This window comes from Echeneis naucrates, chromosome 21, assembly GCF_900963305.1.
Source record: "Echeneis naucrates chromosome 21, fEcheNa1.1, whole genome shotgun sequence".
NCBI classification, from domain to species: Eukaryota; Metazoa; Chordata; class Actinopteri; order Carangiformes; family Echeneidae; genus Echeneis; species Echeneis naucrates.
Genome location: NC_042531.1, coordinates 4,987,686 through 5,058,506, shown reverse-complemented (window position 1 = coordinate 5,058,506; position 70,821 = coordinate 4,987,686). Strand labels below are relative to the sequence as shown.

The following is a 70,821-nucleotide window of genomic DNA, read 5'->3' as shown; positions in this document are numbered from 1 at the left end:
TTGGAGGGAACACCTGCGCCTCTTAGAAATTAGTAAACAACTCTAATAGTGAATCCATCAGTGAAGAGAATATTGATTATAAGAGGAGGTATGTTTCAGTTTGCGTCATTGTGCACAGACAATTTGCACTTTGATTGTGTTGAGGCTCTCTATGTGTCTTATAAGGCAATAATGACTGAAGCAATTAACTCAACTGATCTTTTCAGTAACACCTGCAGCACAGGGGACTCAATCACGTTAGTTTTTGTTTTTTTTTTCTGAACAAAACTGCTAATTGTCTTGTTATGTGGTCCTGGTGTGTTAAAGTCTTTATACTTTAAGTTCACAGCCCTGTCCCATCTTCAGTTGCTCTACAATGCGCCTATTGCCTTTATCAATCTACTGGAGCCCAGAACAAAGACCTTCATGTTCAAACAGCAATTACTCTCTCATCTCCTGAGGCATCAGCACAGGCCTAATTGGATTTAAATGAACCCCCAAATTTCCCTTTGTTACAGCAAATAATATGCAAGGCTTTTTAATTAAGATCCGATACAAGCCCACGTGGAGGGTCCGTTGTTGCTTTCATGTCCTGCTCTTCAAATAGAGGTTTGGGCTTGTAGAGCGGACAGTTAGGTGCAGAGCTTGGCTCAGTGGGAGTTTTCATGTGACGATACTTTGTGCATGTGCGTTTTGGGGGATATTGTCTATCAACAGAGGTGGATCAGTTAATTAAAAAAAAGCTTTAATATGACTGACCAACTTGTTTTAGACTTCTGATGTCACATAAGGGTTTTGTATTTATTTATTTATTTATTTATTTATTTTTTAATACGTGCAGTTTGTCTTCATAACGAGAAAGATGCTTGATTTCCTCTCAGATCGTGTTCTTCATACATGTTGACAGTCTATCATTAATATTGTCATTTATTGTTGTTACTTCAAACTATTCTGAAGCCTAAATGCTGCACTGTTGCTGCTGCAGCTTAGGTATAGAAAAACATTATCAGGAGGTATGATTATTATTTCTGGTTCTCACATCCCCAAAGTTTTCATAATCATGTTCATCTTTCATCCCGCTCAGTAATTTCCTAAAATAACTAGTCACTCTAGTTTTGAGTCAACATTACATTATAGGGCCTGAAGTGTATATTTAAATGAAATTCAAATCAAAGATTGATATATTTCAGGATGAACAACATTTCGGAGCAAAGTGAGTTGTTACAGCTGCGGATTTGTTTAAATGAAGTTGACTCAAAATAAACTGCAATGCCTGGCTTCACTGAAATAAAAGTAAATGTCTTAATGTCTGTAAAAGGTTATACAGTATATCAGGCTTTGGCTCAACAGGCAGGAAGTGCAGGAAAAGAAATCATTGTTTGCTTTGGCTTTTGGGTTACAGTTGTTGCCACTGAAGACGACCACGATTATCGCCAGCCTTACTCTTCATAGCATTCTTCTAACATCCTGTTGAGATTAAAAACTCCCTCGGCACATCTCATGACGCTCACCGGCTGGACCGGGGTTCAGTCCCAGCAGCATTTAAAGTTGTTGCATTTTTAACAAATGCTGAAAGTGTGGTTTGCCTTTGGCTTAAGTGTACAGACAGAGTGAAATGTGCTGAGTCTGCAGGCAGAGGTGTCAGCATTTACACTTGGACTGCGCACTGACAGTGATCATTCGCTGCTTAAAGAGTGATTTCTCTGCCGCTAAAGAATGCTCTCACAATGGACCAGTATCATAAGATTGACTGATTGATCTGCTGCTCCTGTCGGGTGAGCAGGAAGTCATCAGTCAGCCACTTGCTGTCATGAATCATTCAACCTTCATCACTTTGTTGAGTCAGCTTCAGCCAATCATGTTGAGGGATTTGGAAAGTGGGGAAATGTGACAGTAAATGTGCAATTACATTTTCTTTTGCTGTTATTGTGTGTTCTCCATTTTGACTATAAACCTTAGTTCAATGCTGCTGTCAGGCCACAGCTGAAGTATCAGGTTTTAAGTATGGATTGAATTTTCTCATGCTTCAGTGAATTAGCAGAGGAAATAATGATGGATGATTGAAGAGAAGGGAACTCATCTTTTCATTTGCTGATAGCAGAACCCTCTTTTTCTGTAACTGCACAGTTTGGGTCATTTCCATTACCTCAGCTGAGTGTTTGGAAGATAATGCTAGGAAGTGCTGAATGGAATCCATATTCACAATCCATTTTCTTAGCGTGCAATTGCTAATTTTTGTTCTTTCTTATTCTTTTTTTTTTTTTTTTTCAACGCGGAGGAAATATTAGGTTAAGTGAAGAAAATATTAGCCTGACTGCAAATGGGAAGCAGTGTCAAAATGTGCCGTTTTTTCTTCACAGCGCTGTTACTTCATTAGATGTGCAAGCAAATTCATATTCACAACTCACGCCTGTGTTAACATTATATATTTTAAGAGCAAACGCAATTAAAAGTGTCACTTCTTATATATATCCTGGCCGCGTTAATATAACTGCACTGAGGTGTCCATGGTGGAAAAAGATGGAGCTTTTGGTTTTTCGCCTGCTGTGCTGCTACAGAGAGGATTGTGAAGTTACAGCTGCAGCTGTGTATTGAGGGGCTGATCAAGAGTGAATGGAGCTGTGAGACTTTGAATCCTGCTCATTTCTCCTTCTTTTCAAGTCCAGAGAATTTGGCTCTTATTCCATAAGGTAAAGTCAAACAGTTCCATGTGGTTTGTGAGTGAATTAATCATGATGATTAATTGGCTTTCAAGATAAATATCCAGTGAGCGGTGTCAGGCTGCCAGACATCGGGGCTAAATTGACAGGCCTTTAAGGAGAAGCAGATTGATTTACACAGCAGCTAATGAATGCCCCTCCACCCAGAAGGGGAGGAAAGGTAAACAAGTCTTTTCTTTTCTTCGCCGCCCATCTGCCCTGTTCAGGTACACTATGCTCTCTACTGAACGCTAATCTGGGTTTGAGACTCTGGGGTTGTTCTGTTTTCTTTTTTTTTTTTTCACAAAAATAACAGGACAACAGAGTGAAATTATGTTTATTTATATATATATATATATATATATATATATGAGAAGTTGACAGAAAAAAAACACATAAAATAAAAACTTTGGCACATATGTACAAGAGCAAGATATATATGCAAGTATCTTACAAACATTCATGATCCCAAATTGGTTTCTAGTCTCACAATGATATTCACATTTTTGCTTTGGAGCAAAACACCTCAGTAACTGTAGAATGGTCTGCATTGATATTTGTGACATATATTCATAGTGCACAGAGGATTAATCCTCAATGACTTAATGACTTAATTTTCTTCAGTGCCAATAACAGAACTATCCACCTAATTCATTCTATAGTATTGCAGATCTTATCTTACAGTTCACGACACAACATTTTGAGGAACATTCTGCAGGAAAATGCCTTTCTCTAGAGTTCAGGCCGCTGACCATGAATCTTTCTTAATTTGATTCAGGAGTTACTTCCAACTGAACATTACATCCAATCCGCTTTGCATTTTGATGTTCCGTGATCTAGTTTAAGGAGCTAGAGAAGACAAAGATTTCTCATCAGCGCTGGCAGGTGTTTTGTTGTGATATCTCATTATAGAGACTGTTGAGACTTTCATCGCAGCAGGGGCTCAGACAACAAGATGCCGGTGTACAGCAGTATGAGGGTCATGTCTGGCTGTTGTTGAGACTGACTAACCGCACCTCAGGAAAAAAAGTTCTCCAAAAAGTTAGGAGTGCTCAACACAAGCAAATTTGAAATTTGCGGTCTTTGAAATTATACATCTTAACAGAAATATTTGTTGGCTGAATCAGTTGTAGAAAGCAGCACTTTCTTATTTCACAAAACATGGTAACAGGAAAATACTCTGATGTGAGACGGAGTCAAAAATCTTCAGACATCCCGACCAGTTCACCTTCACCTTACTGTCATTTCTTCTAAACTTTTTTTTCATCTTAACGTAACCGTTAGTCTGTCCTGAGTCTTGTGTAGTTACACTTCACCCTTGACAGCCAATCCACAGATTGCAAAAATGCTGTTACCATTCCAACCCATTTTCTGGTGCCTGGCATGTGTTCCCGCTGGGGTGCAGCTCTTCATCAGATTGCTGACGTCACGGCGGTCGATGTAAATTATGTCCACTCGTTATTGTTTAAACACACCATCAGTCCGTAATATTTTGCTGTTCAGATTTCCACGTTACAGCTTCGTGCTGGTGTTGAAAGGTCACGGCTGGAGAAAAGCACAAGCTCTAGATGTGTTTTGATGTTCGGTGCTACCTGTTCCCTCTTTCTAACCCCCCTGAGCCCCTCTGATCTACTCCTCAGCTCATTAAAACACCCTCTCTACCTCCACATTAGCATCAGAGTCATGGTCAGAATGCTTTGTGTTATAAGGGTGGAAAACAATATCAATAACAACAACAAAAACAATAGTAGCCTTTGGTCCGGGGAGGAAAGGAGGGAAAAGGTCTTTGATAATGCACATCAAAGAGAGACGCTCAAGTAGGCTGTGTTTTCACGGCGTGCATGCCAAGGTCGTCTCTGATCCTGTTCGTGTGGTGTTAGCGCTCGGGGGCCAGTCAGATGACACAAGGTGAGCTGCCAGGTGTGCACGACATTTCCTGAAGGATGGGGAGTCAAACACCAAAGTCTTGTTATAGGTTAAAGTTGAACGCTGATTTTCCTCTCTTTGCCGCTGTTTACATGTGGGAGTGTTTGTTTGTTTTAAAGCCTTGAAATCCAGAACGATTTCCGTATCCTTTTTTCTTTTTTTTTTTTTTTTTGCGGTAAATGGTTAAGGACACATTGAAAAGAACTGAAGACCTGCAGCTTTTCCTCCTTTTTGTTCAACATACAGCCGATATTTGATGATTAGTGCTTGTTTGCTCTAATATGCTTAACCAATGCATTTATAATGTGCTGCAATGATGCTTCATTCAAAATATGTTTTCTGTTGCTAATTAGTTGTGTATAATCACAATTTCTAAACGACAGGGTTGGAAATGGAAACGCTCTCCTCTGATAATGATATTTTTAAGTTCCAACAATTGGCTTCCTACTAAAATTGCCTTTTTAAGAGACAACTCCTGGGTTGCATGTTGTTAAAACGCCACTGGACTCGTGTACATATTCCTCCAACTTAACTTGCTTTGTCTTTTTGGCTAGCCTTTTAATAATTCATCAGGAAGCTCTCTCATCCAACTCAAGGTTGCAGTTGTTATTCCTAATGTGTTGCTAATAAATGTGCCTTGGTCCAGATGCTGTGCAGCTGTTTGCTGGAAGGTTAGTAGTCGAGCAGCCCATTGACAGACTTCTCTGCTGAATTTAAGATAAACTGAAGACAAATGAGATATCTTGACAAGTCCAGTTACACACACAACAATCACAACTCATTGTCTACAAATTTTTCTAAAGCTTTTAACCATAAAACTTAAACATAAAACTAAAAAGTAGTTTCCTCTGGTGTAGTGGAGATTGTTGACTTGTGACGTTGTTATAATTTCATCTGCAGCATTTTGAAGATTTCTTTCTTTTGTTTTATGCAAAACAAGAAATGATTGAAATGTTAAATACAAAGTGGCCTCCACCAGCATATGATAGCAGTTGTGCCTCTTGAAGTGCACAATGGTGATACAAAACTTACCGTGCAGTGAATAAGTGTTAATTCCAAAGCTGTGTGACATCAATATCCTGCTGCGTTTAAAGGTATTCACTGTATTTATTTAATTAGGGCCACAGTGTGTCGATTGACATGTCAGCTGATTCACACTTTACCGCTTGATGCTGATCCATTCACAGTGGCAGACATGTTCAAGTGTTTTTTAACACAAAAAAAAAGAAAAAGTTATTCTAGTCAAATTCACACTTCCTTCTTCTGGATAATTACATCCATGGGACAAAGAGTAGTAGATTTAGTACATTAGTTTTTAGGACATTGAACGTGAACCAATCATCATAAATACAGATGTTTTTATTAAATGTAGCTTTAATGTGTAAATCATTTCAGTCATTCTCTTTGGTAATCATGCACTGTTACTTTAAGAGAGTGCACCTTGCTCATTAATTCAGTTAAACTGTGAGAAGAATCAAAGTGTGGACGTTGAAAAGCATTTGCGTGTTTTCCTCCTTTGCAACAGACGTGGAGAGCTCATTGTGGGGTGACATCGGTTGGACACGTGTCAGGCATGAACGCAGGTTAGGCCAAAATGCATGTACAAACGCTGTGAGCATCTTTGTATGCCGTCATTAATGCTGAGCAAATAATGCTGTCATCGTTTTTTAATTGGATATAACTAATAAAATACAGGCACGCTTTTATTCCTAATAAATTATGATCCAAGATCTAATGGAAGGGAGTGTAACAGGACCGTGAATAAAGACGCTACAATCTGTCCTACCGCTTGTATCAGAAGTCACTTAATATTTCAGTATCTGATACTTCCTTCTCTCCCCCTGAAACCCACCTGAGAAATCATCTTAACTACAGAGAGCCTTTATAACCATGTAGGCCTCAGAGAAATCTGTCCATTCATGAAAGGCTCGGGGCCAGCCAGAGTCGGCCAGACCAGCCCTTCAGGGACACCCGCTGTTTGCCTTGGCTCGCGGCTCGGCCCGGGTACAGGGCTGCAGTTGTCCGGAGCCACAGGCTACAGAGCTGCAGGTATTTCCTGACTAAATTTCTCTGTCATTCTGTGTGCAGTCGCATTCGAAGGCGGGCAGGGAAACTTTAGAAAGAGAATGTGGACAAAATCTCATTAGATGCCACCGTGGGAAGATACAAATTCAAGTACCATTATAGCTGTAATGTTTTTTTTTTTTTTTTCCTCAGAGCACGAACTTTACTGAAAGCTAAGAGGAAATTCAAAAACTCACACTTCCCTTTCTTTAACCCAACTTCCCTGTCTCTTTTTTGTAGCTATGCGAACACCATGTTTTCTGTATAAGCCCTGACTTTATCTGAATGCACTAAAGCCCAAGAGTCTAATCTTCTCTGAATTTCCTCCATTCTTCTTTCAATGATGGCCCAGATGTTGCTCTCCCATGTTTAGTTTAGCATAAATATTCATCATAGACTCGTATGCTATCATTCCAAGAACATCTTTCACCATTATGTTAATGCATATAGACACTTAGAAATGGGCGAATTTCAGCCCGACACACACCTGCAACAACCTGGAGAGACACACACACTGAAAAAGAGAGATGAGTAATGTCTTTGTACCATTTCCCTGCTGTAGTTTCTCTGTGCTGCTCCTTGTCACTTTGGCCCCTTTCAAATTATCCGCTGAGATTAATCAATGCAATTTTCCCACATTAACTTCCCCCTGCTCGTACATAATGGGCCAGCCCACAACAGTGCTTAACCAGTGCATCTGTCCATTGGGTGTCATTATAGTGTCACAGCGGGAGTTTGTAATTGACAATTGTTCCTGTGTGGTAAACAACTGTTGCCCCCCCCTCCCACCCTTTCTTTTCCTTCTCGTGTCCCTCAGCGATGAGTAATTCCACCACATCAAGTGCAGTTAAGAAATGGGTGTCTGTCCCAGAAAACTTTTCATGCTTTATGAATCATCTTTAAGCTCATTTATTGACTGAAGAGCAATTTTAAGTGTCACATCACAGTGCATTAAGACACATGTTCAAACCTCAGATGTCTTGTGCCTTTAAATCTGAATATAAGTGGCCATGTTTGTCTCGTCCCCTTCCGTCTTTGTGGATGGGGACTTTGGAAAAGGATATACTTTGATCATTTCCCCTCCATATCCTCTGTTTCCCCACTCTCTGTAGCCTGACTACCATACTTTGTCTCTCCCCTCTCTCTCCCTCTTCTCTGCGGCTGCCTCTGCTTCTGATTTAAGCCCTCAGCGGGGGGTTTTGGGTAGAGAGTCATGCTGTGAAGGATCCCTCTGACTCAGGGAGAGCTGAAGGTCAAAGACACTCATGATCAGAACCGCTGGATGACACTGAAGAGGTGGAATATAAAGAGTCGGTGGGGGATGAAAGCCAGGGAGATAAGTTTTGGTCTCTTGGCAGTGTTTGCAGCGAAGACCTGCAGTTCAGTGCAGTTCATTCTGTAAATACTAAATCAAATGTCTCACCGAGAAGGAACACAATGACTCGCCTTGTCTTATAGCCTCTTTAACACAGGTGATGATTCAAAAGATTTAGAATTACTACTACTAATGGCCAAAGGAATATCTTGCTGTAATCTCTGTGACACTGTCATACTCTCAGATAAGTTCTTTTTTTTTATTTTTTTTTTATTGTTGATGTTTTCCTCTTCTTAATTAGACAGGCTCCTGACTGATAAAGCAAACAGAAGTGGAACAAGAGCATGAACACGAGAAAATCATCTGTTTCTTTGAATGGAAAACTCCTGGAGCCCAGATGAAGGTTTTTCCTTTTCTCCTTTGCAATTTTTGTTGGAAGCATTTGCATATTTCAAAAGTCGACCAAAGAAAATAGCCCCAGGGCAGAAATGGCCGATCTGCATATTGAAGACTCAACAGAGGGGCGAGGAGTGGGAGACAGAGAGGAGGGGAGAAAGAGGGGGGAGAGGGAGAGAAAGAAAGAGAGACGCACACACAACATCCGTGTAAATGATTTGAAGACAATCTAAAAGAAACAATAATGTCAATTAGTGGACGATGTCATGCTCATTATGCTGGATTAATTGCAGGATTCACTGCAACTAAAACAGCATATTTGCTTAGTTGTCAAGCAGCTCTGAGGAGCGAGCGAAGGAGGGAGGGAGGGAGAGCAGGGAGAAAAATGTGCATCATAAGAAGGCCTCTTCACCCAGCTTCCTTCATGAATAACAAATAGAGGACCCAGTGCTGTGACCAGCCAGCACAACACATGAAAAACATTACTGCATTCCCTGAGTCGTCTGGTTTTCTCCACAGTGCGTTGGTAGGTTTGAAACATGAGAAACAGTGTGGGGCTTTTGCACAGCTTCTCTACGTGTTTTTACTTTGTCTCTGTGAAAACAGCTCAACAATTAGCTTTTAGAATAAATTACCACATCATAATGAAACATCGTCTTCTAAAGCGCCAAATTGTCACTTTGCATCCAACACAGGGTTTTATAAGTTGCATAAAGCTATTTCTTTGTTATTGATTAATAAATCCACCTTACAGATTTTAATTGGAGCAATGTTTGGGTTGCTGATTTAAGAAAAGTTCCTCCAGCTGGTATTTATATCCCCCCACATGACGCTTATTAATGATAAATGGTAATTAGTCATTAACAACAGCTAACTACAGTAATCAGTCTGCATAAGTCTGTTAGCTTCAGTGTAAATCAAAGCTAATGCACTTAACAGTGAATCACAAATTACTTATTAAATCCTTATAACCATTACAATATTTGGAGATATTTTATCCATCCAACTATATTCCTGGCTTAACTTTGTTTGATGGTGCACAGCTCTCATGTGTTATGTATCATTCTCTGTATTTCACACACATGATTTAAGTTTTTTTTTTTTCCAAACTGGATTCCTAAAACCACAAGGACAATCTAACAGTAAAACTATTGAAGGAGACAAACCAACTATTAAAAACACAAAACTGAGGATGTTCAGTCTCACAGGTTGTCAAAAGACCTCTGGCTTGTGCGGGCACTCGCGTTGTATTTTTATGTTGCTCTTTAACAAATTAATATGCAACATTCCCAACTATAGATTAGCATTTTTTCTGAGGATCCTTCCTTAATTACTAATTAACATTTTTGACCAAGTGTCATGCCGGGGGAAGGTGCACCGCAGTGTAGATTTTTCAAAGACTTGCAACCTTTAAGCTTTTCTTATACAGGGCTAAAAACTGATCATCATTTTAATGGGTAGTTGGCCATTTATAAAGCTGTTAGCTTTGACATATAAACAAAGGATGCCTCATTAGGAAGGGACTAGTTTTCAAGTAGGTGTCTGAGTCGTGAATTTTCTGGAGTCAGACAGGTTAAAGCTGTGCACGGCTGAACTGCAACACCTTATTCAATGTTGAAATGTATCGTCGCATAGCTACAGCACACTGACAACAAGAAGGTAAATGAATGGAGTTTAGTATGAGTGAATGTACAATAAAGAAAATGGTTGCTGGACGCTTTTGAAAGGATAATGCAGAACATTCATACCAGTCTCCATGATACAGACAGAAACAAACAAAACCTGAAAAACCTTCATTTTAAAATTCCTGAAGCTTATTTATTAGAAGTGATACTCAGTTTAACTTCAAATACTTCAAATGCATTTCTAACCTTTTCACAACTCTGCAAAACTCTGTGATTTAAATCATAAAACACCCTTCTATTGACAAAAAATTTAACAAACTATTTGCTACTTTCAACATGAACTGTGTCCTAAAATCCGTTAAACCTGAAAGCAAAATGAGAAATGACGTAGCTGTTCAGATAAAACAGTTCAGTTCATTATGCAGTTTTGGGGAAAATACATTTTTATGGATATCTTTTACCTTTTGGATAAGATCCAAGACAAATCCGTTGAAAAACATAAATTTGCACATTTATTGGGCTGCACCTGGCTCTCTTCTCCTGCCACACAAAACTTCATGCGTCTCTGTTAAGCACTTAAAACCGAGGCAGGGAAAAACTCCCCACTACACGTTTATTTAACAGACCATCCATAAGCTGACCCAGCATTGAAACTTCCCACCGAAACTGGTGTGTTTTCTGTGGATGATTTAAAAAAAAAAAAAAAAAAAAAGACACAACAACAAACACACAACTGCTGCCTGGTTTTGTGCACCTTCAGAGCTGGCCAGAGCGGCGCGTCATGCCACTGTGGCCTTTTTTCCTTTACCATATGAAAAGAAGAGCGCATTAAGATGCAAGAGGCGTACAAACCCCCCCTGTTTACCCAAAGCCGACTTGAGTATCCTTGACACAGGCCTCGCTGCACTGCGTTATTATAAAAGAGATAATCCACAACTGTGGAAGGCATTGTTTTGTCGGGTGTGCCAAACCTAAAATGACTTCATCTCCTCAGAAATTGTTCGAGAAATGCAGCAATAACCACAATTAATACGGACGATGCGTATTCAATTCAAAAAAAGTTTAGAAGTTTGTTTTATGGGACGTGTTTTTGTTTCAATCTTTGTTTTTTGTTTTGTCCTCATTTTGATGCTCTGCGCGTGCGTAAAGATACAGAACATCCAGTACACCATATTATGTTTTTTTTATGTATTTATTTATTTATTTATTTATTATTTGGATATTTTCTCGCATACTTTTTTTTTTTCGTGCAGCAAGAACTTTGTGCACCCGAGGCTGGAGCAGCTCCTCTCCGGCCGTGCGTCCAATCAGCGGGGGCTTTGCGGAGTCTCCCAGTTGTAATTGGATGGAGCTGGAGGGGGGAACGCGCTGCCTTGGCACAACGTAAACACAAGCTCGTCTCCTCTCGCTCCGCGGAGGACGCGCCGGATGGAGCGAACACGGTGAGCCGCAGAGACTGCAAAGGTCTTTTTCTCTCGGTGTCATTCCGTCGCATTCAAAAGCTCAATATCACAGGACCCGGCTGTGCGTGAGCGGCGTGACAGCTCACCGGTTTGGCACGGGAACAAAAGCTGCTCCTGCACATTACCGGGTCTGCGGATTACGCACGGCGGATCTCACGGGACAGACGAAAGTTTTCGAAACTACTTTTCTTTTCTTGTTTTTGTTCACGGCACAAGCTCCTATGCAACTAAAATTATCACTTGACCGTTCATGGAGTGATTTGAAGTGTCTTTTCTTTTTCTTTTTTTTCTTTTTTGTCTCATGCTGATATTGACTGTCCTTATTTAGGCTATGGATTAGAATAAAGTGGGACTTCAATCGAACAAGCAGAAGAGAGAAATACAAAGACCGATTTATGCTTTGTGGGATGGCAGCAGCCACCTCCAGTCCGTACCTCGCCAGCAGCAGGATTCTATCCGGGCCGGTCCTTCACTCGGACCGGAGGGGTGGTGGCATGCAGCCGGGCAGCCCCGCTGTGACCACCGTTTCCAGCGGATACAGAGGGGACCCTTCGGTTAAGATGGTGCAGAGTGACTTCATGCAAGGGACCATGGTGGCGAGCAACGGGGGCCACATGCTGAGCCATGCCCACCAGTGGATGACATCTTTGCCTCACGCGGCAGCGGCAGCAGCCGCAGCCGCGGTAGCAGCGGTGGAGGCCGGCTCCCCGTGGCCCCCCAGCTCCCAGCCGCAAGAAGCGAAGAGAACCGGCGGCAGGGAGGACCTCCACCCCGGCTCCGCTCTGCACCACAGGTCCCCCCATCTGGGACCCCATCAGACGCACCCGGGCAGCTGGGGAGGCAGCTCCGCAGCGCACATCAGCATCACAGAGGGGGGGCAGCAGCAGCAGCAGCAGCAGCAGCAGTCCCTCATCTACTCCCAGCCGGGCGGCTTCACCGTCAACGGGATGCTGAGCTCACACGCCGGACAGAACCTCCTCCACCCGGGGCTGGTGCGGGAGGACTCCCCCGAGCTGGACCACGGCCGCCAGCACCCCCCCCATCACCACCACCACCACCACCACCACCACGGTCACCACACGCACCTCCACCAGCACCACGGCAGCGTGAGCCACGACGCGCACTCCGACGAGGACACCCCGACCTCCGACGACCTGGAGCACTTCGCCAAACAGTTCAAACAGCGGCGGATCAAGCTCGGCTTCACGCAGGCGGACGTGGGCTTGGCCCTGGGGACCCTGTACGGCAACGTGTTCTCACAGACCACCATCTGCCGGTTCGAGGCGCTCCAGCTGAGCTTTAAGAACATGTGCAAGCTGAAGCCTCTGCTCAACAAATGGCTGGAGGAGGCCGACTCCACCACGGGGAGCCCGACCAGCATCGACAAGATCGCCACGCAGGGCAGGAAGAGGAAAAAGCGCACGTCCATCGAGGTGAGCGTAAAAGGCGCCCTGGAGAGCCACTTCCTCAAGTGTCCCAAACCCTCCGCGCAGGAGATCAACTCTCTGGCGGACACTTTGCAGCTGGAGAAGGAGGTGGTCCGGGTGTGGTTCTGCAACCGGAGGCAGAAAGAGAAGCGCATGACGCCCCCCGGACTCCCACGCACCCCGGAGGACACGTACTCACAGGTGGGCAGCATCGGCCCCGACACGCCGTCCCCCTCCATAGACTGCAAGAGGATGTACAGCGACACGTGAGAGTGACTTCTCATGACGGAGGGCCGATCTGACTTTCAGAGACACGTTTCTCTGAACTGCTACAACGTTTGGTTAACTTTTTCTTACATGTGTCTGTTGATCCACGATAATGTTATCCAGTGTGTGAGTGTGTGTGTGTGTTTCAGAGCGAGACGGTCTACTTTTATGCATTTTCAGTATTTTTCTGCACTATGAATCAGCTTTTGGGTCAGAAAATTAAAAGCTCACCTGAAATCTGAATAGAAAACAACTTACAAAGGCCATTTCCATTGAAAGGTCACAGCCTGCAGAGAAAGAAAAAAAAAAAAAAAACCAAACACTTCACAGATCCTCACATCTCTCTGCTGGTATTAATAAAAGTTCCCTTGTAATGCTGCAGATTTAATGTCTCACAGACTAGACTGGGCTGTAACTTATGTTTTTTTATGAAAGACTGATTTAATGCGCTTTATTCAGCATTAAGTTGTCTGTAATGAGCAATAATTTATCTTCCTTCTAAAGGTGTTTCTCTTTGTTTGTTGTGTGTTAGTGGCTTTATGTTGTTACACAGTTTAAGGTGGTTAAAGAGAATTGTGTTTTCATCCTTAAGAAAAGTCATTTTCCTCTTCTTCTTGTTTTGAAATTAGCCAACATTTGCCCTGAATTAATGTAAAAGTGAGTCTGCTGTGTATTCTTGTGTGGTCACTTGGAGTATTTATTTTTTCCAACTGTGTTTATTTTCATGGAATAGACTAATTATTTAATAAATCTGACATAAGGGAAAATTGTGTAGAAATATCTGAGATGGCTATAATTACTATTAGCTTGGACACACGCTCGCGCACGCACACCACTTCATGAGTTATGTCAAAGTCAAAAAAATATAAAATTCAAGCCTTTTGAATATTTGTGCGCTCTTTCTGCTTTCTTTTTAACTGATCAGTTAGTTGATTGAGGGAAAATTTCTTGACCACTGCTTTGTTAATTGATTGATTGTTTATTCAAAAACCAAAAGGTTAGTCCGAGATGTAAAAGATTGGGTGTTTTTTGTTTGACATGCTCGATAACTCGTGCTGTTGGAAACAAAAGGCATTTTCACAATTTCAAAGGTGAAACAACTAACTGAGAAAGTAAACAGATTTGTTTATAATTAAAATATTTACAGTGGCAGCTCTGGCAGCTTGATCATGTGAACAAATCCCACAAACAAAAATGATCTGTCACCTTCCATCATCATTCTCCAGTTTTTATACCACCGACTTGTATGAAGCTTGAAGTTGACCGTACAGAAAGTGATTAAATGTGTTAAAGGAGCCCGTTTCTGAAACAATCTTCTCCGTGTTTCTTGTGTTACACTGCATATCAGTCCAACCACACACATCCTGTGGCGGTGCTGTGGACTGCGGCTCTGTGGAACGCAGCCAACAGAGGTCGGCTATCCCAGCTGGCAGTTCACCTCGGCAGCGGTTGCCAAGGTGACAGCGAGATGGAGTGACACGAGGCGGTGGATCTTTTGCCACAGTTGATGGGTTTGGCAGATAGGCGGCAAGAAGCTCGGGACGCTGGCTCTGAAAAACAATCTGAGTTTTCCGTCTTCGTCTCTGATCCGTGGCCCCACGAATACACAGTGACGCACAATAACAAATATGCGCCCAAACAGAAACATTCATTTGTTGAAGTCAACGAACAATAAACTCATTGATCACAATGACGGGAGTCAGACACAACAGAGAGAGAAGCTCGCAGTGAAACCGAGAGGGAGGTCAAAGGTCATCCGGTAGGCTAAAGCTGCTGTTGACAAACCAAACACAAAACTGGAGAGTAAAAATAAACCAAGAGGTTAATGCATCACTGCAACTGTGCAATCTGTCGATGTACTTTTGGCGCATGGTCTTGTGAAAACAAATGGCTGACTGGCACGTTCATTTTTAGTAACTCTGTCACTCTGAACTTGATTCCTGATGAAATTTTTCTTCTGGATTTCTCTCCTCATTGGAGCAACAGGCATCCTGTCACACCAGAACAAAAAAATAAAAATAAATATCCCTCATACTTTTGAAACACCCTCAGGATGCTACACAAATGTGTCAAAAATGTGTGTGGTTGTGTTGGTGAGTTTCCATATGTCTTAGCTGAACATTGGCAGGATTTTAAGGAAACACGGGCCCTGTGGTTAAAAATGGTAGTCTCCCTGTATGAATGGACAGATTGAATGCCTCTTTAAATGTTAGCCTATAGAGCTACGGGCACTCTGGGTCAATTTTCTACCTTTTGAAGAAGCTGAAAGGACGCGAGTAGCTATGACGAGGACATGTGGATGGTAATACCTGAGAGGACTGTGCTAAATTAGTTGAACTCACATAGGTGACCTCAAAGGTGTACTTCTTAGCTCCAGACCAGTTGACGTTTTACAGAAACAATGTTTTCTCCAGTCAGTAATGATACTGGGGGAAAAAAAGAAAAAAGCTTGATTATTGTTTCTCTCAGAGAGATGTGCCAAGAAAAGACGTGCAGCGAGTGAGTGACTGATTGGACTAGCTGAGCATATTGTTAATTTTTAGTGTGTTCCCATTGTGTTATCACTGCAGAGGTGGACAGTTTGTACCACAGCTCACCAGTGGATCTTCTCAAAGCTTAGCGATAACGCTGGCGTTGGAGGGATAAAAAGGTTTTTGTCATTATAGGTTTCTATAGGTGTGTCCTCTGAATATCACTGCTTGGGTCTGATGCTACAGACAGATTATGTTCCAGTATCGCAGTCCATCATGAATCCGTGCTTGTTTTTGCTTGTACATGTGCATGCTTATTAAAATTTAGTGATAATTGTTTCTTGAAACGGTGACTGCTGCTACACGCTAAAGATGTGATTACCTCTTCCCATAATAGCCGCTAATATAATTGCTCATAATTGCTCTTAAAGCCCCTTTCAGAGGTACATTGCATAAAGCAATTATTGTTTGATAATCCCTCCCCTAATGATTGCTGTTTTTGTCTTCCACCTCACAAACAATAGATACACACCTGTGCCAAATTATTCGACAGTGTTGACAAAGTTTTCATCTATAACTACTTTCACTGTGGTTTCCACATTGTCGGTCCCCACTCTTTGGTGTTAATTATTTTCACATAGCAGAGATTGACTAACCACTGCAGTCTAACACTGATTAACACATCTTGGCTTTCTCAGTGTGAATCAGACCTTGTATGGACTAACTCTATACCTGGAGTCATCATGAATGAAAACAGTCCAAAAAGTGCATGAGAGGTGGATTTAATGTCAGAGCCGTTTTGTTTGTGCATGTGTTTCTTAAAATGTGTCACTTTTCCACCCTCTAAAATGTAACACAATCATCTGTGCATGGCTCAGTCAATATTGTTACATATGTGTGCGTTCTCTTCTCGGATCTGAATATTCTGATTTAGTGCTGAACATTTTTCACTTTGCCCGTGTTTGCTTTGATGGAGTACCAAAGTCTCTCCATCAGGAAGAAATTAAAGCAAACATCTGTGGAATAATGGACAGGGAAATGAATTCTCTCACTAGCAAGCTTGTTGTGTGGGTGCCACTGAACGTGACGAGCATGCATGTGCCAGACCGGTGGAGTGGAACTCGTTTGATGGGCATGTTCAACACATGGGCATGATGCCAATTTAGACAAGCATGCCCATGAAAAGAATCTCAGCCTGCATACTGAGTGTGTGAATGAATCGTATATGTGTGAAAATTTAAAATAAAATAGATTTTCTGGATAAAATTCATTGCAAAGACATTACGAGAGGAAGAATCACCATCCAAAGAGACCTTTGCATTTTTTTTTTTTTTTTTTTGGGGGTCAGTATACCTTATTTGTGAGTATCTATTGGATGTTTCATGGCTGTATAGTGCTTTAAATAAGTCTAAATTAAAAACATAACATAACAAAAAAAAATAAATAAATAAACCTTCAAACTTATAGCTGGAAATAACAAAACACACTAAAACACACTAACCAAAGGAAAAGTGCATATAGGGTACAATGCTGCCATCCTCTGGAAAAAAATAAATCATACAGTTTTACTCATCCCGTGTCCACTAAATCTAATGAGATTATATAATAGGCCAGATTTATTTATTTTTTTGGTCAAAGTACTGAAAATATGAAAATATGAATAATTTTTTGTTAATCTTATCTGCACCCCAGAACTCACACCTGCCTACATATTGGATGTGTATGTCTTCGTTTGGCTCTTCAATAAGAATAACGCACTCAGTTTCTGTGTGGTTTATTACTCTGGCTGATTATTCTGAGCCACAAAAGATAAAATAAGGAAACACTGAGTTACTTTACTGCTGCTGGTGTTCATTCAAAGGTCAGCAGTAAATCACAAAGACCAAAAAAGTGCATCATATGTGATTCTTAGGTGAATGTGAAGTCAATAACAACATCTGCTAAATAGACCATGACCTCTGTCATCACGAATTTAACTGAACAACACAAAATATGACAACAACCTCAGCTCATAAAACATCTGGATGAATCATAACTAATGTAATATTTTCCATACATATAATGTTTAGATCAAATGTTTGATTTGTTGTTGTATCGTAAAGATTATTGCTATATTTTCCTACTAATTTAATGGTATTTGTATACATATATCTGATGGTTGAGCTTCTTATAATCTAAGCTGTTTGTTTTATTTTATTGTCTTTTTTGCATCAACACTGTCGCTTTAAATCAGCGACCACCTGCTCTTTGGCGTCAGCATCGTCCGCGGGGGGCAAGAAGGCGACTGATCCGGCGGGGAGGCGCTGGGAGGCGGATGTTTTAGGAAGAGGAGCTCGGCGTGCGGAGGGAGAGCGGAGCCGCGCAGGTGAGGCCTCCGATGGGCGGATTTACTGACCGACACACAGATCAGCTTCTCTCCATCTGCAACGCTGCTTCGACCTGTTTTCCTTCAGTGGTGATGCGTCTGACAGAGAGCAGGCAAACACAAGTGTAGCGGAGAAACAAACGCACATGACCGTATGAAGACCGTCCAGGCTCAGAGAGAACATCCTAATAGCGTTAATTGTAAACTGTAAATGATCAGGAGACGCATAAATTGGCTCTGGTTTGTCTGTTTATGTACACATTTCACCGCGAAACAGCCACAGCCTGCAAGGAGGAGCTGACATGACTGGCGTGCAGCTGCAGGAAGCATTTAACTATATGCTCATCATTTCGGTGGTTTTTCAGGCTGTATCATGTCTCGGTTTGTGTGCTGTGAGTCCACTCATCTGTCTGTCTGTGAGCTGAGCCCCATTATTGATGAAAGAGGCAGCTGGGCTCCTCCTGCAGTGCACATCAGCTCATCGGCGTTTTTATTCATCAATGTTTGAAAGGTAAATGTATTGCAATTCAGAATTAAGCATGTTATTAGGCTGTTGTCTTTTTTTTATTATTATTTTTATAACGTACTTATTTGTGCTGGATTTCTATCTCATGCTTTTGTCCTCACTTTTGTTTATTCCTTCATTTGAAATAAGTATAGTGATGAGAAACAGGGAACCACCACGGGCATCTAATGATGATAGTAACTTTATCATGTATATTTTTTTGCCATAAAAAAAATATATATAGAAGTAATCTGAGTGTGACCATAATAACTTTTGTCCTGAGTCATAAGTGTTGAAGCCCGTGACACAGAAAATATTCAGTCATCGATACTGGTACAGGGGATGAGAGTACAGGCTGCTTGTAGCCATGGAAGTGCTGACCTTGTTACCTTGGCAACAACCAGTGATGCTATTCAGTGGCCTGTAAGGGATTTTGTGCAAGAATGCAGCAACAATCAGCGAAGAGATCGTTCCCTGCTACCTGCTTGGATGAATTAAAAGAGTGTATTTTTAATAGAAATATATTTTAATGACATTATAGTAAAAAACACAAAAACGGGGGAATCATCCTTTCTTGGAAAAGGTATTTTGACAAGCTAGAGTAGGACAGATTGGGGATATCATTGTCTGTGTTTTTCAGTCAGAAAAACAGTAGAAATGTCTGTAGTTGAAAATATCAACCAGCGCTGGTGGTTACACTGTCCTCCCCCTCTCTTTGTCCTCCAGCATCCCAGTACAGGCCCATCAGGGAGCACCAAATCTAAGACCTGAACGCCACAGTAACCTCAGCATGTCAACGCTCCCTCAGCCCCATAGCCCCATATGGAAACCATAGCAACGGAGGTGTCCATCTCGTCTCTCTCTCTGTGTGTCCTGAAGATGCCTGTCTGCTTTGTCAAGGTTGCACCAGAGTCTGAAGTCAAGGAAAGACAAGCAGCAATACCACGGGTGTGTACTCGACTGTACTGCTGCTGTGCTAATGTGTGTGTGTGTCTCTATTCACGTGTGAGACATAACAGCTCGGTTGTTAAACATTAACCTCCTTCAGCATCACGGGGGGACGTCATCCCTCCTCTGTTTCATATTCATAAATGTCCCTGAGTAATAGATGACTGAGCAGCTGAACTCCTCCGACTACCAAATGAGACAGATTTTTTTGGCTGGTTATGCCGTGCTGACTGCAGCTTGTTAACACACTGACAGCACAACCTGTTGATTTCCCAACAGTTAGAGTGTAGTTTTTTTTTTTTTTTCTGTTTCTGTTTCACTAAATATTGATGAAGAAGCCTGATGTTGATATCGGTCTGTTTCTGTCCCAGATGTCACCATGGAAGATCAACTGATTTAAAACGACTTGATGAGTATACCACAAAAATAATGAGCCACGCACAAGTTGTCTTTGGGTTGATCTCCTCTGATAACAGCTGCCATGGCTGTTTGTAATGAAAGCCTGCTGGAGTGTGACTTCATGCAGCCGGACAATGTGGAGGAGGGAGCAGCAGGGAGCCTGCCTCCAGAAGCTGCAACTCCTCTCATCTCAGTCACTCTTCGTGTGACCCTGGCAGCCATAATGATCTTCATGATTACTATCGGTTTCCTTGGCAACGCAATCGTTTGTCTAATTGTTTACCAGAAACCCGCCATGCGTTCTGCTATCAATCTCCTCCTCGCTACATTGGCCTTTTCAGACATCATGCTGTCTCTGCTGTGCATGCCCTTCACTGCCGTCACCGTGGCCACGGCTGACTGGAGCTTTGGGAGCGGCTTCTGCCGGGCGTCCATCATGCTGTACTGGTTGTTTGTCCTGGAGGGGGTGTCCATCCTCCTCATCATCAGTGTGGACAGATTCCTCATCATTGTGCAGCGGCAGGACAAGCTGACCCCACACAGAGCTAAACTGTTGATCGCAGGTTCGTGGGTGCTGAGCCTGTGCCTGTCCCTGCCGTCTGTGGTCGGCTGGAGGACAGGTGCTGCAGGGATCGGGGGAACCTGGGCCCCGCAGTGCGTGCTGGGATACAGCGAGTCCCTGGCAGACCGTGGATACACTGTGCTGTTGGCAGTCGCCGTTTTCTTTGTACCATTTGCTGTCATGCTGTACTCTTATATGTGCATCCTCAACACGGTGCGACGCAACACCCTGCGCATCCACAACCACACCAGTGAGCACTCGTGTCTGCCAGCTCTCAACCAAGTCAGCAAAATGAGACTGACAGGGCTGCAGCGTCCGCCTCAGGTCAAAGTGGACATGAGCTTCAAGACTCGAGCCTTTACTACCATTCTCATCCTCTTCGTCGGATTCTCGGTATGCTGGCTGCCGCACACGGTGGTCAGCCTGCTGGCTGTGTTCAGCCGGCAGTTCTACTACAGCTCGGTCTTCTACCCGATCAGCATAGGCGCCCTGTGGCTCAGCTACCTGAAGACGGTCTTCAACCCCGTCATCTACTGCTGGAGGATCAGGAAGTTCAGGGAGGCCTGCCAGGAGTTCATTCCCAAAAGCTGCAGACTGTGTCCCGCAGTGCCAGGCAGGAGCCGCAGGAGGGTCAGGCCCAGTAACATTTATGTGTGCAGTGAGACGCAGTCGGCTGTGTGAGATGAGCAGGCCCAGCGCCATAGATGCATGAACCAGCAGCTTTAGATGCTGCTACCAACTGTTAACTCGTCATGAAAAGCAGCGGGACTAAAAGTCACCCTAAAAAAAGGATCAAGTGCTTGTTCACTGAATGATCACCTCAATCGAGGGAACTCTTACTTTCAACTTAAAGGAAAAGTGGTTTACATGAGATATGAACATTGGCAGGTTTACTGCCCCTCCTTCTACTGAGCAAGGACACATGAGACATTTGAGAACTCTGGAGAGACCACCGAATGGATCTTATGGTGAGGTTTTTGTTTGTGTGAAAGTTTTAATATTGAACATTTCGTCTCATGATGCGTTGGGTGACTCCACTTCACAGCCTCTGTGGCATCTGAAACCTACTGCCAGTCCAACACTTTCATATCCTCCACTGCCCATTTACTTATCTCAGATTTTGTCCCTCAAGTGATTCATGGAATGTCATTCTGTAGCTTCAGACTCAAAAATTAATGTTCGGTCTTTGAGTATTAGTGGTGATTATTATTCAGTTGTTAGTCATCTGACATGTTTCCTAAAAGAGAAAAACAGCACCAAAAAAAAAAAAAAGCCTATCAGCATTAATGTTGAGCGATGTTCCCAGGGGAAAGTCTGACAGTACATTTTATTTTTGGCATAGTTTAGTGGCATCTGTGAAAAAAACAAAACAAAACAACATATTTTCAACAATGAGTGTGTCATCAAAAAGTGTGTCGGTTATTGAACTATAAATGTTGAAACTATGTAAATAAATATAGTTTTGAAATGAAGTTACACTGACTGTGGCTGACTGGTCTTGCCAAAAACTCTTGGTACAGGAAGAGCTGCGGCTCACACACAGCAGAGAACACTACATATACCGCAATCCCGTGAGAAGAGTGAGGTCTAATCAGCTCAATGAACAAATTAAGTTGTAGTGTTTAGTGTACTGTCGTGTTGATTCAAATATGTGAATGCTTACTTATGTTTGTGGCACTTCATCATTCATAAATTATAATTGCATTGACATATGGATTCTTTATAAAAGCTATAATGCTGGAAGATTGTCCTCAGAGGAGCTGTACAGTATAAGAAGAAGAACAGCAAGTAGTTCTGCTCTTTCATTGCAAATTAGGTTTCCTCAATTTTTTCCTGAATTCACAAGAGACTGAATTGTTTCACTGTTTTCATTCATTCATGAATTTCTGAACAAATCAGAGATGTTGGCAATGATCCAGAAGCCAGAAACCAAATTACTAACCTGGAAGTCCAGCGATATGCTTTTGACAAGCAACGGCCAAATTGGTCTTAATTTTTAGGTGTTGTAGATAGACATTTACTGTAACACTTTCAGGAGACACGAGGAGGAGAAAAACAGCGTGGCATCACATTATTTGGCAGATCTGTCTGGAATTGAACCGAAAAGGAGCGCTGAGTCAGCTACCAAAAATAAAATGTGTTTGAAATCACTTCAAAGTCCTGAACATGACTCAAATCAAGACACAACCATGACTAAATGTTGTCTTCGTTTGGAAAACATTGATCAGACATCAGATGAATGGACAACACGCCCTGGATTTATTAATTATTTATTTTTGGAGAAAAGGTCATTTTTATTTTAATATATAATAAAAAAATATATATATTTTGCAAATTGATTGTAGTTCACCTGCAGACAGAAACACCACCATCACTGTCCTCATGTTGTTGTGACGCGGTGCATGCCGGGAACAAACCAGCTTCCAATATGGCGGCCTCCACGGTTCCGGACGGGAAGGCGGTGTGCTCCTCGGATGTGGATCTCCTGCTGCACCCAGAGCTGCTGTCTCAGGACTTCATGCGGCTCATTTTAACTCAGGTGAGTGAAGGCTTCTGGAGAAATGATGGGAAACGTCGTTCCCCGAGGAAATTTGGTGAGAAATACATGTCATGTTAGCATGTCGGCTGTACCCTCAGCCGGACCGGGAGCACCGGAGGCGGAGAAATGTTGGACTGACGGCAGTTTGTTTGTTTGTTTGTTTGTTTGTTATTTGTCTGAGTCAGAAAAACGTGTGTACCAGAGACTGCGGGAGCCGGGACCGGCTGACAGAGCTGTACCTGCGGCATGTCATCCCCCTGCCGCAGAGGACTTTGCCCAACAGCCGCTGGGGACGGAGAGTGGAGAAGAGCCGAGGGAGGCACACCCCGGCCGGCCACAGGTCAGAGGATAACCCCCGGAGACCAGCACTGTGTTTTAACCAGCAGCTACTTATCACCACCGTGTCCAATACAAACTAACATTTTAATCAACCACACCCCATAAAATAGTTAAACACAGTGTTGGGTCACCATGTTGAGGCGCACAGTTTCCTGAAGAGCAACTGTAGCTGTAACTGTAACTGTAGAGCAACAGAAATATGACATCTTATGAGATAAAGTGTGAGAGTACACACTGCAGATTGAGATGGAGTCGATCTTAGCTTTAATGAATTTATTCCCTCTGTTACAAATATTCAGGTTAGCAGAGTGAAATCAAAGTCATTGATATCAATGAATTTTAACCAAACTGGGAGTGAACCAGCAGCCTGCTCTGTCGACATCAGCTGCTGTTTCATTGCCGCCTTAAAAAAAAGTAAACGGTGATGATGCTGGCTCCCCTCTCTCTCCAGTTCCTGATTCACTATCCCGTCAGCCACAGTGAATCATCAGTTTGTTAGCTGGCAAAGAGTGCGTTGGTCAATTTTTAAAGAGATGTGTGACGCTACTGTGCACATTTAATCAAGATGAACTCAGACAACTTTTCAAATTATTTGTAATATTTTTGTGCAAAATCACTCCAGCATGAATCACACTCACTGGCCAATCTTGTCACTAAAACTGTGATACATTGCTGGTTTGGTAACATAAGCCAGGGAGTAATCTTGGTGGGCCTCTAATGAAACACCAGCGCAGAGTTTCACTTCCTGCTGCACGTCTGCGAAATTAGTCCGTATTATCAATATGAAATCTTGATAAAGGAGAAATTGATTACTGTTGTTGTTACTGTGTGTTCATTTCTAGTTCCAGTAATGACCACAATAGGAAAAGGCCTCTGATCGTGTTTGATGGCAGTGCCTCCCATTCTGGTCCACTGAAAGTGAGGAAGCCTGAGGGAAGCACAGCACCAACAGGCATCACGGACAGGTTAAAACCTCCTCCAGCTGCGAACGTGTCCAATCCTATCCGCAAACTGTCCGGCAACACTTCTTCCTCATCCGTTCGTTGCACCACTGATGCTGCAAACCTCAAAAGAGAAGCAAAAAGCTCGGTAGGAACATTTTCTTCCACCTCAGTTATACACACTTACAATCAGAATGACAGCACTTTTCAAGGAAAAGGTGTAAATTCTATTGTTATAGGAGGTAAAAATGTAATTCTACAAAGCATTAAACCTCAAATATTATCAACAATTATGAATCTATCATTTAATTGATGTACTGATATCGTATTTCTGATACATGTTTGTTTTCCATCAGGTCACACCAACGTCTCCAGAAGTAAAGAAAAAGATCCAGCGTGTGACATGGCCCTGACTCACACCTGATAAGACATGAGAAGAGCTCAGACTCTGGTGGACAGATCCCTCTCCTCCCATCACTGAACACCCAACTGTTGTTGACCATTAACTTTGTTCTTTCCATCACAATTTTCACACTAATTGCATCGCAGAAAGAGGTAGGAACCCTCCCTTTGTCTTGGTCAGATCGGAGAGCTGCCAGAATGGGGTGGTGCTCTGAAGATTGTCCTCCCTTTGACTTCACAGGCATCCTTCCTACCCTTCCAAAACCTGAAGTGCCCTTACCATCAGTGATCTACAACTCAAGAATGTCGTCTCCTTGTCTTATGTTTCTTTGGTTGAATTGGTTTATGCAGTGGCATAAGGTTGAGTTTCATCGATTGGTTTTTCTTAAAAATGCTTAAAAGAGAATCTAACAACTCTGTCTGGATGCCTCAAACAGACAGTGTGAATATGTTAAGCCATTTTTAATGGCAGTTCATGCCTTTGTAGAACACACACACACCACAGCTAATGCTCACATAGCATTTAAAAAGGTGTGTACTCGTGAAATTTTGAACACAATGTCACAAATTGTTCAGGGTTTTTCATTACGATTGAGGTGTGGTATACATTATACAGAGAAAAAAGTATTCTCTTGTACAGATAGATCATAATATTCTGCTAAGTAGTCACTCTGGCACAGATAAAGCAGGTAATTTGCATTCATGCTTGTCAATACAACATGTTAATAATTCAGGAAAATAGAGGGATAAAGACTTGACAGAAAATAAAGTCTTGTTGAAGATTTATTAGAAAATGTGGATAGATTGACTCAGCGGTTGCTCTGTTCGTCAGAAAAATGCAGGCAACATCACAAGGAATTTTGAATCCACTGTCAAATTATTTATAGGAACTGTTGTTTTTTTTTTGTTGTTTTTTTAAAATAAAATATTAAATACAATGAATCAGTTTTGTTGAGTTAATTCCAGTAGAATCAGCACCTCTGGCTGATATGCTGGTATTGCTGAGCTGAGCTGTGGGCCACGTCCCTTCCTGTCTGAACATCAGCTCTGGTTGTGCCTCCCAGCCTGGAGGCGGCAGGCTGAATGCACCTGGTGGAGGTGGTCGGCTGATGAGGGGAGTTTGGAGACGCACGCTCAGAACAATTGGAGCAAGCAGTGTGTGGAAGGAATGGCTGGAGAGACTGTGCAGAACTGAAGCTTGTTTAAACGAGGAAGAAAGAGCTGGTGAGGATTCATTCACTTCATCTGTCCCAACTTAAAAGTGCATTGCATTTAGAAAATCATGGAGTTAAAAAAAATTATTTGAAAAATTACTTGAGCCAATAATTAGATATTAAATGTGATTTATGTGTATTTAAAAGAGTTAGAAAACTGTTAAGATTGAATGGTTAAAATCATCATCCAATGAGGAGCAGTGCTTTAAAATGTATTTCATCTTTTTTGGTGCTTTAAATATTTGATATGTTCAGGATTAATTTCTGGTGGTTAAAAGTTAACTATGTTGGGCTGAATACATACTGTCCTGGTTTACGTCTTCTTAAAGTGTGTTTTGTGTTTGTTGAAGGTTTTGCACCTGATTGTTGACAACTTTTAAAATAAAGGAAAGAAAAGAAAGAAAGCAAAGGTCTGATCACTTCCAGTGGAATCATCCAGAACAGACTCTTCTCAGGTGGGGGAGCTCTGCACGTTAAAACCTTACAACAGTGAGGGCCACCTGACAGGTATTGTAATATATATAGAATATTGTAATTTATTTTGCTTTGAGGGGTGTAGACCCTGCAATCAAACATTTTTAAAAACGTAATTAAATTTTAAATTACTGTGCATTTACTACTTAAATGTTGCCAAACAAAACATTTTATTATGCTTTTTTTTTTATTCACAGTGTATGTAGTTTCATGCACAAACACAAGTATTTGCATTTAAAGGAGTAAAATGCTGTATATTTACCTAGATACACCAGAACTCGTTCACAAAACTCCAACTAATTACAGCATCAAGCCAATCCATGCACAAAGCACGTTGAAATTGAATAAAAATTTTAGATTTATTTCAAAATGTTTATAGTGTCTCTCAGCAAACGTGTTGCTCGTTAATAAGCAAATCTCTTTGCATTCATTTTAAGTTATTTTGTTAGTAAGGACTTTTTCTAAACAATTTCAAATGTAGTTTTCTGCATTCGAAAAACATTGTTAGTTTGTATTTCATGGCATAAAACAATGTACATTCATAGCAAGGCTTGATAGTAAAGATGCTTTACTCTGTGCTCAGGTAGTATTTATTGCATTTTTCTTATTCCTGGATCATAATATTGGGCTCCAATAAGATTTATCCGTCATCCATCAGACCGGATCACATGTCTTTGCCACACTCTGGGCACAGGATATCATCACGCTCGGTGAGGAACCCACGCCCAACCAGGGACACGGAGCACTTCTTACAGTTGAAGCAGTCATTGTGCCACTGGCGCTCCTCAAAGGAAATGTACTTGCTGCCTCCGAGGCCTGGAAGTTAAAATGACATGTAAGTCCAGGCATCAGCGAAACAGGACAGATCATGTAGCAGACGGAGGGAGACCAACGATGAGCGGTTACCGCTGATTGGCGTGGTGCAGGAGGCACACTTCTTGGCATAAAGGTTGCAGAAGCAGTTGAGACAATAAGCAAAGTCGTCTCTAGAGGTGAACCTCTGGCCAGACAACTGCTGCTTGCAGCTAGTGCACAGGAAGCAGTCCTTGTGCCAGGGCTGGTCACGATAGGTCACCCCGCCAGTGGTGATGGGCTGATAGGAGTAAATTGTTGGAGAGCGGTGTAAGTTTGTGGTTCTTTGAATAAAGACTGAGACTAATTCAGCACTGCTTTGGAAATCGGTTAAAGCTGGCTTCATGATTTGGGCCTCCTACCTTCTTGCAGTGCACACATTGCATGGCAAACTGCTTCTCATAGCAGGGCACACAGAAGTTGTGGCTGTCCTTAGGGATGAAGCTCTTGGTGCCAATGGGCTGCTGGCATCTCTGGCAGGTGAAGCAGGTCTCATGCCAGCTGTTCCCCTTGTGCTCCATTTTCCTGGAGCCTGCAGAGAAACATAAACTCAAAAGAGTAAAGGATGTAAAGAAACTGGGGGGGGGGGGGATCAAACCAAACCCGTTTAGTGCAGAAATCTGTTTTTTGTTTTGTTAATCGTAATGTGATTTAACCACCTTGAGGCAATTTGTGAACACAATAAGTTTTGTGCATGCTGATGACTTTCTGCCTCTTTATTAATGTGTCATCATCTTTACTACGGTTTAGAGGAACTATAAAGTTTCAAATTTAGTAAAACAAAAAAAATTGTGCCTAAAATCTTGGTAAAAATATGGTTTTGAAATAGACAATTTAGAGGAAAAAGATTTGTCCTTAACTCCCCATTAACTCGTAGAAATGTTCTTATGTAACGCTCCAGTGACGACATGTACAGTTCACACTCTTACATAATTACACACAATTATAATTATGGCCCATCGCACTCATTCAAGGGTGCAATGAAAGTATTTCTGGCGAAGACTCTGTAGTAATTCACTCAAACCAGCTCCAGCTTACTATTCTAATGGATTTTCACTTCTAGTGGCTTTTTTTTTTCTGTACCTGGCATGATAGTTTTCTTGCAGTCATGGCACTTGGAGGAGTACTCATTGGAGTAGCACTCGGTGCAGAGGAGCTGCTCATCCTTGGTGGAGAAGGGCTTGTCCACCAGCGAGCGCTTGCATTGGAAGCACTTGAAACAGTCCTCATGCCAGTGACGGTCCTTGTATGAAAGATCCTGCGAGAACAACGGCAGACTTGTTGAAGTAATGCAGAAGCATATGCTAAATCGTTTTTTGTGCGAGAGACTTCCTACCCTGGTGTTGCAGCCAATGGGCTTCTTGCACTCCTCACAGGTGTTGGAGTACAGGCTCTCGTAACATTTCACACAGTAGGGATTTTCCTCTCTCAGAACATACTTCTTCCCAAACAGGGACTCTTTGCAGTAGTGGCAGTCGTAGCGCTCAGTCATGTTGACCCAGGGTCACTCACCTGACAGAGAGAGCGGGAAGAGCAAACGCAGAAGTGAGGAGAACATACTGTATTCTGTCAAACGGCATCCTGTCACCCAAATAGCAGGTCTTGTAGGCAGTTTTGACTTTTTGCCTCTCAGAATCCATCTTTCCAGTGACACTGATGCTCAGCTCAGAGCACTACAGTAAATCCTCAGATATAAATGTTTTCCAGGATGAGATCCTTCACGCCACAGGGGTTTTTCCACGCTGCAGATTCCCCCCTTTCATCTTCCCATCCCGTCTCTCAGCACTCCCTTTATTTTGCTCTCAGTGTCAGAGGCAGAAGGTGACAGATGAGGGGGATATAAATAACTCCTATCAGTCCTGCTTAGAGACAGTCGACTTCTGAACCAACGCATACCAACACCCACCATGCCGCTGTACACTGACCCATCCACCACCTCACCTCCAGCTGTCACCACCCCATCACTGTATCCCTTGTCGTCGTGGGTTGTGTGTATGCGAGTGTGTGCGTTTGTCCGCAAATAAATAGGTTTGAATGGCACATGTAAAGATGACAACCCACAGCCCGCAGCTGTTAGTGGTCTGGCTGTTAAGCCTGCTGGTGATCCCACCTGAGTCTAAATACTCCTACACCCTGCAGACTGAGGACACTGCAGGCAGTATGTGTGGCTGTGTATAATATGTACATATAAGAAAAGTACATAAAGCTCTCAAAACGTTTTTTGTGTGTGTCCATTGAATCCTAAGCACGACTTTGACTGTATAAGGAGGCTGGGAAAAAAGTTGGTAAAACCTTTATCTGAATGTTTGTTCTTCTTTAGACTGTCTGAACATCTTCCTCTTGATTTATTTGCAATCACAGCATATTCCTGCCTTGGCGGCTTAACATGAGACCTGTGAGTGATTTGTGATGCTCTTGACATTCAAAAGGTTAGTGTACTTTATGTGGTTCGAGCTGAGACGGCTAATCTGCGAGTCCTCGCTGCTCTGAGCGTTCTCAACCCCTCCCACATTCCCGCATTGTCTGCTGCTCCCACCATGACTCACCTAGCTTACATAAGGATTTATCTGACTCCTAAAAATAAAAAAAGGATAATCTGAACCATCACAAATAAAACCTCTAGCTTTTCAGCCATGGCATTCAGGTGTTTGCCAGCTTCTGGGTTCTCTTTGAGGCTTCCATCCTGGAGCCTCTCAAAACTGACATGGTTTGTGTTGGACCACTGTGCAGCCTGGTCCGTCCCCAGAAATTTCCAGCGCTTAAAGACAACTTGCCTGTTTTTTAGAGGTGAGGAACCGCTCATATATTGCTGTCTTTATATGAACCATCAACTTCTTTCAGAACTCATTGCTGAAAATGAATGAAACGATGATGAAAGTAACAAAACTTAACTCTAATTTTCGTTTAGACATGCACAGGATGTTACCCAAAATGCAAAGCATCAATTTCTTTATCTGGCTGTGACCCCTCTAAACAGCAAACTTCTACTTCTGGAGGAATTTCTCATCACAAAGTGAGCCTGAGCAGCATCCACTAAGAATTGCCTTGTAGATAGATAATAGATGAGGCAATAAAATATAAAATTAATTTAGGCTCTAGATTTAAAATGATTTTCACAGGAATCCCTTAAGTTAATAATGTATAAAGAGTTTCCATGTTCACGCTGAATTTTATGACAGCAAAATGTTATTTAGGGAAAAAAGAAAGAGAACAGACGTGCAAAAGTAAAAGTCACCACTGTGTAATGTATTACTCAGTAAGAAGGTGACAACCTCATCAACACTGAGGTGCTGAAGGGAAGCGTGAAGTTGATGAGGAGAGAAGACTGGAAGGTGGAAATCAACTCTGCTAACAGGGGTCAACAATGGCTGTGCGTTTTTTGGACAAAAAAAATGAGAAAGATAATTTAATAAAAGAGGAAATCAGGCTGCAGGGAAGAGGTGGGGGGGTTAAATAGTGAGGACACTGTGCAGGTGGGTGGGGAGGCAGATAGGAGGATGCCGGATGTGGACCAGGGAATGGAAGACACGGTGAATGAAGACCAGCGAGAAGGATGGATAGGTGGAGAGATGGATGAGTGGATGGATGGATAGTGGAGCAGCTGAACAGAGCTGGGTCTTACCTTCCTGTCTGAGGAGTGTGTGCCTGTGCGGAGTCTGTGGCAGACTGAGAGACGAGCCTCCAGCTCGGCTGTAGTTACTCCTGATTGCATTACTCCACCCATCAGGGGCTAATTGAAAATGGAGGAGGAGCGATGGCAAGGGAGGGGGTGGTTAGAATGATTGTGGGGGGGGGCAGGGGATCTTTTTTGAGATGATCTAAAAATACAGCAGTGCTTCACAGAGATAACCCCGAGGCCGCTTGTACTCATTCAGTCACCAGTAAGACCATCTGGCCTTTTAAGGTCGCTCACTTGTCGTTCATCCGCTCACTCGCATACTCACTCAGTGATTCATCACTCACATGCTAAAATTTCACTTTTTCATTTCCACTGTGGTTTCTGCCCTCCACAGACACACTATATCATGTCTCCTGTTTCCTGCTTCCCAGAGGAAAGCAAGTCGGACCACTGAACTGTTGTTTTTGTTTCATCCCAGATATCTGCGGCTGTCATTATCATAAGACAAACACAAACACACGCTGAGTATGTTGCATAATGCGCCAATATTCGTGTGGTCCCTGATGTGTGATGGAAAGGATGCCAGGGGTCAAATGTCAAAGACTGTTGTCCTTTGAGATTTATCCCCACTCATATGTCTCGTCTGTCTTTACCTCCCTATATTCCTCCTCACAGGGGAATATGCATTCAGTCCCAAACGTCCTACGTGTTGAATATCGTATCCCGGCCTGGTAATGTCAGACGTCCGCATGGTTTCTAAGAAAATTGTAGCAGGATTTTTTTGTAACCTCACTCTCTCTTGTTCACACTGCTGCTCCGGCCCCCCCCCCTCCCCCCCCCTCCATCACCCAGAACGCTCTTCTCAACTCTTTCTCTCCTCATCCCAACTCTCTCTCCCCCTCTGAGACAGGTTTTCCTGACCTGGTGGTCCCTCCTGTGAGAAAATGCGTCAGCAGTGCTCCACTAAGATTATGTGCTCTATTTGTGGTGAGCCATAAAGAGTTTAGTGCTTAGCAAAATGTTCAATCAGTTTGTATATAGAAGCGCGGTTATGTTTGAACATTGGTCGACCACTTTGGAGGCTACAGACTAAACTACGGGATTTATTCTTCATTGGATTACCATTAATTTAGGGGTTGAATTTAATCAGTCAGTTTATTTGGTAATGTCTATTCATCGAGTAAAAATTCAAATACATTATAATAGGTCTAATGTTTAATACTGTTTAATGATCAAATACCTGCAGAACAAATGAATGAGCTGCACTCGTTGAACTGGTCGTACAGCTTTTCTGTATATTTACATCAAATCACCACTGCTTTTGTGTCCGTGCTCACGGAGCTATTGAGCAGTTTCCACGTAAAAATCCCAGTTCGCAAAACAAATCGGACCTTTTTGGCTACTGGCTTGTTTTCTTTTGGATTCCACAGCACTAATTGGGCCCATACACACCATAGTTGTCAAATACAACTTCCACATCTGGACTGATTTGGAGAAAAACAGTCAGAATATGGCTCCGACTCAGGCCGAGGAGGTGGATTTTACTGTTTGAAGACAGCGTTTTTATCTTTCTTTACCACTGACGTCGGTTAATTGGAGTAATATTTTATTAACTCTGAAGTCACAGGCTTTGTAGTTGTTACCAACTGAGATTAAATTAAAATCGCCTGGCACAGTTCAATTCTAAACAGTTGAGGATAGTTCAGCAATATTTTCGCGATGCCATTTTAAACACATTTGAAATGGACAACTGGGACCAACAAGAGGCCGGGCCTGTTGGTCATTGTTGAAATTAAAGTCAGATGACAGTTTACTGCAGGGAAGACAGAAGTTGCTCAGTACGAGTTCAGAACAACAAGACCAGGAATAGATTTGATTAGATTACTTCATCTTAAGAGGAGCCGCCATCGTTTCCTTCATGTATCCAATGTGCTTTTCGTCAAAAAGTATACATTTCTTCAGAAAAACTTGGCTGCATATATAAATCACAGCTTCATCAACATCCCCATTTATTAGAAATCTATACTTAAAAACAATACAGCAACACTTAACTATCTAACTCAGGCTCTCTCTCTTTTTTTTTTTCGCTTAATTTCAGGCATGTGATCCGGTTTAACCTCACAGGACTAATCTGCTTTTCTGCCAATTGAACCACCGCCCACAAAACTGGTCGAGTATGCCTTCAGTCTTTGCTCCCCTGCCGCCAGCATGTGCTTCTCTGTTGCCCTCAGCTGGCGCACAGTTACACCCCCCACCCCCTGGCTGCACTGTACCCTCTGGGTCGACGCCTCCAGCTCAGCTGCTAAGGCCAGCGGATAAAGGTGCAGCTGTCTGGGCACTGCAAGGCTATCGTGATGTTAAAGCCCGGTGCTTACTTCTGTTGCATACGGAAAGGTCAAACCAGGCGGACTCCATCAGCACTGGAGGACCGTTAATCATTAATGCCGCAGGAACCAATTGGACTGGAATTTCTCTGGGTCATCCAAGAGCCAATATCATTCTCTGGAAGAACTTTCCTGACTGCCGAATCGGTCATGTTGGTTGAGAGGGATCCCAGCACCTCATCTTAAAGACTGTGCAATGTCATAATACGGTCTCAAATGGGCCATTAGAACTGATGAAGGGGGACAGAATCATTTTGGGCTCCCTCAGTGGGAATACGGCGTATTTACAACTTAGCAAGTTGACAGCAGGAGTCTCCTCTCTGTGGCTGCCCAACAGGCTCAATCTGACTTTTGAGACTCGAATATTAATTATAGTATACCACACCAGATAACCTGCATAAAAGGGAAGAGAAGATCACCGTAACATCTTGTCACGCTTCCAAAAAATATGAGTCTAGAGGCTTTAAGCTTGTGGAAACAGCTCGCCTGGCTCTTTCCACAGAGACACATGAGTACCGACTTCAAGAAGTTAGTTTATCATGTTTCCAGCCCAGTTTAGACTAAACCCCGCCCAACTACGCAGAAGTGGACTTTTTTGTTTTTTCATATGAATGGAAACCAGAAAGTAATATCCAATTAAAACGACACCATTTCACGATTGGATTTAAGTTTTAACTATAAAAGAACTATGTAATGACTTATTTGTTCTGTATTATGAATTATTCCGTTGGAGTTGTCCTCTGCACTGAGCTGTCTGCCGGCCAGATGCACCCTTAAATCCCAAACGTCAAATTCTTTACAGTAAATGTTGAGTCTGGCTGCTATACAGCTCAGGGATTTATCACCGCTTCACTTCTGATCAGGAAAGGAAATGTACTCTTCCAACATTAAAATTTACCAACTCTGAATAACGCTGTCCTCTGTGATGACCAAACCCAAATATAATTTACAAATATTTTGAAGCAATGAGTCCATTTGCCCTGCCAAAAGGCCATTCTGTCACCAATAAACTTTATAATCGCATTTCCTGGGATGTTGGCAGGAATGCGACCTCCAAAGGTATTTGGGATTCAGGATTTTACACAAGGTCACATCAGGCTAAATGACCGACATCAGTGCGATGGCACGAAGCAAAGAAAGAGAGAAAATGAACGGAGGAAGTATTTAATCATCATGATGCATTCAGGTGAAAAAGCAAACGCAGTGATCGGAGGAAGCTGCTTTAGTTTGTGAGAACAAAAAAACCAGTTGATCCCATCACTTGAGTTGAGCTGCTGCTATGACGCCTTTAAGATAAATTACTGCTGTAAGTTCAAGCATGAAGCCTCTGGTTATCTTTTTTGTGTAATATTTTGCCTTTCTTGGTAAAAACACAATCAGGTTTGTTAAGTTTTTTTTTTATTTTTTTATTGGTGGTAGGATTTCTTTACTTTATGATTACATTAGAATTTTTTTATGGTCCAAAATTTCAATTAAAGTAAAAAAAAGAAAATGATGATGGACGGTATTATTGCTTCTGTATTCACAATGAATTCTGAAGCCAGGCAGAGATGAGGGAGATTTAATTCATTTAGAGATGTTTGTCGGACTCACTCGGTCAAAGATAGGAGGAGATTCAGTCATGGGAGGAAACATCCTGGGACATTTCAACAAGAAAAAAGTCTTTCAGAACAACTTTTCCCTCCTAAATGAAAGCATCTCTCTCCTGAGCACCTTCCTGTGATCGGTGCTTTATCACCTGAGTGTGTGAGGGTGATTAAAAGCCTCCTGCACTCATTTTCACTCTTTCTTTGCTTGGTGCCATTGCACTGATGTGGGTCTATATATGACACAGCAAAGCCTCACTCATTTAGCCTGGTGTTGTGTTCCCGGGCTGTTAAATCCCGAAGGAGATTGGTGGGTCACTGGACGCTTGATTTAGATGCTAAACTTGCTATTTTCTTGACGCTCTTTCTACCTCTACGGTCTCTTCACACATACCCAACATACCCGGACACGACCTCCCCTGGAAGCACTCGGACGTTTAGGTAGCCAGCAGTTTCACTCGGGCTTTTAGAGGTTCTGTAATTAATATGAGAAAGATGACAGCCTGGAAGAGTAAAGTCGGCAGAATCCTTGTAAAAACAATAGTAGTTTAATGTGGAACATCTCTTTCCCAACTTGGATTTTATTTTATGGCGCTACTCTTTTTCCACAACAAAACCCTCCTTTGTACTCTTCGGTACTTTAAGGTGATTTATAGGAAAAATACTATTCTATGTTCTGGTTGGCAATGCATGGACGTTGTGGGGATTTGTTCCGCTTTCTCCAACAACTTGATTACGATCTCCTCCTGAGCTGCCGATGGGCCAGCTAACTATAAAATCCAGATCTTCTGAAAGACTTCCAAGGAAAAGTCCCAGGCTTAATAATTTAGTTGTTTGTCTCGTGCTCTCGTCCACTAAGCGTGTAAAAGACTGCTGCAGTCTCATCTGACCTCACTTATCTGGACAACAACTGGGCCCCACTGTCTCTGGCTGCGCTTATCTTACTAATTCTGTCTTCTGCAAAGCATGGACAGCTGTCATGGAGGTACTCTGGCAGCTAGTACCAAACCCCTCATGTCCCAGAATACAGATCCAAAAAATCTGGGGGCCACGAGGAGAGATGGAGGCTGGAGGTGTGGCGGCAGCTGGGGGCCAAATTAGCCCACTTTGTAATGCTGTTACTCTTCGCTTTGGTGGGAAGATGAAAGTGAAAGGCGTGTAGATGCTTTCCCAAAGAAACTGCAGCTAATGAATGTGTGCTAATGGATGAATTAGCATTTTGTCTTCCTCCTTTGTCTTGACCACTCAAAACTCTGTTTCAAGTCTTGATACAGTATGCTGTCATTAATAGTATCGCTGTATAAAGCTGTATTTTTTTGTATCCCATAACCCAGAAATCTATTTTCTTTTCTGCAGATCCAGAGAAGTGACATACAGCAAATGGAAATTACTCAAGAAATCATTTCTGGTAAATTGTGAAATCCTAACAGTATTTAAACAAACAAACAAACAAACAAACAAAAAAACAAAACAGTATTTTGCAAAGGAAAGTTCCACAAAAAAAAAAGAAAGTTGATGTGTACAACATGGCTAGCAGTGAAATTTTGTGATTTATTCCAAGATTAATTATTTATGATGGACAGTTGCATTACCCCTGTAAAGAGAAAATATATGCAGTTTAATTTGCCTCTTGAATTTTCTTTTGAAGCGACGCCATCGGATCATGTTGGTTGTTCACATTTGTGAGTTGTGCTTCCAAGCTCAGAATTAAAAAAGTCAAAAAGCACGAAGCGAGGCCGAGTGATGACACTATGATGCTATCACAGCAACACACAACAGCGTTTTTTCCTGCTCTCAGCTCAGCTCTGCTTTGGGCCTCTTACTGTTTTTCATTTATATGAATCAGTTACGTATTAAAGGTCTGCGTGAATAAATATTTGCGACAGAGTCAACAAGAGTCGGGTGTTTCTGTGGAACACAAAATGTGTTTCTCTGAAGCTTTGCCTGGATATATTTAGCAAAAGTATGAGTCAGTCAAAACTCTGAATTCAGTAGTTTGTGCATATTTGTTTGGATTTGGTGTCACTTTAGTCAGCAGGGGGACAAAAAGCGACAATTCGTCAACAGGAGAATGAAATCTCCTCAGATTATGCAAAGATTAAATTGACATGAAGATTTTGTACAAAGCCTTTCAGACACTAACAGAAAAGTTTCAGTACTTTCTAAATCTAATCAATTAGATTAGATCATTTTCTGTATCATACAACATACACACACAACCAGGGTTGACCCAATGAAATGATACAGCTGAACTACTTTTTATTATTTACAGTAAATTAGTTACTGAATCAGATTACATAGCCTGGATTTAAACATATTTTTATTTAGACTCTCTTGGACATCAACCTAATTGTTATTATTATTATTATTATTGTTGTTGTTGTTATCTTTATTTAATTTTTTTTATCTATTTATTATTATGCTGTCCTCAAACGATGCTGACACGATATTTTTTTATTACATTTCTGTCGTCACGTCATCAGAGATGCACATATTTGTCATCTGCATGGCCGCGATAATCTACATTTACTACGAGTCACGTTTCCCTGAGCCTGCAGGCCGCCGAGCAGCAAACATAGCCTGGGAGCCACTGCTTCATCACGTACATCATCACCATTAGTCAGGTGGAGTTGAAGACGGGGGGCCTTTCTGCCAAAGCAAACATCCATTTTCATCAGCGCTGTAACTGTAGCTCCTCTCGGCGCTCAGCAGTCACTCAGTGGAATGATTTGGTGAGGCCGGCTGGTGAGAATATGAGGGGCATGGGTCTAAAGTGGAAGACATCCTGACTATAGCAGCGGCAGAGAGAGTGTTGACAAGTGTGACTCAGCCTCGATTAATAAGTCGAGCTTTCCTGTGGCTGAAGAGAGGAGGAGCATTAAGGACCTTCCAATAATTTTCCTACATTTGCAGCAGCTCTGAAGCCCCAGTGTGTTACCTCTTGGTCACATTGTTAGGGTTACGGTTGGTCAGCTCTTTCCAATTAAACCAGATTCCAGCTATTTCAAAGTCACTGAAAAATGTGGGTCCTCAACAAATAGGCCCAGGCATGTGGCTGTAATTTATCCAGTCGCTTTGTAAGTGATTTGATTAGTTGGGGCGTCATATCGATGGGAATCAAGGAGGTGGTTGAAAGATTAGACATTATTTTTACATCCTGAACGTATCATGGAATGAGAGGAGAAGTGCTGTGCGCTGTGCAAAGCTGTGTAACCTGCACACTCACATTTGACTCTTCCGTCTCTTCTGCCCTCTTGTGATCAGAAATTCAACACTTCTGGAGCCAAATATATCCATGCAAGAAACATTTGGTTTTAATTGGCTGGATTGTTCTCAGTATTCTACAGGAAATGAAATATAGTGTTTGCCCTGATAATATCTTTTACACCCAAAAGTCGAGGATGAGTATCACAGAACTTTGAAAAGTGTACATTTCAACACTTTGCCTGAGTGTAGGAATGAGCAGCAGACATGTGGAGGTGCTGTGGAGCTAGAAACGAGTGAATGAATCTGGCTGAAGTGAAATTATGAAGGCAGTCTGCTGCATGAGAGGCTGAAACAAATTTAGATTTTAATGAGCTGAATTCTGTGTGTTTTTGTGACATGGATGTGGTTTCGTAATCTTCTAGCTTTACTGTTTAAATATGGATGCGTCCTTCCTAGTTTTTTCTTTTGTCACATGATAGACAGTTTTTTTTTTTTTTTAAGTAAATCAAATCTGAACAGTTTTCAGATTGTATGTACAAAAAAATGGTTAAGAACTGGAACTGAAAAAAAAAACAAAACAACAACAACGGTACACCCACACATACACAATCCTTTCTGAGATTGACTTTCTGAGTCACAACAACATTCCTTTATGATTCATTGCAACTTCCTGTGAATATTGATTAACAAAGAAATGGGACTGACTCACTTTTACCAAGTTGTAAACTGTCACTGTCATAATGTCAGCTCAACGCCATCAAAGCCATTTTACAACATATTTCTGTGACAAATATAACAATGAGGATGAGCAGAAGGATTGCACACTGCACCTACACTATATCTAATTTCTTCCTTCTTATGAACCTCCAGGATCTGTGATGTAAGTTGTATTTATTGAGTCGGGTTTTCACTGTTCATCAGCATTAATTGTGTTATTTAAACACATCTGAGTCTAAATCTAAATATAACGACTGCACCTTTTTTTATTCTCCATCCATGAATGTATACTGTACCTTCGTCTTCCTGTATCGCCACCATATAGTAGAGTAATTCCCATAACTCTATACCTTCAACATACATGTGTCTTTACTGTATTCCCTTTTAACACTCGAAACCAGCCGGCTTTATTTGATAACACTAAGTATGGCACATGTTGCAAAACTTTGGAAGTGAATGTCAAAGCTCATTTTTGATGCAGTAAACAGAAAATATCCACTTTTTAAAAACACATATGAAACAGATTTTTTTTTTTTTTTGTAAATATAACATAAAAAAAATCCCTGTGGGTGAATGATCCTCATGCATCACTTTATTATTAACCACAATATACTTCAACCTTTTATTGAATTAATGAAGGGGGGTATTGTGTTGACGCAGAGAGGCGGGAAATGCGGGTCACAAGACTCTTCAAAACAATCCGTCGTGTTGTAGAACTCATCAGAACCGGACAAACACCGAAGAGAACGTGAATCTGTTCCCGTTATGGTCAGCAGGGGGCCACGGAGGCCCCCAGACTCCGTCCCCTTTTTCCTCTGGCGTTGTCCCGGACTGGTCCCGGCGTCGGTGACGTCACTCACAGCACCGGCGATCAAGTCCGCCGAGAACAGCTGGATCCCACCGGAAATCCCGTGAGGGTCCTTCAAAATAAAGCTCCCCCATTTCCGCCCTGTCCTTTTCTTTTCAATATATAATTTTGAACACACACACACACATATGTGTATACATACACTCAAAGTGTTTTGAAGTTGTGCTAACTAATTAGCAGCAGAAGCAGAACTTGTGCAAAGTGTCATTTCTTTTCCCATTCATAGTTTTATTTAAATTTGAAAAAGTCTGACAGCGTTGAGTCTATCAAATATCAGAAACTACTGAGGGAAAGTCTCTGAAGCCACAGTTTGACGATTCACATTTCATTTGTTTGGATTTCTTTTGCATGCTAAACATCTCAAATAATTAATAATCATAAAAAATCATCAGTCTAAACTGATCATTTCCGCTGAACTGGCAGCTTTGGAAGCTGCTTTCTGATTACATGTATCAATATAATATAAATCATATATTTGTTTGTGTACTCCTCTTTAGCGGAAGCGTGCAACAAACCAACACGTAAGACGTTCAACAGTTTTGACGTCTTTTATTTTGGTGGTCCAGAGCGGAAGTCCTCGTTAGGCGTGAGCGCCTTGACTGGACTGATTGAGGTGGAGGCAGTCAGCCTGCGACAGAAAAACAAGCGAGGACGGGTCGGCGGTCTGGTCTCAGCCCGAGCCGCGGAGCAGCACGAAGAGGCCGGAAAGCGAAGGAAATGTGGATTTAAAGGCCATTTTCGCCGCTTTGACGCGTCCCGGCTTCCGTCCAGTTTTGGTGCGCAGCTTTCCATTCAGGCGTGTTGAGCGTGTCGCCGTTTTGCCGTTTCTCTCCGGAGTGAACATCAAGGTAAGCCTCCTCTCTAAAAAACCAAAAACAAAATCAACTTAAGTTGGAGCACTTGGTCTTCCTCATTTTTTTTGTGCAGCAGTGAGACATTAACGCATCTTTAAAAAAAAAAAAAACAAAAAACAAAAAACCTCGCTGCCCCGCAGAAACAGCCCTAAAAAGTTGGGACAGAAATGGACCCTCACTTTGTGGATCTGTCGCTCGGTCTTTGTCCACTCAGCTCAGATGTGCTTTGGGGGAGCTCCACATTGTGGCAGGAATCTCAGGTTTTCCTCACGTTTCTTCTTGTCATTGTTGAAAAGTCGCCTTCTTACTTTCTGTGCTGTCAGTCCGAAAGGCTCCACTCCTGTTTTTTTTTTTTATAATATTTATCCAGGAGGACTCCCCCCCACCACCACCACCACCACCACCACCACCACCCTCCCCGGGCCTGCAAGCGCAGGCTTACAGTTGCAGGTCCCTCAGACAGCTCGGATTTCTCAGACATCTGTTCTGTTTGAGACATTCCCCCCCTCTACACACACACATCTCCTTTAATTTCCCGTGAAATAAACAAACAAACACACGTTTAGTATTTTTTTCCCCCTCTTTGTTCAGGTGAATTTTAGTGTGTCAGCGCCTTCTTCACCTCACACAATGAACCACATTGGCCAAAACACCGTACATTGGCTGCTGGTGTCAGTGTTCCTAGTGGCCCTTCGTGGTAACTGCAGCATGTTTCCCTCCCATCAGCTCCACATGATGGGATGCATTGCCTTCATTGCTTGTCTGGAGAATTTTTGTCTCTAAATTTTGTGGAGGAAAAGTTGTTTTTTTTTTTTTTTTTGTTTTGTTAAAAGCTCTTATTGTGGTGAAAGTGGGATGTTTGAGATTCCCTGAAGCTGCAGCAGGTCCACTTTAACGGCACACCTATTGTGCAGACACACCCTCTGTGTAGGGAGCTGTGTTAACACAGTGGAGGACAAGGTTCGCTCAGCACGACAGGTATGTGGAAGGAGCACTGCCAGGCCTGTTGAGCGGCAACCTCTCATCTGACATCAACACTGAAGAACTTCCCCCGGCGGGGAAATTTAGTGTGAAACCTGAACATGCTGTTTAGTTTGCAAATTGTGATTTTTCACAGTTCAGTTGCTTTATTTTTTTTTTTTTTCAGGGCTTTTACTGCTTTCGCTGATATTAGAGATATGACCTCTGAAGGTGATCCCTGTTAAGTTAAAACAGAAATTTAAAAAATATATCATTAATAGTTATGACAGCTGGTTATTATTATTTTTGTCATCCGTCTTCTCAAAAGTGAATATTTGCTGCTTTTTTCAGGCTTCCCGGTTAGTAAGCTGGATATTTTTGGAATGTGGGACTGATGGTGGCTATTTTTCCTCTATTTTCTGACATTTTAATCACCAGCTAATTCATCAGGAAGGTAGTCTGCCCATGAATCAATAGAGGTAATAAATGTTAGTTGCAGCCCGACCCCGTAGGATTGTATTATCCTATTGTAACTTTGTCAAATAAATCAGCCAGAGCTGAAACAATTAATGTGACTGACAGAAAATAAGGTTAAAGGAAGGATTTGCTGTTTTTCCTCCTTTAAAAATGTGTAATTTTACTGTTTTCAATGAAATCGGTGAGAGAGAAACAAACTTAAATGTCGGCTTACGCTTTAGGAAATCGTGATTAACATTTTTACCACTTCCAGACTTTTTCCGGCCCAAACAGTTGTTGGGGAAATTAAATGTCAGTGAGTTGCAGCCCTACAGTTGATGTGCTGTCATTACGCAGCTTATGAAAATTTCACCCTCGGAGGACAGATAGAGGAACCATTTCCTAATGAGTTGCTGTGAATTGCCTTTCTTCTCCTCAGAGACCAAAACTAATGCTGCATTCAGGCAGCCTCTTATTAATTAATAAAGAAATTCAAAAGTTTACATCTCTGAAGTTGTTCCCTCAAATTTAGTTTTACTGCTATAGGTAACCTGAAACGACTTTTCAAAGGTGTTGCTGTTTGAGTTAAGGTGTTTTATTATAAGATATAATTAAAAATCAACTTCATGCTATAAGATAACACTACAACAGGTTTGACAACTCACATGTAATGATTAACAGCTGATAAAAAGAACAAAAAGGTGTTTGTTCAAAAGTCACTTGAAGGTGTTCATTTCACACCTTTAAGTGGTTTTTGTTTTTTTGTTTTTTTGAGGTGTAATTCATGGTAGATAAAATCTGGCCATTACTGACGGGGGTATTGATTCCGTGGTGTCGATATATCGAAACTCACACGCTGCTCATTTGAGTATCGATTATTCCAGTGAAGTATCGGTACTAATGAATAAAGGTGAAATAAAAGTGTGTGTATCACCTCCGAGTCTTTGAGCCAACACCTGACACCATAAACTGGAACAAGACCAGAGGAGAGCTGTTACTGGTCAACTTAGCCGGGGGGGGGGGTAAGGTAAGGTAAAGGTGTAGTTTGTGTGAGAGGAATTGTCACGTGAATTGTCTTTTAAGTGTAATATTTTGATTTGGGGAAAAGAAAATCCCAGAAAGTATCGGCACTGATTGAAGTAGTCGGTGTTGTATGGAATCAGCTGTGTGAGGCATTGCCCATCGCTTATGGCCATACGAAAGTTGCCGTGTTGTGTAACTGAATATGGAGTGTGTGAACGCACCGCCATCACCACAGTGCAGCGTTATGATATTGACCTCAGGCTGCTGCATCCGCTCGGTGTTACTTGCTGGCTGGGTAAGAACTGCCGGCTTTAATTCAGCTATCATATTTTCACCTAGAAATTTTCTGAGGGTGTAAATTTTTCCTTATTACATTTTTTTTTTTTTTTTTTGATTTGGTAGGTTTCATTTTGGTTTCATTCGAACCAGACGTTCCCGTCCTTCACTGTCTATTTAAGTACATCCGTTCACTGGCTTGTCTTTTGGCCCACATCTTTACAGATTAGATAATAAGACAAATCCCGTCTTCTTCATGTTTGAGTGTGCAGTTATGAGCTGAAACTAATTACTCTGCAGTCATATGATGGTTAATGGGGCTGAAATGTCCTCCCACATTGTGAGTGATAAAACATTACACGGTGCCCACACAGTGTTTTGTTCATCCAACTTGCTGGGAAAGGACGGCGTCATTAACAAGAAATGTTCTTTCAAATGAATCTGCAGTCAAGCAGCGTGAGCATTGTTCGTTGTACATGGAAGGAGATATTGGCCTGGTATATGTGAATTTATTAGTACAATGCAATATTTATGAATGTAATAGTCTTTGATAAGTAACAATAAACGATCATACTTTAATAATGTAATTGGTACTTCAATATTTTAAGATGGTGATTTTAAAGGCAGCGAGAATATTTGAGTTGTGAGAAAAGGGTTTTTAAGTAGATTTTTTTTTTTCCTGTGTGGACTGTAAATAGATTCGTATGTCACTTTAAAACACGATGCTTTTATATCTACAGGACATTGTGTGACATTTCGTCTCGTGTGTCCTCAGCTGCATATTCTAAGATATTCTTGGATGCTAAATGAGTTATCACATTGCGTACCTCCAGTGCTCCTTGCTGAAGCTGCGGGGAAAAGAGATCAGTGTCCAAACTGGTGCTTTGGCTTTATAGAAAGTCTCCTGTTTGGCTCCCACAAGAAATCTTAATCTCTCTGTAAGAGGAGAAGGAATTAATAAGTGGCGGCACATATGTGCCATCCGGAGACAAAGTGATGCTCACGGAGAACATCATGTTGATAGTGAGATAAAGGTCATTCCATTGTTGTTGTAATAATCTGTAATCTGGGGAATGGGAAAATATTCAGCTGACAATACAGTAATGTCACCAGCCCCCCTTTCTATGACCCCATGATCTAGAAAGCAAAAGAGGATTTGTGTGTTCATGAAGCAGAAGGAACACCGATCAATGTGTGTTAACCTTGTTTATTTAGCACCTGGTGTGGGTTGTCGGAAGGAATCTTTTCAAATGCAGCGATGTTTTTCTGTGTTAACATGATTTTTAGCCAAACCAGTGATGTGATTCAGAGGATGGTGCTCTCAGTCCGGACCTTCAGCCAAGATCAAAATATTTCCAACAGTTATTTAATGGAACTGATAATATATGAAGCCAGTGAAATCTCTCAGCGTCTATGGGATGGACTGACACACAAGATGAATAAATTCAGTCAGTGTTCAGAATCTCACTGAGCACCATCACCAGGTTAATCTTTAGTTTATGGCTTAATATCCACAAAACTGAAAACATTTCCTGACAAAAAAGTTTTTACATGCCACTTTCATTCTGAATTCAGTTCCAAGCTGGCAAACAACCAGGATTTTTTTAAGCGCCACGGCCATAAAGCTCATCTTGGGCTTTCTCCCAGAATAATGACGTATACAACTGATTGATAACTCACTGACACCTTTAACAAGCATGGCAGATCAACTGCAAAATGACTGGCCCGTCGGCAGGATATTTATGTGTCGTCGTAGTGTTCATTAGAATAATTACTTGGCCGGCCTCGGACTGCTTATTCTCTGTATTCACCACCTTCAGATTGTTTGACCAGCAGCAATACAACAGATTCCTGTTGTGTTTGCAAATAATTGATTTTCATTGATATTTCATAGATATTTGCTGAATGATAAAGTCAAATTAATATTATTTTGGCTGTGTTGTTTTTACTTCGGCTGCGGCTGCAGCAGCAGCAGCAGCAGCAGCCCCCACTGAGGAGCAAACTCTGTCCTCCCCTGCAGCAAAAGGAGAAATGAGGGAGGAAATGAATGTCACAGAGCAGTGACAGAATATACTGCACCACCTATCAGCACAGTCCACCAGAGTCTGTGGTTTAAGTTTAATGTTTAATTACTCCGTTTCCTAAATCACAATTATTAACATGATTAGAGGACTCGGAATTCTTGCACGATCAGTTTTTAATATCTTGATAAAACAAAAATGTATTTTTGTTCCAGTACTGCATAAAATTTAACCAGATATTTCTGGACTAAAAGACCCCCCCCCCCGCAACAAACTACTTTGAAAGGATCCATGCTTTAAAGTTTACCCTGAGCTTAACTCTGTGTTTCTTTTATTACCGTGTTAACATGAAAAAACAAGTCGGCCAAAAATATCACCTGCTGAATGCCAGAAATGAAACATTTTCCTGACCTGAGCGCCGTCGTCTCTTTCGCCTGTAATGTTATACCTTAGTTTTTCTCTGACTCTGTCTTCTTCTTATCAGTTGTTTCAGGTTTCAGTTGTCTCATCTGAGCATCTTTTGTTCTTTTTAGTTTTGTCCTTTCTCTCCTCCTCATGCTTCATCTCTATCATCACCTCCCTCCTCCACCACCCGGCTTGAGTGTTCCTAATTCATGGCCAACAACTGAACCAACAGTCTGTTGGCTCTGGTGTCCCTGTGTCACCAGCGGGCACGGGGCCTAATCCTGCTCTGGGACCAGACGGGGGAGACCGCGATGGGAAGGGGAGGGAGGACAAACTGGGAGCAGGCAGAGCTGGTTCTAGTACAGTGGGACAGTATCTCAGCGTCACACTCGCTCCGTCCACAAAGCCACAGCTGTGGGTTTTGTAATCTGTGGATGGTGCAGGATGATGTCAAGGCCTGAAATGGCACGAGAGGGTTAGAGCAGAAGTAAAGTTATTGAAGAATTCAAGAAATGATGGAAGAAACATAAGAATGGGGGCGTTAGGACGGATGGAATTTTACAACCAGAAAGAATAACAGCAGACTGTGAAGTTTTATTTCTAAAACAGGCAATGCTCACTAAATCATGGGATGATACAGCAAACCTCCTGAGCTGTGCAGGGAGATTACTCTGGAGACTGTAAATTTGATCCTCCCCTCCCTCGACAGGAGAACACGACTGGATGAGCACAAACAGACTGAGGACTGCTTGTTAAATGCTAATCAAGGGTCAATAGCTCTCTCACACAATCCTCCGGTGTGTATGGGCTTCATGTTACACTGCAGAAAATTGGCACTTTCAGAGTGACGGGGTCAGCGTTTCCTCGAGGGGGAGGGGGTGACACCGCAAAATATATACAGCAGAAACACTGAGGGGGGGGGTCACTTATTAGCAGGAGGGCGTAAAGTCAGAACAAAAGTTCAGGACATTAGCTGCTCTGCATGCACGCACACGCATTCTATACCCAAAATGCTAAATTTGACCTCTGTGTGTTGAACTGGCTTCAGATCATGTGTTTGGTAACGTGGATCAGTCTCATGACAGCAGACGCACTATTGCACTTTTGTGTAATGCACACACAGTTTGTGCACACTGAGCTGCTGTGATAAATGGTGATAGGAGTCGATGCTGCACGCACTTTCTGTTAAAAACGTTTCCTTCCGCTTAATTGCGTGCCTCTGCATCGCTTCACCAAGCAATTTCACCTGTCTTTTTTTTTTTTCCCTTCCTTAGAGACCAACCCAACGTGATAAATTTAACCAGATAAAATGGGGGAAAAAAAAAACTGTGAAGATGCGACAGAGTACGTCCCCAGTTATGTTTGTTGACGGCTCTCCATTATCTTCTCATTAAACTGTATTCATTAGTGAATAAGCGCACTGTTATCATGAAAAGTGGAAAAACCTCGGACCTTCTTTAAGACGATCGGTGATGTTTGGATGATGGCAGCTTTGTTTGATAAGGTCATTATCAGTGTTGGATCAACATGGTTACATCCCTAGAAAATAATCATCAGTTTAATCAGGAATGAAAGTCAATAGTTAACCTCCTAGAAAAATGGTATTAATAGCTAAAGACATCCCACTTGTATCATAGTAGAGTGAAAGCCGTGATGTGTAGAAAAGGAATCATCAGAGTTTCTGTGGCTCATGAAAAGAGTTAAGTCGTTGTTGGTGTTTGTTTCATCGTGTTGTTTTCGATGAAAACAACCTTCATGCTCTAATTAATTTAATTAAGTGGACGTTTTCCCTTTTGGCTGTACTGATGCACAAAATGGCAGCGTGCAGACAAACATTGAGTTATCTCACCCGGAGCACAAGGGCTTTGCTTATCTGTATTTCACAGAGATCCACGTTCAGAGTTCCCCTCAGAGCGTCACGGCCCACGTCTCTCATCATTCCTGTGGATGCTCAGAGGGCCGTCAGTGTTTGAGTAAATATTACTGTTTGCATTTGTTGAGCTTTTCCTCTAATATCCAAATGAATGACTCATTTTTGTGATGGGCACACACACCGGCCTTGTTGATTTCTATGACAACCTTGTCCTTTCCTGTCATTTTTATTTTAATTTGAACTGAAATAAACACCGTAATAGTGCATAGTAAATGTCTGTTTTCACAAATACCTTCCCATAATTTAGTCTGCCCACTTGCTTTTGCTTTTTAATCCCGCATGTTGGTTAGAAACAACTGACCAACTTGTGTGTCACCTCAGTTTCAGGAGTTGCTGTCTCACAGTTGTCATTCCTCTGTCTGTATTTTTAGCTCATCGTCTTGATAAATGTGAGTCACTGTCTTTAGTAATGAGAGCAGGTAGCTTGTAAAAGGATGGATTGTCTCAGGCAGTTATTTAATCAAAATTTAAAATCTCCTGCTCTTTGCCTCATTTTCTGGTTGTGGTAAAATGTGGAGCATTAATCTGGTGCACCTGGAAACATCCAACCCGACATGAACCCTTTAGCATCATCTGAAGACGAACAAATGGAGATGGGCCCTTTTGGGGTTATAGAGCTTCTGTGTGTAGCTGTAGGAAAACAGAAGTGTTTTAACTGCAGTGTAAACAGTTCAGCGGTTTTGTGTATCAGAAGATAAACTTTGAAGCTCTCAAGTGACACAGGGAGCTTAAGTGATCTGAAATTGTAGCTGTGTGATGGTCCAGCTGTCAGTGGCTATAAAATAATGCACAGGATGTGATCGGGGGCCGAGATAAGAGCAGGTGAACTGTTGACTCATGACAGAAGCAATTATGAAGGTGTTTTTAGATCATTTTCCACAAGATATATGAAGAGGTGGCCGTGGTGGAGGGAAATACCCAGATTACACCCTGAGAAAAGGAAAGTGACAGCTCCTGATGGTGGATGAATGGTCTGTGCATTTGCTGGGACACGCATCATGAGAAGGATTACACAGATGGAATTTAACTCTGCTGAAAAACCTGCTGCCACAAAGCTGGAGCTAAACAATGCTGCCAGAATTGCACAATGAGCAAGACAAGACACAACAAAGAGCATCTACATGATGGTAGCTGCATGTCTGACTCAGATTTTACAAACCACCTGAAAAACCTTTAAAGTCGTGGCTTTATTACTAAATCTAGACGACTTGTCGTCTCACTAGTACCTAAAGCAAAGGTGCAGTCCCTTCAGCTTCTTTTTCTGGTTTTCTGTCTGAAGGTTCTCAGTCACAGAAGGTGAAACTGACTGATTCATTCACAAACTTTCCAGCTGATGGAATCCCCAGAATCAACATGTACGTGCATTTTTCATCTTCTTGAATTGTCTGAATATTTAGTTACTCATTTTCTGTGTACTACTTTTGATTCTCCAATTGGCTCCAATTTTTTTTTTTTTTTTTTTTTTTTTTTTTTACAGCACTCAAATTGTGTTCTGACTGATTATAATTTCTAGAAATATTTATTCCAAGTCCAAGTCTTGACTATTTTTCCCAAGGTAATATCACAGCATAGTTAAATAAATAAAAGGGGGAGAAAAGTAACTTGACAGCCTCAAAATCAGTCGCACCAAACAACCATCTGGAACTCAGTCTGTCTGATCGTGGCTGATAATTCATCGCTCATGAAATCTGCATGAGGACAGATTAATGCTCTGGAAACAACAGTTCAACTTTTATATTTCCGCTCTAAATATTTTTGAATATTTAAAGGCAGAGCGGAGTGAACTCACCAGTTCATGTAATTTTTAACATGCCAGCTGTAAGGATATCTTTTTTTTTTCCCCCACTTATTTATCCTTAAATGTGCTGCTGTTGCATGCTTGGAAGGTGAGTCAGTTACTGAAATGAACAATATGAGGCTTCCTCTAATCCATTTGCACCCTTTCTGAATCATATACGAACACACACACGCACACAGACACACACATGGCTGCAGCTGAAGGAAATCCTGCTTTATTTATGAGCTGTACAGCTCAGAGTGCCACAGGGTTCTCCGGAGAATTCAAGACTGCACACATACACAGTATTTTGCCTGTGGAGTCTTTCTTTCTTTCATACACAGAGTCATATACACTCGCTGAAGGACATCTGTTTACTCTGTCTGCTGTTTTGGCCCAGCAGATCCATAGTTGCTCGAGTTTGACCCCTGTCTTCTTCAGCAGTGCGTAGAGAGCTGCCGGCAAATGCTCCCTTCAACGCGGCGCTTTGCTGCTGTTTCATGTGGCAGCAGTTCAGTGGAAGGAAGGGGTGGAGGGGTGGGGGGGGCATCATCTGCATGTCAAAGGAGCAGAAATGCCATCCTGTGCTCAGGTCACACTAAATCACTGGCGGCATTCAAGTGTATCATAAAATGCCGACCTCTGGTTTGCCACCGTGCAGAAAGTCATAATGGAGAACTCGGAGAGTGAAGAGGAATGTTTTAAATGATCATCCCATGAATCCAGCAGCTTGCACTTACCAGCATATGTGAATTTTCACAGCCGAAAGGTGAAGAAGCAAAGTTGTCCAAATGATTTGGAGGCGTCTTGGAAGTTCATCCTTCCGTCTATCGTCGGGGGGAATTTAGCCAGGCGTTGAATGCTTCATGTTAGACTTCTGGTATTTAACACCAGAGTCTAAATTAAGCAGCTCAACAAACGGAGGTCTTAAATCAACCGTTCTGTACGGCTCTGAATGAGCTACAATCAATATTAATACGATGACAAGGCATGAAATGACAACCAAAGAAAAACAAAAACTATATTGGTGTTCTAATTATTTAAAGCAGGGAAGAATCTAATAGAGGAGAAAAAATATAATTTGAAAAATAAAATTTACAGCACAAGACGCTGTCAAACGCTGTCAAAATGTACATCAGGAGATTCAGTTGTCAATGCAGCCAGACAGGAAATAGTCAGGTGGGCAGTTTTTTTTTTCGGTCAAGATAAAGCGTTTCAAGCAGCGATCCTGAGAGGTGCTGGCTTGCAGATTTGCTATCTGCTTCCTGTTTCAATTGACAGAGTGTCATTAGAGAGCTGAATGAGTAAGAGCGTACGGAGAGTCAGCTGCAAATCAAACATGGCTCCGACGCATTTGGAGTTCATGCAGACACGTCAAAGAGAGAACTTTTACATATGCCGTTTCCTTTTTCAACGCGGCGCTGACGTCAGCACAAGCTTATTTAACACAGACAAACAAACGTATGCAAGAAAGTCAGGCAGGATCTTATTAACTATCTGCCCGTGCTCCTCAGAGTTCCCACGTGTCTCAGAAAACCTGGATAAATATAGATTGTTTCTTTAGCCGGTCATGGAAAATAACAGGCTTTCATGGAAAACAAACAGCACGGATACATTTTCCAGAGAATGTTTTCTCAGTCCTGGAAAATATTGGATGATTTCTCACCTTTTCCGTTGGCTGAAAGCAGGATCATTTTTTCGTGCAGATCTGCTTTCTAGATATGAATCAATGAATTCCAAATGAACCAGACTATAATGGTGGTCAGTTAGTTGTTTATTTCTAAATATTGAAATGATTGATTCTTGTGTTTCCAGATGATTTCATAAAATGAAATACGTGTGGCTTGTGGACTGTTGGTAGAGAGAACATCCTGTGAGCTGATCGTGGGACCTTTCTCTGCAAACAGCCGATTCAATTGCCCCAGAGAACAAGAGCAACTGACAGATTAATGTATCTTGGCCGTGTGTGTGTGTGTGTGTTCCCTCAGCATTCACTGCTATCCCATGTTTGGTCCACTTTTTTTTTTTTTTGTACCACATCTTTCTTTCTGCCCCCTGAAGTTGGACCTAAAGCAAATGAATGTTTGTCCACGGAGTTGGGATAATGTGGTCTGGACAGGATTTACACAGTTCAGTTTTTATTATACACTTTTTTTTTTTTCATTTGTGGCACCGACTTTGACCGTCCATTCAGCTGCCTTTAGAGGAAATGGCCTGAGTAAATTATCGGCACCTCGGCGTGCCTCAGGATGAATGGGGCGTTCAACAGGTCTGCATTGTGTTGCACCAGTTTTTCTGCATTGCTCTAGCTGCGTATGTCTGTTATCTCTCTTGTGTGCCTCAAGGTAGCATCTGATCAAAGAGAATAATTCAGGTCCGTAGCTGAGAGAGGAGCAGAAGGTACAAAGACATGGTAAAGCTCAAGCTGGGGTAGACTCTGCAGCGCTTTGTGGAAGAAGAGAGGGGGGTGGGAGAGTTTCAGAGGACCGTTTCGGACCGCGCCGTCGCATAAGCTCATTGTACGTCATACTTCTTCACAAGTTATTCGCAGTGTAGGTGGTTATAAAATGAAGTTGGCAGCCCATTGGGTGAGCAGAGGGTCATTAGTGGTGCTGCTGCCTGCATACTCATCACATGAGAAGTGCTCAGTGAATTAACTCGAAGATGCTAATTGTGCATACATCACGTTTGTGCACGCTGTAGACGCAGCATTATGGTTTCCCTCCCATGTTACCTCATTAGGATTAAGTCTCTGCCTGACATTTATTGCTTGCGGGGATCCTAACAGTATGTAATCGTGTGTTATTGCTCCATCTGCAGAGCTCGATGTTTTTCTGAGTGAAATTCCCCAATTCCCTTCCTCAAGCTGAGATTTTTCTTTTTCCCAGTAATGCTTTGTTTTTTTCCCCCATTTCAGCCTGCGTTATGATCCAGGCGTACACCCGTTCCCAAAAACAGATCCACATTAAGGTTTGTGGATTATAGGCAGTAACCAGGGCATTGTTTCTGGAAAGAGATATCACTGTTGAGTTTTTCAAATCTATTTTTTATTTCCACTGTGAGCAGCACAACTACTTTGCCCCCTTTCTTCCACTTCATTGTGGCTGAAGGGGAAATCTCAGAAAAATGGGAAAACAAAACCAAAGATTTTCTAATTTCTACATTTTATATATTTTTTGTTGTTGTTTGCATTAACGGATTCCAAACAGTAATCAGAATTTTTATTTAGGTTTTACTGAAATGCAGGGGCCGCTGCTTGGGATTGGAGCTGTCGGGGGCTGTTGGGAGGCTGATACATCAGTTTAAAAGGAAAGAAACGCCAACCAACCCTGGGTGGGATTTATAAACACCTCCATTCACGCACCATTTCATGAACCGATGCCAAACCGTGTTAAATGTCTGTCAAAGTTACTTGTGTTCAAATGCAGATGTGGATGTGGCCCAGATTGCGTTGCGTCGAGTGTTTGGTCTGCAGTACAAACTTGTGATGTATTTTTAGTACGGCAGTCGACCAGAGGATTAGAAGCTGGAGCTAACAGAAAAAAGGCTGCTCTGATAATCTCATATCCACACGTAGCGGATGAAGAAGTTGAGTGTGACCTTGGAGTTGTTGACTTTGATCCTTGGCCACAAACAAAAAGCTCTAATGATTTTTGAGGCTTGTTTCTTTGTAAACCAAAGATTGAAGCAAGAAAGCTTTCTGAGAAATGTAACACTATAAAAAGGTGAAGGTGAAGTTTGATTTGATTGACTGATTTCTGTCCTGTGTGTGAAACTGCTGCAGCTTGTCTGACAAAGGCTTCCACGTCAACCTTTTTTTTTTTTATTACCTGTAGTCAAGAAACATTCTGGCTTTTTTAAAGAGTGTTTAAGATTAAAATTCAGCTCTGATTTATTGTGTCTACGTTATCACTGTAGCACTCTCAGCCTTGAGGATCTAATTTCAAAGATGTGTAATTAGCACATTGTTTATGCATATTGTGACTAATTATCTTTTCCTGATTTCACATAATTCAGACTCCTGCAAAAACAAATAAAACACAGCAGAAACTATATATTATATTCAGACAATAATTAAATTTCATGACCCCCCAAAAGATTTAATCAGATTCATCCAGAAGTAGTTTGGACAGCTGTGTGTTATACATAATTTATCCCCCCTCCGCCAAAAACAAACATTATCATCAAAAGTTGGGAAGAGAAGCCCAAACTCATTACTTCTCTCTTGCCCGACTCTCACATGAGCAGCCTGCAGAGGCCTGAACCTTTACAGCCAGTGTACGTTCTTAGAGCTGAAATGTTTCTCATTTTGCCTCTTTGATTCCGCATATTCGTATTCAATAAAGCGAAGTTTCCAAGCCAATAATAAACAGCAGTGTGGAAACGTTTCTCACCTCCAGTCTCAATATTTGATAGAGCATCGCTTGTTCTCTGCTGGTTAACTGCTGTGTGTCACCTCTAATGCCGAATTAATGGTTTGGTTGTTCTTATTGATTTTCAGTTGTCAAGGTTTTTTTTTTTTAATCAATCATTAATGCGATCTGTTGTCAAGATATTTCCTGAATTTGTGTTTTGAGATATCGATCTATATTAAGATCTCAGAGATGTCTCACAAATGAGGCAGAGACAGTTAAAAAAATCATTCCCACTGAAGGTTTTATCATCTTCAGGCCTTTTGGATAGACTTGTTGCCGTGTAATTAAAATAGTATACATGTGTTATTTAGTTTTTTTTGTAAACAAACCTTCAAAATAAAAAAAGCAGTAAAAACCTTCATGGCCAACATGATTGCAGTTCAATGAAGCTGAAGTATGAGCGGTCTTTTTCAAACGCTCGGCCCCTTCGTCCCCACGCTGACACACACAGCTCCTTCTCTGGAGAAGAGTTTTCAGGAAAACAAAAATAAACCCGCAACAGAAGCTCAGAACGAAGGCCCTGGAGACTTTATCATGAGAGGTTGGAAAAACGCATCTAAATTTACAGGTTAGCACGGTTCATTGAAAAACGCTAGCCTGGATTTTAGCCACAGATATGACTCTGCCGTCTGCCGACCGCTGAGTGACTCGTTATTTTTCGCTTTATCTCGCTCAAAAACAAACGTGCCATCACCTCAGGATTTTTTCTGTCTCCTCCAGTCGAGGGAAATTCGCTGTATTGAACATCAAAGCTGTGCTTGCTACATTTGCCTGGCTGTGCTTTACGCTGCTCGCCTTTTATTGCTCTGCCGGGGGACACGGATACACAGACTGTCACATACAGAGCTAAAAAAACACAGACTGTCCTCCCCACTTAAGTCAGAGCTGCACAAAAAAAGGTTAACGCAGACAGGAGGAAAACTATGCTAATATATAATGGCCTGCAGCAGGGAGAGAGGCTGAACAGAGGATTGGATTATAAGACGCAGAGAGACGTCTCATGTGTTTGGAGCGAAGGGGAGGCGTGTGAAGTGAACAAGCATCGCACTGTTTTTTTGGAAGAAGGTAAACTAGGCGCACAAAAAACAAGTTTGAAGTCGCCCATGAGAGGGAGAAAATAAACAATATGTTACTCAGTGCAGGAGGAGCTCCGTGTTGTTTATCCTTCATTATAAGGGAATAATGATTCAAATGAACTCGATGCACGACCCCGTGCCTACATTAAGTAGATACTAATTAAAACAGCAACTCTCATAATGTGATCTCCAACAAATTAGGGACAGGAATTTGATGTGTCATTTGGAAAAATAAGAGAGAAAAAAAAAAAAAAAAACAAAACCCATCAACATGGACCATCTGTCAGCACGGATGTGTGAAGCAGGGATTAAATAACAGTCATATCCCACTGCACCACAATCATTGTGGGTGGTAAATTACACATTGTTGTGTAATTTTAACATGTAATGCACACAGGATGCTGTTTGATTTTTTTTTTATATATATAAAAAAAAAAAAGGTAAATCATCTCACAGAGGAGACTACTGAAGATTAACCCCTCTGTTTTCAGCTCCCTCCACTCGTCTCCTTTTTGTCTTTCACTTCAGAGGGGAGAAAGAAAAGCTTTCTCTGTGTGCAGAGCCCACATTCGCCTTTGTGTGGAGCGAAACCCCGTCCTTTTTCTGAAGAGAAATCGAAAATCGAAGAGTGGAGGGACAGAAGTCACATTCTTGGGGGGTGACGCCCCCGTCAGGGGAAAAAGGGACCATCCGGCGACTGTTGTCATGGAGACTGGCTCAACAATGTTGGCTCCGCTGAGGAGGCGAAGGCAGAAGTAATGACAGAAAATGAAAGTGATGTGAAAATTGCTTGTAAAGAAAGATTGGGGGGGGGGGGGGGGCAGGAAGGAGATTCCACATTTCTGTCATCATCCATTTAGGCAAGTTAAGATTTCAAGCTTTCCCCCTCCAGAACTGTGTGAAAGTACAACTTCAGCAAAAAATAAAGACTTTTAATATGGGAAAAATCTGATCAATAAAGTGGGCCCACTTTTATTATCATTATTATTATTATTATTTCATCAAGTAACTTCTAAAATGCCTCAAAACTTGACAGTTTCCTAATGACCAAAAACTGAATACGTTTGAAATTTTAAGTCGCATCAGCAGCCACTTAAAACACCATTTTTCGCATTGCTGTCATCAATACTGGTAGACCTGAGCACTGAGCAACAACTCATAATCCTCAAAATCGTCATTTTAAACACACATTTCTGATACACTTTGTGGGTCAGTAGGAAATAACCTCAACTGTGAAATCAAGACTCCGAATGAAAAGCAGGATCTGATGTTTGTGAGGTTTTTAACAGGCGCTTGGCGTCTGCGTCTTTGTTTTTATTTATTTTTTTGAGGGGGGGGGGGTTGAATTTGTTTCACCCAAATTTGTCTGACCCAGCTTTATTGATGAGGAATACTACTCAGTGGAATAGTGGAAGGAGATTCCACATTTGATTCTGGACTCTTAGTTTTCTTACGTTTTTATGTATTTATTTTAAGAAATGGGTCTTCTGCTCAGGCGGACTGTAATCATGATGAAACTGCTGAGTTTTTCAGGGATATTATTGACATTACTTGTGTTGTGCGTTTTGTGTTGACGTTTGGAACAGCTGAGTTTGAAAGACGCCTCCTCTGTGTTCAGAATTGCATTCATATGTTGTGCCGATAGCAGCCCTGTCTTCTCGGCTGTGTGATCTGAGGGAGCCTTTCTTCTTGGTCCTATTTTGAGACGTCACCAAGGAACAGTCTTGGTTTTGTTGAACTGTCCTTGAGTTTCTCGGCTTTAAAAACCCAGCCCAATATATATATATAAATAAATGTGTGTGTGTATACATGTATTTGATGACATCCATGTGTGCGGCACCTATTTCCATCCCCGAAAGTGAAGACGAGCAACCACCAACCACATCAGAGAGTCAGATGAACTGATGTCAGATACCAAACCCTCCGTTCAGGGTCAGAAAAATAAACTGAACCTGACAGATCAAGAGCTTTTCGGAGTTAGAAAATGTTGCCGGCTTGCTGTCGCTCTCCCCTTTTCTGTCTTTGTTGGTAACTTATGGCTGGATGTTGCAGGATTCAGAAGTTTTGGTCTGTTCAGTTCACAGAGCTTGTATCTCTCATTCTGCCTCAGACAGTGATGGCCAGCAGGGAGTGAAGCAGTGTGAGCTGTGGAGGGGGGGAGGTGGATGTCCCCTCCCATTGGCTGAGTCTTGGCTGTCTTTGACCTGAATGCCAAACACAGAAAGCTCCAGCAGACTTTCTTTTTTTAAATAATCCTCTTTTTACTCTCCTTTCTCTTTGTGTGGTGTTGAAAGAGCTCTGAACGTCCTCCCCCCTCCTCTCTGTGAAGGGAGCTGTGAAGTGCTGGGGAAACCCAACTCAGCAGTCTGTCGCTCATCTTTCTTTTAACTCTCTTAGCAGAGGAATCGGGAGGTCACGAGGAGCACGAGCTCTTGGGCTTATCCCTTTTTAAAACTCTGTCTGTTTTCTGCTGCTTATATTTGTATGCACTCTCGCAGGAAAAGCAGCTTTTGTCAAGCCACCTGACTGTTTGCTGAATATACCAAAGAAACTGAGATGTCTAATGAAATGAATTCTGAGTTTTTCCCCGCAGTAACTGAAGTGCAAATGGCTTTAAATCGAGATTTCGGATTCATGGATTTCATCGGCATGTCAAGAGTGACGGCATGCTCGCAGGCACCTGAATGTGCGGCGGTACAGCTGCCACTCTGACATACGCGATTGCCCACAGAGGAGGATCAGCTTGAGCTGGAGTGGCAATCCCAAAGCTCTGCCTAATGGGCAAGGTTGCCAAGGAGACGGGGAAATTGGTATCATGGATGAGGGGAGGCGAAGGCACTCGTGCTCCGATGGGAGAAAAGGCATTATTCAGCCAATTTACATGGAATCGCAAGTGGAAAGGTGGAGGGATTATAGAAAAGTTTCTTGTGTCGCGTGAGCATTTCCAGGTGCTTTTCGCTGTGAAGCTGTTGCTTTGGTTGAAACCAGCACCTGTTAACAGTTTGGATATTAGTTACTGGTGCTGACGTTGGACTTTATTGAACGTTATGGAACAATGTGTGCGCTCATTATTAAACCGTTACGTCTCGAGCCACCACAGCTGTGAAAGTGACCCTGATACCGTCGAGCATTTCCGAGCTGCTTGTTCTGAAGCATGCTCCCACCAGGTTTCCTCAGGTCTTCTCATCCTGTCATCCACACCAGGAGGAATAAATACAATTAAATGTAAGGAAAGAAGTAGCCTGGTCTAATCCAGCAGCTGCGGCACGCTCACATGCCTCCTGTCTCCAGGAAGAGTTGACGCCATCATCCCTCATCTTGTCATAAATCTGTCCCCCCCGTTTCTATTTCCTGCATTCTCCAGCCAGTCACAGCTGCTGCTGCTTCTTTTTTCCTTTCTCTCTCCCGCTGAATGTCGAGCTTCCACCCCTCCATATTCTGCTGTAAAAGTTATCACATCCCAGGAGTAACTTAACTTATGGTGGTGAACTTGACATAAACTCTGAGTGTTATGCAAGCACTTCCTCCTCCTCCACCTCCTCCTCGGCTGTCCCTGTCCTGGCCTGTGGAGAAATGCAGTTTGACAGCTTTAGTGATGGCAAGCAGAGGCACATTCATGAACAATTCTTCACTCTTCAAACTGTTGCACTTGCTTGCTTGCTTTTTTTTTTTTTTTTGGTTGCGGGTGGGACAGAAAGTCGCTATTAGACGCACACAGCCCTGCTTTTGTTTGTGACTGTATGTATTCAGCACTGTCCCTACAGTTGTGGCCCTAATTGAGTGGAAATAAATATCTTCCATTGAGAAAACAGGCCATTTTTGTTTGATAAAATGTGGCCCACACAGAAGATATTAATCTTTCCACCAGTAATGGAATCTTTTTATATGCTCGTATTTTTGCAGCTACACTTCCCATGAGTCATCATTCTCTGCTCTTTATCTGTGCCCTGCTCCATCAGAGAATAAAATATAAATGACAACACATCTGAGGGACGTACCAACTACCCTGCACCTTAAAAGTGTTTTATGCTTTGTGTTTGTGTGTCTGCAGAAGTCGGTATCGTTGCGCACACACAGACCAAACGTGTGAAAATATTAACCCCCATGTTTTGTTAGCTGGTTAACTCTGTTTGGCTGCGAAGGAGTCGTCATTTACAACGTGGGGGATGTTTGAATAACTCAAACTGCTACCATTGTCGGACAGCTTTATAGCAAACCTTTTGGGTTTTTTTTACATGAGATTTTATTTAATGGATGGTTTTGATTATTCAGACTGAACAGTTTCCTGCAGAGAAAGCATCACAACATCGTTATCCTTTATCCTTTATCCATCTATCTGTGCCGTTTCTTTTCCGCTGAGGTTGGCGCTGAGCTAAATATAAACTGAATTGCCCAGATCGTTCACCGTGTGATGGCTGTTCTCTTTTTTTTTTTTTTGTTTGTTTGTTTGTTTTTTGTTTTTTTTAATCTCTGATAGGGTCTTTGAGATTGGGGAAGTTTGTTAGTTTGTTCCCTTTTCTGCAGTCATGCATATTCCCAAACCGCCAAGTTTTCTCATTCTGTTCTCCTCCAAATAGATGCATGTAATTTGTCCAGCACACCCATGTGAAATCACCTCACCTAAGGCCGGTGAAATAGAGCATGCAATTGCTCACTCTGTCTAAAAAAACTAATCGGCAGGGCTTTTTCATATGTATGTATGTCTGTGTGCATTTGTGTGTTCGTGCGAGATGAACACACAAATTGATTTTGTGTGTTTGTGCCGCTCTCTTCCACAGAAGCCTTCTCACATCTGCCTTTTTGGAGGCTGAATGTTGCATTTGAAAGCAAAAGCGCGGCCACTGCCATGAAACCTTCGTGGTTAATGGCATCATCGGCTCCACAGAGCGCTGATCATGTGGTGGGCAATTTGAGAGTGTGCCATAATCTTCATCAGAGGAATTATCAATGTTAGTGCCAGTCAAGGCACTGAATGTATCTGCTAACCGTGGGATGAATCCGGCCTCTGCCAAAATATGAGATGTGAGAATCGGTTTAAAAATTGTGTTCACGGATGGATTTGGATTATTGTGTAATGACTTGTCGCTTGTCACGGCAACTCTGAGCTCACACACACACACACACACACACACCTCACAGCACATTAGAAATAATAATTTACTGATATTAATGTCACAAAATGGGTATGTTTTGCTTCAGTGTTGTCCTCAGACAATAAATGTAGTATTTTTTTAAAAAGTTGACTAGTGGAACTAGTCTTTAACCCAATCTGAGCATTTCCCAATAATCAATGAATCATTAATCCGTTTAAATACTTGCAGGCATCCTGAACGCCTCATAGTGGCTCTGTGAATATGTGGTAAAGTCTGAACTACAGTGTCACTTTGTGAAGCTGACTCCGTTCACCTTCTTCTCCACAGGGGGACTCCATGAAAGATGACAGAGGAGGTGATTGTTGTAGCCAAGTGGGACTACATGGCCCAGCAGGACCAGGAACTTGACATCCGTAAAAACGAGCGTCTCTTCCTGCTAGACGACTCCAAGACCTGGTGGCGCGTGCGCAACGCCGCCAACCAAACGGGCTACGTGCCGTCGAACTACGTGGAACGTAAGAACAGCCTGAAGAAAGGCTCGCTGGTGAAGAACATCAAAGACACACTGGGTAAGAGGAACTGAGTCGACGCTTCTTTTCAGTAATTGTGCTCCCTGGCGGCGCTGATAAGACGTGCTCGTGAACGGCGGTCAGTCTGTGCAGGCGAGCGTCCTCCCCGGGAGCTGTCACTGGGCACTCCAGGGATCTTGTAGAGCCGGTGTTGCCCTCGGCTTGTCAGCACGTGGCCTCAGTCCCCTGTGATGACATGAATATATTAGACCGTCTGTAGCTACAGCCACCAGCATATAGGATTGACTTCCCACCAACCCCCAAATCAGCATATTGATGAGCCACTTCAAAATGAAGATGGTAATTATTTCAAAGTTCTTTTACGGGCAGCTATAAAAATTATTAGTATCTCTAAGATGTAAAAAGTTACACCAAAGAGGTGGCTGAGTTTCTTTCTGAGAGGTTCTTAGATTTTCCTGCCGATGTCACCGACATCTGTTTTTCTTTCTTCTGTCACAATCGACTGGTAAAACAGGATGGGCGTGTTATTTCAGGGAGGCAGACTGCCGTCTCTCTGTCAACTATCCAAACTATCCAAATTATGGAATATTCTTAAAACTATAATAATATTAGCATCAGTTGCTGGCTCTCCTGATCTTCAATCATATATTTCCTGTCTTGAAAATTTTATAGTCACTTAGTTAATCAAGTCCAGAGTGATCTGAGCTATTTGGGAAATTTCGATTCGCATTTCTGTGTGTGTGTGTGTGTGTGTTATTACTGAACCTGAACCTGATTGTGACAGAGTGCGAGTATTATGACAGAAAAGATCTCTCACATCAACACAATTATCTTCTATGTTGGTGTTTGTTTGTTTTTTCACCAGTCGTTTAGATGTCTAGAGGAAAATGTTGCCTCAAACCTTCGAATGCTAAAAGGTCATCATGACACTGGTTAACTTATTGTGACAGACACTAAGACAAATTATCTCATGAGCAGTTTCTAGCTTTGTGAACATGCGATCTAAGTTATTTTTAACTCTTGGATTTTGGAGATAAGGGCAGACAATTAATGGGTCTGTCAAAGCTCCTAATCACTTACAGGGCTGCAGCCTGAGGACTGAGGCCACAGATGTTTCAGCCCCAAACCAGCCTCGACCAAAATGAGATGGCAGGAGATCCACGTGGATTTGTGCCAAGCGGGGATACGTTGGTCTCCAGCTCAACAGTATAGCAATTAATCAAAAAATAATGAACTTGCTCTATTTCCTTATAGCAGACAAAGTGCAGGAGTCAGAGCTCGGAGCAGTTTTATCAGTTTTAGCTTTAGTTGTAACTTTTGGTTTCGGACGGTGGAAGAGATGGATACGCAGAGTAAATAGAGATATCTGGTGAAATTCCAACCAGAAAGAAAGATCAAGGAGGAGGATGAAAATAGAAAGGCGGCCATATTTAGAGTTTGGGGGGTGGGGGAGTTGAGAGATGAAGAGAGTCTGGTCTGATTCACACTGATTCCTCTCAGCTCTGTGGAGACCAGCCCTGAGGGAAAGTGCAGCTTTATATGGGCCAACATGGCACAGCCTGCCACTGTCACCCTCACCAGGGTTCATTGTGTGCAGGAACGATGCCCCCCCCCCCCCCCCCTCCCCTCCCCGTCTCTTCTTCAACACTGTTCTTATCAGACCCCGGCCCCGTCACTGTAGGCCTTTTCAATGATCACTGGATTGATTAGTGGAGAAATCAGCAGCCTAATGGTTGTACTGAAAAGATGGATCATCCCTGTGCCCGGCCCGCGTTACATATCGACTACAACATTATGGCCTAGTTCCATTTCAGTCTGAGTACTTTGCTTTGAGCAAGTAGGTCTGTGGTGTTAAAAGCCCCGGCAGATCCAATATGCGAGAACATTTTCACGATGAGGTGATGAGCAATAGGTGAGGTCAGGGGCTAATGGAACTTACTCACACACTTGAATAGAGAATCTGATTGGCTGGGCGCGTGATTGCTTCATTTCCTCTGTAGCGCCCCCCCGTCTCTTTTCCAATTCTTCAGTAAGTTGACATTGTGATTATGGACCTTGCAGACACTCTGTGTTATCTGCTGCCTTTCCTCCTCATTTACTCTGCTTCAGTGTGGTTGTATCGTCAACATCCATCCAGGCGGAATCGAATCGTACACGGCCGCATGCTGCTTTGTGTCCCAGTTTCCTCTCACAGGAAATAAAAACAGTGATGGGTGAAGGAGCTCAGCGAAGGTCCTTCTCCGTGCTGAAACTGAGCCAGTACACATTGGTGGAACATATTGGCGAGCTAGATTTCTGACCACTTGAGTTTTTACACGGCGCTGTGTGAGTGGGTGAATATAAGGCCGTGTAAAGCACTCAGTCCTGTCCCCGTCATGTCAAGTGCTGCATATCTGCAGTCCATTTTACTCAGCACTCTCCAGCGAACATAGTTATCCAAAGTGTTCAGCAAAATAGTCAAATTTCTGGCGCAAACGGGAGGCAAAAAAACATGCAGCTTCACAAAACACAGTACGTGGTCTACAGTAGAGTATGAAATGTGCTAACAAAGTAAAAAAAAAAACAACAAAAAAAAAAAACAACTCTTTGGTTATTTGACAGATTTTTCTGTACAGCCACATTTTGTCCAAAGAGCTGAATTCCTGCAGGATTTAAAGGCATTTATGACCAAATGGCTGCAAAACAAACAGCATGCTAAGCTAGATTGGGAACCCAGGAAACCTGAGCGCCTCACATCAGCATGTCGGCGATGGCTTTAGTAATATTTCGTACCAGGACGGTTGATGAAAGAGAACTTTTTGTTTAAAAAAATAAAAATAAAAAAATTAACTAACAAAAAAAACTCAAAAGCAATTTAAGTAAATTTGGACAATTTCTTTTCCAATATACTGCACAGGCATTTGCATAATATGCAGGCTGCTGGTTTCATGCATAAATCAGTTTTTTATCCTAATTTGAGCAGCGGTGACAGTAACTAATGCTTTCATTTGTCTTTTTGTGGCGTTATAAACAGTAATGCATTAAGACCTTTGGTTCCCTCGGAGTATAGGGAATTATTTTAAGGGCTTTGATTCACCGAGCTTTTAAATCACGGCACTCAGTGACACTCTGCAAATGCTTCATTTAAAAGGCCAGGCTGTGCATTTTTTTTTTTTTTTTTTTTTTTTTTATTATTACTGCGCACTTTAATGTGTGGGGTGGGTGGTATGGCATTGTGAGGACTTATTTAATATAGTAACTTTCACACTGCCCTCCGCTGTGAAGCAATATGCTGCAACATGCAGTCATCGAGTCTTTCATCAAGTCGCTTCCCTCCGAGCCCAAGTCCTCTGGGCTTGAAAGTCTCGTCTCCTCTCACAAGATGAAGCGGTAGGTGAAGGTAGGGAGTGAATGTGTGGGAGGAGAGAATATAGCCTGCTGCGGCTATAACCAGCAGGCCAGCGCCTTGAAGTGGAAATGAGTGAAGAAGGAAAAGTGTGTGTGTGCGCGTTAAACACTTTTTGCTTAGCTCAAACAAAGTGTGGGTCGCAGGGACGGTGTGTTTTAATTTTCCGAGGTGAGTCCAGGAGTCAACCTTTGTCTCTGGCTTGGAGCCAGCAGATGTTGAAGCTCTCTCTTGCATACACACAGCGATCAGATATGGAGCATACACGCTGCTATCCATAAACATGATCTGCTTGTTATTCCCATCTCATCCCCTCTCTTGGCGGTTTTGTCAGCTGTGGTCTCTGTGCTTGGTCTACTGTTTGTGTGAGAAACAGCTGCCAAGGGACCTCTTGTCTTTCTTCACCGCTCTCCTCCTCCTCCGCTGCCAACAAGTTTCATGCTACTCGCTGTGAACCCAGCAGTTTTCCATGCAATGTAAATGTACCACTCAGCAGCGACATTTCTGTGGCACAAACTGGGTGATTAGCTGTCAGGAAACTCACTTCACTCACTAATAGCACATTTGAGCTCACACCTGCCTCAACTGTCAAATAAAGGGTTTAAACGTCGCCAACCGCACATCGTCTCATTATTATTTTAACAGGGATTTGAATAGGAGACTTCCTTGGTTGTGTTCAGCTCAGAGACTTTAGAAACTTAAGGTCTTATTCAAGTGTTCAAACACATGTTTAAAGTCTCGTCTTTGAAAAGTACATGAATTGAAAAGTCAGAGACAGGTAAGACAGCGGATGACTTTGATCCTGGATACGCCTGTCATTATCAAGCCCATGGTGCCTGCTCCACTTTTCATTCCCTGTCTACGCCACCTATTTTCAGCCTTTTGATTAGTATAGATGTGTATACAGTGTGCAGATAGTGTCGACAGAATACCAAGTAGAAAGTGAGCTCTGATTTCAGTAGTTCTGAGGTAAAGGACATCTGGCTCTCAGTGTGTGCACCACTGCGTTATTTCTATTATCTACAATATTGATCTGTCTTTAACCACCGAGGTCTTACAGAAGAGTTTCAGAAGTAAATGATGCACCAGGAGCTTTTTTTTTAGTTCTCAGGGCCCACAAGTGTAATTTTCTGCCTCAGTTGGTGCCCTGCTGACCTAAACTGCCTCCTCTTCCTGCAGAGCTCAGCCCTTTTTCTGTTTTCAGTCATCACAGATTCTTACATGCTGCTTTGTTGCAAAAAAGTCACGTGTTGGGATCGTTTTGTTGCCTAAAGCTGCTATAATCAATTTTTTTTTTGTTACTAATGGATCAAACGGTGATGTGTATGCGAGAAAGCGTTATTTGTCGTGATGAATCAACAAAATTGCCGTCTTATCTCCAGTTCCCGTCCACTTTAACAGCAGTTTATTTCATTTTAGCTCTTTGTGTTGATTCTCCTTTTTGAAACTTCACTCTCACAGTTGCGGCTGCTGATCTTTGCACAGGACCTAAAGGCACATAAGCAAAATTAGCAACTAGTTCTTGACAACAGAAAATGTATTTCTTTCAAAAATTAGCCGAGAGCAAAACAAAACTGAAAGGAAAGCAAACAGCTGCTCACTGTGCCGCTGTTTGCTAACACATTACAAACAACAGCGGGATTATAATATCAAGGTTATGTGAAGGTCGCCATGTTCCAAAGTTGCCAAAAACATGGAACAACACAGCATTTGGTTATACGGCCTGTATTGATCTGTTTCTACCTTCACCGTTCTCCTCCGCCTCTCCTCTCGCTGCAGGTTTGGGAAAAACTAAGAGGAAGACAAGCGCCCGCGATGCTTCCCCGACGCCAAGCTCAGACACAGAATACCCCTCCAATGGCAGCGGGGGTGGAGGGGTGGGAGGAGCTGCGGAGAGGATCTACGACCTCAACATCCCAGCCGTGGTCAAGTTCGCCTACATGGCCGAGAGGGAGGACGAGCTGACCCTTGTCAAGGGCTCCAAGGTCGTCGTGATGGAGAAATGCAGCGACGGCTGGTGGCGGGGCAGCCAGGCGGGCCGGGTGGGATGGTTTCCCTCCAACTATGTCCAGGAAGAGCTCGGAGGAGCAGATGACAGAGGAGAGGGAGATTCCTCACAAGGCTACCACGGAGGCTCTCAAGGGACTTTGTTGGCCAACGGGCGCGCAGGAGGCCGCGGTGGAGTGATGCACCTGGTTCAGACGCTCTACCCCTTCAGCTCTGTAACAGAGGAGGAGCTGAACTTTGAGAAGGGAGAGGTCATGGAAGTGGTGGAGAAGCCCGAGAACGACCCGGAGTGGTGGAGGTGTAAGAACTCGCGTGGCATTGTAGGCCTGGTACCTAAAAACTATGTGATGGTGCTGGACGAGCGGCCCGGCCTGCCCTCTTCGACGTCGAGCTCCCCGCAGAGCCGCTTCGTGGCACCGGCACGCTCAGGGAAGTTTGCTGGGAGGGACTGGTACTACGGCAACATCACCAGACACCAAGCTGAGTGCATACTCAACGAGAGGGGGGAGGAGGGCGACTTCCTCATACGAGACAGCGAGTCATCGGTGAGGGTGTGCGCTGAAGTCATGAAGACAGATCAGGAGTTTTATCCCCGATGAAACATCAACTTGAGCACATTATAGACCGTTATTCATCAAATCTGATGTATTTATACAACACCACATCATAAATTTAGTTCAATAAGAAACAGTCAAAGGAGGTGATGGAAATAGTCAAGTTTAATATTTCACATTCATGCACCGACTCATTTCCACTCACCTTAAACCTTATGAAGTGATGTTAAAGGAGAAGCTGATCAGACGCTGAACCTTTGTGTCACTCTAAAAAAAAAAAAAATTGGATTTTTTTTCTTTAAGTAAATTAAAAAAAGATTACTCTTACGTTGCTTAAATAATCAGCTAATTTAATAAAACTATTTCGATTAGCTCAGCAGCTGCAAATAATTTAAACTGAAAGTATCTCCACATACAGTCATTATTTTACAAGCCCTTTAAAATCTCTGGAGTTCTGGGAGTTGGAATAAAGGTGAACGAATGTAAAGTTGTAATCTGCTGCCACCTGCTGACAAAAAGCTTTATGATTTATTTATTTATTTTTTTCCCCTGTCCCACTCTATTTATAATCTTTTCTCTCTTTATTTTCCAGCCCAGTGATTTCTCCGTGTCTCTGAAGGCGGTCGGTAAGAATAAGCACTTTAAAGTGCAGCTAGCTGACGGAGTATACTGTATCGGCCAGCGCAGGTTCAACTCCATGGACGAGCTAGTGGAGCACTACAAGAAAGCCCCCATCTTTACCAGCGAACATGGAGAGAAGCTGTACCTGGTCAAAGCGCTGCTGTGATTCACACCTACACTGGATCTCTCTCTCTCTCACACACACACACACACACACACACGCACGCACGCTCTCATACACTATACAAACACACACAATACTAACGTAACTCCCTAACTGTCTTAACTCAAGCCTTAGCTCTGAACCCTCTCACTGCGGCGCCTGCTCCTCATCCTCGGTCACTCCTCCAGGTTTGATCTGTCACCGTCGGGTGGTGACCAGGTTAAACTCTTTCCAGCTCTACAGCCAAGCAGTCAGTCAAAGACCCCCGAAGCCGAAGAGACCACGGACCCGGCCTCTCTCTTCTGGATGCGCTAACATCGCCGGCTGCACACAGAACGCCTGAGGCCTTGTTGTGGAGTCGAGCTCGTCTTCTGATGTCGTACATGATGCTCATTTAATACCACACACATCGTAAGTTACACCATTGCTCTTAATCCACACAGGACAGATATTTAGCAGGGGACTGGGACCTCTGACGGGACTGGACTCTGGTGTTGTCCTGACTATTGTTTTATTTTTCTCTCACTTTTTTTTTTTTTTTCTTTTTTAAAATATGTCTGTTCCTCAGTTAACATTTTATTTCTTCCGAATTTAAATTCCTCTCTGGAGGTTCAAATCATCGCTCATTCATAGTGACTTCACCAAGTGACCAGAATCACTCTCTTGCCTTTTCCTCCTAATTTGTCACCATTCCTCTACATGATTTCTCTCCCCGTATCGAATTTCCGTCCTCTGTTGCTTCTTTTTCTGCACAGTCCTCCGTCATTATTAGTGATCCTGTTGAGAATCCTGATACGCTTTCTAAAGTACTTCTGAATGGCAGTGGAGGAAGTGTTCATGCAATAGGGGAGAACTCTGAATTTCTGTAGAGTTTGAATGTTTATCAATGTAACCAAATGTGCCACCCTGTACCCATAATACTGGCTCCAGGTCTGCACTGCACTCACCATACTTGGCATTCATTCATAGCTCTATGCTCATGCTTTATATTGTGTCACATTGAACATGTTCTCCAGTATGTATCTGTAGCTACACGTGGATACTGACTGAAGAATGATGATGATGATAATAAAAAAAAAAAAAAAAGGAAAAAATGTCTTTGGTAACACTTTTGAGTAAGTACACTTGATCTGCTTCAGCTCCTGTGAATGAATGCGGGTAGAAAAAGTACTTCTCCTGATGTAGTTTATGTCAAAGATAAATATATCTTGTGATTTCAGAGAATTTTGCAGGAAAATTGTCATGTACACAAAAGATCTATACACAACTCACAAAACCCCAGAAGTAAGTACATTAGCAAGGGTTGACCCTAAGTTCTAAAGTTATGCATCACAAATGATTTAGAAATACGTGTTATTTAATTGTGACTCCTCAACGACAGCTGTTGACCGTTTGTTAAACCCTCCTGCTGTTGTTGCTTTGCTCAGCATGTCCAACAAGATAGACTTTTTTTTTTTTTTTTTTAATGGTTGCTGAGAGGCTTACAGCTAAAGAATTGGAAGGGAGTGTCTTTTTTTTTGGTCTTCATTAAATCAAGAACCTTTTCTGAAATTAATGATGGATTGGATTCCCACATTTGCAGCAACAGTAACTGAGACAGGTGGGGCTCAACAAGCAGTCAATTTAAAATACGTCATCTTTCACACTCAAACCAAATATTACTGTCACGTGGATTATAAGGAAATTAATTCTAGTCCTGCCAAACAGTTTCCTGTTTATTTTCTTTTGCTATGTGCATTTGTTTACCAATGGAAGTGTTGATCATGGGGTCCTCAGCTTTTATATGATATATCTGAATGTTATTGAGCATTGTTATTTAATTCTTGTCTCCACTGTATGTATATATTCAAAATAAGATGAGGTGCATATATGAATCGTTAAGATCCAACTATGGTACTGTATCACCGACGATGTGATGAGAATTGAAATACTTTTGTTCAATAAAAATTTTTGAAGAATACTAAAATCCTGTGTATTGAAATGTATCTGTTTATATTAATCACAGAGATGTTTGACTCTTGATCTTAAAATATTTTAACGAGACGAAGCAACAAAGTGCACATTATATTGGTGGGAAGCTTTGGTATGTGTTTGATTTTAATCTTTATATATAAAAAGAATCAACAGCCGATACGTTCAACCTCTGTTTGACTAATCTATTATAAACCTCCCATCATTCCTGAAGGGATGGATTTCCTTATCTGCTGCTTCCACATGTAATTTAGACTAACTGACGGTGGGACAGTGATGTTTGTTGAGGATATTAAAAAGTATTCAACCTGAAATCTCAGAGCTGTAAAACGCAATATCATTAAACGTCCACATGATAGCAGTGTTGGCCTTCCTGCCTCGTCACCTGATAGAGTACAAAATATCTAATAAAAAAAACAGGCACAGCTATCGGGGGATTTAAATGAACTCTGGGATTAGTCATTCACTTGATTCCTGCCAGATTTGTCCCTACTATAAGCTTAATTATATCAAAATTTACATCTGATTCTTAGTCACTGTACTTCATTTAGCATTTTCTCATGTAAACTTAAATCCCAATGAAATCTAAATGTTACATTCCAGCTGAAAGTCAGTCACTAAGGGGGGAGAGCACTCAAAATGTATAAAATGAATTTAATATTTTAAATTTCATAATCAGAATTCAATGCTGGTTGTTGGATCCTGAATTATCTGCATTTTACAGCATTTCTGCCTCAAATTTAAAAAAGAAAGAATTGAATATATATGCATCTAAATAAAGAACAAAAAAATAAAAATTAGCCTCTCTGGAATCTCTCCCTCAGTAAACCTTGTTTATCCAACTAAAGACACACAGACTGATCCAGACATTTGTCATTAGAAACTACTGGATGTTTAGAAAACACCTATAACGCAGCAAGAGCGAAGAAGGAAATGTACCAGAACCCTCCTCCCCAAAAAAAACTTCTATTAATACTGATGAAATACACGAAGAAACTTCCCAATCTATCTGAACAAACACCTACAAAATAACAGATAAGCCTCCATGACGACACCAAAATAATGATGGTTTTAGCTTGCTTGAATAAATAAGTAAGTAAATAAATGAATAAAAACAAGCCCCCGTTTGTGTGACCTCCAGGCTACATGCTGGGAACAAAATGAGAAATCACACAAAGGAGCGTAAGATGAGCAAATGTTTGACACTGAGGCTGTGAGCCGAAAAAAAAAAACAAAACAAAAACAGTCTTATACGTTTCAAAGTCTGGGACAGATAGGCTGGAAAAAAACTAAAAATAATCCACCAAACTCTGCTTACAAACAAGCAGCAGCACAAAAAGCACAAAAGCTGTCCTGTTTGGTCACTCTGGGCAAGAACACAAACCGCCTCTGTTTGTGCTTCTGCTCCGGAAAGGAAAAAATATACACATTTGGCATTTGGCAGTGGTCTGTTTTCTACACAAAGAAAGAAATGACACAAGAAGCGGAATCGAAAAGACGAATAATCAAGCGGTTAATGTGAGAAACTGGATGTCGAAGAAGAGTTCGACATTGTTAGAAATAGAACAACAGTCGGCTGACACAATGTCACAAGATGTAGGTAAATTGCAGACAGTTATCTTGACTTTGGAACCTCAGCAGCTGAAAAATTGTGCCAACAAGGAAATGCCAAAAACTGCAGTTCCTCAAACGGCCCATTCAGTCACTGCCAAGATGACGACAACAGAAAATCCTTCTCGGGGCCTCAA

At 42.1% G+C, this 70,821-nt stretch overlaps 5 protein-coding genes across 6 annotated transcripts; 4 read left to right on the top strand and 1 right to left on the bottom strand.

The window, feature by feature from the left end:
* Window positions 1–11,862: 11,862 nt before the first annotated feature.
* pou3f3a (POU class 3 homeobox 3a) lies at window positions 11,863–13,164 on the top strand. The gene has a single exon (XM_029530605.1). It carries the CDS (start codon window positions 11,863–11,865, stop codon window positions 13,162–13,164), a length of 1,302 nt encoding a protein of 433 aa, XP_029386465.1.
* Window positions 13,165–19,349: 6,185 nt separating this feature from the next.
* Window positions 19,350–21,092, top strand: gpr45 (G protein-coupled receptor 45). The gene is made up of 2 exons (XM_029531034.1): window positions 19,350–19,450; window positions 19,822–21,092. Exon 2 carries the CDS (start codon window positions 19,932–19,934, stop codon window positions 21,090–21,092), a length of 1,161 nt encoding a protein of 386 aa, XP_029386894.1. The 5' UTR covers window positions 19,350–19,450; window positions 19,822–19,931.
* Window positions 21,093–22,833: 1,741 nt separating this feature from the next.
* On the top strand, window positions 22,834–25,564 carry c21h2orf49 (chromosome 21 C2orf49 homolog). Of its 2 annotated transcripts, XR_003842363.1 has the most exons (5): window positions 22,834–22,950; window positions 23,136–23,290; window positions 24,132–24,378; window positions 24,587–24,785; window positions 24,874–25,564. XR_003842363.1 is itself a non-coding variant. In XM_029530519.1 (4 exons), exons 1-4 carry the CDS (start codon window positions 22,840–22,842, stop codon window positions 24,641–24,643), a joined length of 570 nt encoding a protein of 189 aa, XP_029386379.1. In that variant the 5' UTR covers window positions 22,834–22,839; the 3' UTR covers window positions 24,644–25,564. The 2 variants fall into 2 exon arrangements, 1 of the variants encoding a protein (XP_029386379.1); XM_029530519.1 differs by having other exon boundaries at window positions 24,587–25,564.
* Window positions 25,565–26,471: 907 nt separating this feature from the next.
* LOC115061934 (four and a half LIM domains protein 2) lies at window positions 26,472–30,900 on the bottom strand. The gene is made up of 6 exons (XM_029530518.1): window positions 30,795–30,900; window positions 28,509–28,684; window positions 28,256–28,430; window positions 27,535–27,704; window positions 27,227–27,413; window positions 26,472–27,136 (listed from the first exon to the last, which is right to left on the bottom strand). Exons 2-6 carry the CDS (start codon window positions 28,662–28,664, stop codon window positions 26,985–26,987), a joined length of 840 nt encoding a protein of 279 aa, XP_029386378.1. The 5' UTR covers window positions 28,665–28,684; window positions 30,795–30,900; the 3' UTR covers window positions 26,472–26,984.
* Window positions 30,901–40,157: 9,257 nt separating this feature from the next.
* Window positions 40,158–68,228, top strand: LOC115062181 (cytoplasmic protein NCK2). The gene is made up of 4 exons (XM_029530806.1): window positions 40,158–40,401; window positions 60,170–60,411; window positions 65,537–66,309; window positions 66,911–68,228. Exons 2-4 carry the CDS (start codon window positions 60,186–60,188, stop codon window positions 67,103–67,105), a joined length of 1,194 nt encoding a protein of 397 aa, XP_029386666.1. The 5' UTR covers window positions 40,158–40,401; window positions 60,170–60,185; the 3' UTR covers window positions 67,106–68,228.
* Window positions 68,229–70,821: the final 2,593 nt, after the last annotated feature.

What these genes read in the sequence shown, in the direction of transcription:
- pou3f3a (XM_029530605.1), top strand. Translation starts at nt 11,863, where the DNA reads ATGCTTTGTGGGATGGCAGCAGCCACCTCCAGTCCGTACCTCGCCAGC.
- gpr45 (XM_029531034.1), top strand. Translation starts at nt 19,932, where the DNA reads ATGGCTGTTTGTAATGAAAGCCTGCTGGAGTGTGACTTCATGCAGCCG.
- c21h2orf49 (XM_029530519.1), top strand. Translation starts at nt 22,840, where the DNA reads ATGGCGGCCTCCACGGTTCCGGACGGGAAGGCGGTGTGCTCCTCGGAT. An exon ending in TGCGGCTCATTTTAACTCAG is followed by an intron (nt 22,951 to 23,135) that starts GTGAGTGAAGGC and finishes TGTCTGAGTCAG; the next exon opens with AAAAACGTGTGTACCAGAGA. An exon ending in AAAGAGAAGCAAAAAGCTCG is followed by an intron (nt 24,379 to 24,586) that starts GTAGGAACATTT and finishes GTTTTCCATCAG; the next exon opens with GTCACACCAACGTCTCCAGA.
- LOC115061934 (XM_029530518.1), bottom strand. Translation starts at nt 28,664, where the DNA reads ATGACTGAGCGCTACGACTGCCACTACTGCAAAGAGTCCCTGTTTGGG. An exon ending in CAAGAAAACTATCATGCCAG is followed by an intron (nt 27,705 to 28,255) that starts GTACAGAAAAAA and finishes GTTTCTCTGCAG; the next exon opens with GCTCCAGGAAAATGGAGCAC. An exon ending in AATGTGTGCACTGCAAGAAG is followed by an intron (nt 27,414 to 27,534) that starts GTAGGAGGCCCA and finishes TACTCCTATCAG; the next exon opens with CCCATCACCACTGGCGGGGT.
- LOC115062181 (XM_029530806.1), top strand. Translation starts at nt 60,186, where the DNA reads ATGACAGAGGAGGTGATTGTTGTAGCCAAGTGGGACTACATGGCCCAG. An exon ending in GAACATCAAAGACACACTGG is followed by an intron (nt 60,412 to 65,536) that starts GTAAGAGGAACT and finishes CTCTCGCTGCAG; the next exon opens with GTTTGGGAAAAACTAAGAGG. An exon ending in TACGAGACAGCGAGTCATCG is followed by an intron (nt 66,310 to 66,910) that starts GTGAGGGTGTGC and finishes TTTATTTTCCAG; the next exon opens with CCCAGTGATTTCTCCGTGTC.